The sequence below is a fragment of the Lolium perenne genome, chromosome 6, assembly GCF_019359855.2.
Source record: "Lolium perenne isolate Kyuss_39 chromosome 6, Kyuss_2.0, whole genome shotgun sequence".
NCBI lineage: Eukaryota > Viridiplantae > Streptophyta > Magnoliopsida > Poales > Poaceae > Lolium > Lolium perenne.
Window position 1 is genome coordinate 28,986,025 of NC_067249.2, and position 70,906 is coordinate 29,056,930.

A 70,906-nucleotide genomic window follows, 5' to 3' on the forward strand; every position below is an offset into this window, starting at 1 on the left:
GATTTCTACTTGTTATTGATGCTATTGAGTGAAACCATTGAACCAAGGTTTATGTTCAGATTGTTATTCATCATTATATCACCTCTGATCATGTTCCATATGATGTCTCGTGAGTAGTTCGTTTAGTTCTTGAGGACATGGGTGAAGTCTAAATGTTAGTAGTGAAGTATGGTTGAGTAATATTCAATGTTATGATATTTAAGTTGTGGTGTTATTCTTCTAGTGGTGTCGTGTGAACGTCGACTACACGACACTTCACCTTTATGGGCCTAGGGGAATGCATCTTGTACTCGTTTGCCAATTGCGGGGTTGCCGGAGTGACAGGAACCTAAACCCCCGTTGGTATATCGATGCAGGAGGGATAGCAGGATCTCAGAGTTTAAGGTTGTGGTTAGATTTATCTTAATTACTTTCTTGTAGTTGCGGATGCTTGCAAGGGGTATAATCACAAGTATGTATTAGTCCTAGGAAGGGCGGTACATTAGCACAGGTTCACCCACACAACACTTATCAAAACAATGAAGATTAATTAGCCGTATGTAGCGAAAGCACTAGACTAAAATCCCGTGTGTCCTCGAGAACGTTTGGTCATTATAAGTAAACAAACCGGCTTGTCCTTTGTGCTAAAAAGGATTGGGCCACTCGCTGCAATTGTTACTCTCGCACTTTACTTACTCGTACTTTATTCAACTGCTACATCAAAACCCCCTGAATACTTGTCTGTGAGCATTTACAGTGAATCCTTCATCGAAACTGCTTGTCAACACCTTCTGCTCCTCGTTGGGATCGACATTCTTACTTATCGAAGATACTACGATACACCCCCTATACTTGTGGGACATCACTCTTTCATGGTGGTCAAGATCCCTAGTGAGAGAAGCATGAGCAACTTCAAGCTCCTCCTTTGAGGCATTGAGCTCTTGGGTCAATAATTGAGCCCTATTAATAGTTTCTAGGTCCTTAACTTTATCAAGTTCATAAGTTTCAATTTGTTGCTTAAGGCCTTGAGATATGCACCTTTCGGTTTTTAGCTCTTGTCTTAGGAGATTGAATCTCCGTTCCTTCTCATTCAAATGATATTCTAATTCCTCAATGGACTCATCCTTTTCTTTGAGTGAGTCCATCAAGAAATCAAACTTGACAAGAGCTTCACCACGAAGGGTGCATCTAACATCATAGAGTTCCTTAAGCACAATTAATTCATCTTGATTTTCGTTCTCATCATCAAGAACACTAGATAGGGAAGGTGGAGGTTCCATTACCTTGGTTTCCATTGCCATAAGACAAGAGCCAATGGTTGTAGATGAGGTGAAGTCATCAGAGTCATCATCTTGAGTTATCCTTGCCATGAAGGAGGATCCAACATCATTCTCCGTGGAGTAGTCCTTGGAGTAGTCATATGTGAAGAGTGACCCGGGCTTAGAGAAAGCCAAACCGGCCACCCCGGCCTCCTTCTCCTCATCTTCCTCTTCATCATCGGACAAGTACTCGGCCCCAACAAAGGCTCTTCCCTTGTTCTTCTTGTATCGATCATTGATTGGGTTTGGCTTCAATCTTGGCTTGACCCCTTTGATGAAGCTTGGCTTGTCCACCCTTTTCTCATAAGGGCACTCATTTGCAAAGTGGCTATCTTCATCACAATTGTAGCAAGTTCTCTTCTTCTTCTTGTCATTGAGGAGCATAGGGAACTTAGCCTTGTACTTCTTGGTGAAGAAAGCAAAGTCGGTAGCCATGTCACTAGTTGAAGTCATCTCTTCCTCTTCTTCAATCTCATAGTCTTCCTTGCTTTCATGATCGGCCCTAGCTTTGAGAGCAAGGTTGTGTGGCGCTTCATGGTTGTGTGAGGCTTCATCAACACGGTTTATTGCCATGAGCCTCTTTCCCACTTTGGCCATGTTTTCATTGGCGGCCACATAGGAGACTAGATCATCGGAGTTGAGGTCGGCACTCTTGGTCATGATTTGCAAGTTGAGTGCAAGGTTGGTGTCTTCTTGTTTGATGGCAATCATAGCAATGACCTTGGACTTTATGAATGCTTCATTCATCTCGAAGCCGTCATTGTACTTCTCAACACCGAGTCCCTTGACCCTTACTCTAAGAGCACCGAGTCTTGCATAAGCATCGGCCACGGACTCTCCTTCTCGAATCATGAATTGATGAGCCTCTTGCTTTGCGGTCTCATAAAGAGCGGATTGGATCAAATCGGTTCCCTCTTGGAGTACTACGATTCGATCCCACAACTCTTTAGCGGACTCTATGTCATTGACTTGATCAAGGAGCTTGCGGTTGATGCCACTCCTAATCTTGTCACGGGCGGAGGCGTTGAGTTGACGGTTGTAGAATTCGGTGGAGGTCAACCGAATGGGATCCTGTGGCTCCCGGTATCCATGAACAATGATCTCCCACAACTCCACGCTGCAGCTGCGAATATGAGATTCCATAGAAGATTTCCAAAAAGGAAAGTGAGTTCCATCAAAATGGGGAACATTCCCACTATGGTTTATATGAGGCATGGGTGAAGTGTTTTTGGGATAGTCATGGTTGACTTCGCGATAGCTCCCTAGTGAGGCCGAAGCCGTACTAGGAGGCCCACTAGTCAAGTTCTTAAGCATGGTAGACATCTCTGCCATTTGGCTCTGTAGCTCATCCTCCTTTTTCTTCTTCTCGGCATCATATGCCAAGAATCTAGATTTCATCTCTTTAACCGAAAGGTTAGAGTTTTCATCTAGACCCTCGAATAGTTTTTCCATCTCACTCTTAAGGCGGTGAAGCTCTTAATAAGAGTCCAGGCTCTGATACCAATTGAAAGTATAGAGATGGTAAACCTAGAGGGGGGGTGAATAGGTTTCTACAGATTTTAATCCTTTCTTTGCAATATTAGGCTTTGCGGAATATAAAGGTGAGCCTAATGCAAACTAGGTGAAGCAACCTATATGAAGATACAACTATCTCGAGCACGAAGGCTCTCTCAGGCAGTTTAAATCACAAGTAAGGAGTTCGGTTAATTAGAGATAACCGATAGCACGCGGAGACGAGGATGTATTCCCGTGTTCCCTTGCTTTGCAACAAGGTACGTCACGTTTGGAGGGGTGGAGGTCCCACGAAGGATTCCCCACGCCACGAAGGCTCACCCTATTCTCTGGAGCCTATCCCACGAAGGAATAGCTCACTCACTTGTGGTAGACTTTGAGGTAGCCTCCAAACCTTCACAATCTTGCCCGGAGCAAATCCACAGCCCGGATGCTTCCGGACTCCTCTTGCCCACCTAGGGTTTCCAAGGAACCCTAGGAAGCAAACTTCTCGATGAATACAAGGGGGATTGAGATTTGGCTTGGTAGAACAGTAGATCGGGTCCTCCTCTAGTGATTCCCCGGAGGGATTTGAGTTTGGGTGGAGGAGGAGGGAGATCGGAGGCTTTTGGTGTTTCTAATAATGGAGTAAGAGAGAGAGAGCTCAAGAACAGCTTGTAGTATGTTGCCTAACCTTTCCAAGGTAGGAGAAGGGGTATTTATAGTGTTCTTCAAAATCTGGCCGTTGCAACTTGCCACCTCAGCATTTTCCTCGACAAACCCGGTTGACCGGACCACAGACCGGAGAGCCCGGTCGTGAGGCGGTCGAGGCCGGATCGATCGGCCGGATCCCCTTTGCGTCGTCCTGGCGCTCCTTCGGTTGGTGGCCGGTTGGTGCCGGTTGGCGCCCGGCCGACCGGACGGAGCGCCGGACCCACCGGTCAGTAGCCCGGTTGACCGGGCGGCAACCAGATCTGCTGGCTCTTCGTTTGAAGCCCGGTTGGCGCCCGGTTGACCGGCCAGCACGCCGGACTGGCCGGTTGGACCGGGCTGCAGACCGGATTTCTCCTGTAGACCCTTTTTGATTGTTGTCGAAGTGGGGGGTCTCCTTTAGCCTTCTTGTTCCTTTGATACACCATTTACGCCTCATTGCCTAATACCTGAGATTATCCTTATAAACATATTAGGCCAAATACTTTAGCACGGTGTCATCGTTACCAAAATAATGGATAAGGGTAAAATACCCTTACAATGGTGCTGCAGTAAGCTGGGCAAGCTCGAAGCAGTGCACGGTGGCGAAGTCTTCAATAGAATCAGAGTACATAGCGGCTTCAGAGGCTTCATCAGAAGCGGTATGGATGAAGAGGTTCATTGTAGAGCTCGGTGTGGTTCCTAGTGCATTGGACCCACTAGTCATCTACTGTGACAACATGGGTGCCATTGCCAATGCACAAGAACCAAGGTCACACAAGAGGCTGAAGCATATCAAGCTGCGTTACCACTCGATTCGCGAGTACATCGAAGATGGAGAAGTAAAGATTTGCAAAGTACACACTGATCTGAATGTAGCAGATCCGTTGACTAAAGCTCTCCCTAGGGCAAAGCATGACCAACACCAGAATGCCATGGGTGTTAGGTACATTACAATGTAATCTAGATTATTGACTCTAGTGCAAGTGGGAGACTGTTGGAGATATGCCCAAGAGGCAATAATAAAAGTGGTTATTATATATCTTTATGTTTATGATAAATGTTTATATATCATGCTATAATTGTATTAACCGAAACATTGATACATGTGTGATATGTAAACAACAAAGAGTCCCTAGTATGCCTCTTAACTAGCTTGTTGATTAATGGATGATTAGTTTCATAATCATGAACATTGGATGTTATTAATAACAAGGTTATATCATTGTATGAATGATGTAATGGACACACCCAATTAAGCGTAGCATAAGATCACGTCATTAAGTTTTTTGCTATAAGCTTTCGATACATAGTTACCTAGTCCTTATGACCATGAGATCATGTAAATCACTTATACCGGAAAGATACTTTGATTACATCAAACGCCACTGCGTAAATGGGTGGTTATAAAGGTGGGATTAGGTATCCAGAAAGTATGAGTTGAGGCATATGGATCAACAGTGGGATTTGTCCATCCCGATGACGGATAGATATACTCTGGGCCCTCTCGGTGGAATGTCGTCTAATGTCTTGCAAGCATATGAATAAGTTCATAAGAGACCAGTAAAGAGTACTTTTCAGGAGACGAGGTTGAACAAGGTATAGAGTGATACCGATAATCAAACCTCGGACAAGTAAAATATCGCGTGACAAAGGGAATTGGTATCGTATGTGAATGGTTCATTCGATCACTGAAGTCATCGTTGAATATGTGGGAGCCATTATGGATCTCCAGATCCCGCTATTGGTTATTGGTCGGAGTGAGTACTCAACCATGTCCACATAGTTCGCGAACCGTAGGGTGACACACTTAAGATTTGATGTTGAAATGGTAGAACTTGAATATGGAATGGAGTTCGAAGTATTGTTCGAAGTCTCGGATGGGATCCCGGACATCACGAGGAGTTCCGGAATGGTCCGGAGAATAAGATTCATATATAGGAAGTCATTTTATAAGTTATAAAATGATCCGGAAGATTTTATGGAAGGTTCTAGAAAAGTCCGGAAGAAATCAATTTGGAAGGCGGAGTCCCGAAGGCCGGCCAACCCTAGAGGGGGGAGTCCAAGGTGGACTCCACCAAGGGGGCCGGCCACCCCCCCCACATGGAAGGGGGGAATCCCACCTCAAGTGGGAGTCCCACCTCGGGTAGGTTTCCCTACTACATGGAAGGTTTTGGGTTGGGGTCTTATTCGAAGACTTGTACTCCAACACTTGGGGGTTCCACCTATATAATGAGGGTCCAAGGGGAGGGGGGCGGCCACCCCAAGACCACAAGGTGGCCGCACCCTATAGTGGCCGGCGCCCCCCTCTCCCAAACCCTAGCCGCCCCCTCTCTCCTCCACCTCTCCCGCACGCTTAGCGAAGCTCCGCCGGAGTTCTCCACCACCACCGCCACCACGCCGTCGTGCTGCCGGATTCAAGGAGGAGCTACTACTTCCGCTGCCCGCTGGAACGGGGAGAAGGACGTCGTCTTCATCAACAGCGAACGTGTGACCGAGTACGGAGGTGCTGCCCGATCGTGGCACCGTGATCAAGATCTTCTACGCGCTTTTGCAAGCGGCAAGTGATCGTCTACCGCAGCAATAAGAGCCTACTCTTATAGGCTTTGGAAATCTTCAAGGGTGAGTCTCGATCATCCCCTCGTTGCTCCCGTCTTCTAGATTGCATCTTGGCTTGGATTGCGTTCTCGCGGTAGGAAATTTTTTGTTTTCTATGCAACGAATCCCTACACCTACAGGGGCAATATCCAATGCAGTACAAAAATCTTTCAACTTCATAGTAATAGGATTACCATAAATCCTGAATGCAACTGATGGTTGATAGTGCTTGTTGTTGAACTGAAAGCTCTCAACAAAGATTTTAGTTAGCATGTAGTATTGATCCCTCTCATCTTCCATATAGGTGGTTAAGCCCACATTACCGATGAGGACCAAGAAATCATCCAGCTGCCCTACATTACTCAAAAAGTTATAACATGGAAAAGATGAAGCGTTAGGGACTCCATTATCCTCTTCGGCTTTGAAGCTCGGTGCGATGACATCCTCATTATAGGATCGTCTAATCCGAGTGGATGCCCTTGAGGGCCTCCCCGTGCTTGTCGTCTCTCTTTCAAACACTTCTCCAAAGTTATAGTTATCCATCTTCCTTTTCTGAAATTTTTCAACAAACATTATAAAATTTGATTTGGTGACATATAATTGAGGGAAACTACTATAGGAACTTGGTAGAGTACTAAGCATGCATCAAAACTGGTTTTTACAACTTAGAACAAGCATGCAAGCTCACTAAACATGTTACCTACAGCAGCAAAATATTCAAGATATACTTAATCAAACAAAATTCTACTTGGATAATCAGAGGAGTCACATATCGGAGAGCAAATGTGCCAAATTTCAGACATAAATCTGGGCTGAGCAAAGAGATCGAGAAATCCTGAGCTCTTGAGCAAAAACGCGAGTGAGAGAAAGCTGGTACAAGTTTTTTCGGGAGAGAGAGTGAGATGGGAGGAAGAGATGAGTAAGTGGGGCAAGGAGGGGCCCACACAACAGGGTGGCGCGCCCCCCTCCTTGGCAGCGCCGGCTGGTGGGGTGCAGCCCTGGGGTGCCCCACTGGTCATCCCCAGGTGCTCCCAGATGCCTCTTCGAAAAATAAGACCAACGGTATAATTTTTATGAATTTTTGAAAACTTTGAAAAATGCACATTTCTGGGTATTAAATTTATTATTACTGGGCAGAAAAAGATTTTAAAATCTCTAATTGACTAAAGAACTTTGCAAAACAAATAGTGCTACAGCAAATAGAACAAGTGGAGGAAGAAAGAAATGTTGTTTAGCTCCTCTATGCATATAAAATGTATTTGTTAACAAGGTTGATCAAGTCTTGCCACCAAATAAATTTTACATAGCATAAGAAGAAATAAACTTCAAATCAATCATGTTACCTTGAATTGTATTGATATCGATCCAATCATAATATTTTGATATCCTTCTTTAGGCTCATATATAGGACAATCAATAACTCCTACTTTGATAGTTCCCACATTAGAAATTGTATTAACTCCACATACTTTATCAATCCTCTTGGGAAAATAAACAGTATGTTCCTTGTCATCAACATTGAAAGTAACTTTTCCTTTATTGCAATCAATAACAGCCCCTGTGGTGTTAAGAAAAGGTCTCCCAAGAATAATAGACATATTATCATCTTCAGGCATTTCCAGCACAATAAAATCAGTTAATATCAAGCAGTTATTAGTAACTTGAACAGGAACATCCTCACATATACCAACAGGAATAGCAGTAGATTTATCAGCCATTTGCAAAGATATATCAGTCGGTATCAACTTATCTAAATAAAGTCTCTTGTAAAGAGAAAAAGGCACAGTTCTAACATAATTATTTTTAATAGAACAAGGAATAGTCGGTATACCTGGGTCGCCCAACTTCTTTGGAACTTCGCCATTGAAAGAGTAATTAGCAAGCATAGTAGAAATCTCCTCATTAGGAATTTTCCTTTTGTTAGAGACAATATCTTTCATATACTTTGAATAAGGAGGCAATTTAATAGCATCAGTCAAAGGGATTTGCAAGAATAAAGGTTTCATCCAATCGCAAAATTTATTATAGTGTTCTTCTTCCTTTGATTTTAGTTTCTTAGCAGGAAAAGGCATTTATTTTTGAACCCACGGTTCTCTTTCATTACCATGTTTCTTAGCAATAAAATCTTCTCTAGTATACTTTTTATTTTTAGCATGCTTTTCAGGTTCATCTTCAACCTCTTCTTTATCAGAAGCATCATTCTTATCATTATCTTTATCATGTTCATTACCACTTTCAGTTTCAGCATCAGAAATAGAAATACTATTAAGATCATTAACAAGCTCAGAGGATTCTACAACATTTTTATGTTTCTTTTTCTTTTTCTTAGAAGGAGCACTAGTTTCAATTCGTTGAGAATCTTGTTCAACTCTTTTGGGATGCCCCTCAGGATATAGAGGATTCTGAGTAGAAACACCGCCTCTAGTTGTTACTTCATATGCATGTTTTTCTTTAGAACTATTTTTTAACAAGTCATTTTGCACTTTAGTGAGTTGATCAATTTGAGTTTGAATCATATGAAAATGTTTAACAAGCATCTTAACATCATTGGAGGTTCTCTCCACAATATCATGCAAATTACTAATAGCTTGAGAATTTTCCATTAAATGATTCTCTACTCTCGTTTTTTTTTTGCTTAATAATATAATTATCAAACTCATCTAAGCATTGAGCAGGAGGTTTTGAATACGGAATATCTTCCCTAGTAAAGCGTTGAAGAAAATTTACCCCAATCATGGATGAAGGGGGAGTTATCTTACATAAATCATCTATGGGAGGTAAATTCTTCACATCTTCAGATTTAATACCTTTCTCTTTAAGAGATTTCTTGGCTTCCCTCATATATTCATCATTTAATTTAATCAAACCCCTCTTCTTCAATATCGGTGTCGGGGCTGGTTCAGGTGTAGTCCAATCATCATGATTCCGGCCTATTTTAGCCAATAATTTTTCAGCTTCGTCTGAAGTTCTTTTCCTGAAAACACAACCAGCACAACTATCCAAATATGCTATAGAATCAATGGTTAGTCCACTATAAAATATATCAAGTAAATCATGCTTTTCCAAATCATGTCCAGGACGAGCTCTGATAAGAGAACAAAATCTTGCCCAAGCTTCAGGCAATTTCTCTCCATCTTTCTGGTCAAAACTATAAATTTTCTGCAAAGCAATATGTTGAGCACTAGCAGGAAAGTATTTCCGAAAGAAAACATCAAGCAAACCACTTGGACTATCAATAGAAACAAGTGGCAAACTATTATACCATGTTTTAGCATCATCCTATAATGAGAAAGGAAAAAATTTATCAACAAAATAAGTACGCATCTTGATATCATCAGAAAACAAGCTACTCAAAGTAGAAAGCTCATTCATGTGTTCTACAACACTTTCTTTTTCAGTACCACAAAAGGGTGTTTTCTCAATAATAGCTATATGAGATAAATCAAGAGAAAAATCATAATCCTTATCCTTAATGTTTATAGGAGATGTGGCAAATTTAGGATCAGGAGACAACTTATATCTAACAGTATGTTGTGCAAGAAACTTTTTAATTTTACTTGCATCAGTAGTAGCATTGCATTTAACAATGAAATCATCATCAAGTTCCACATAATCTTCATCAGGATCATCACTAGAGTATTCAATAGACTCAGGTGAATTAACAGGTGTAGCAGTATTTTCATTAGGAGTTTCAGTATTTTCAATTTGTCTAGACCTAGCAATTGTAGCATCTAGAAAAGATCCCAATGAACCACTATCATCAAGCACAACAGAAGCATCATCAAAATTATAAGAGTTTTCAGATTCAGCAGAAGTACCAGCAAGTGAAGCTTGCGGTGGTGAAACAAGTTGACTTATCACAGATGGTGAATCAAGAGCAGCAGAGGTACTCAGAGTTGTACCTTTTCTTGTAGTGGATGGTAATATGGCGATTTTAGGATCGCGAGATTTACCCATGATGGAGAATTTGCAGCGAACAATATCAATCCAAGTGAACTTCCAAATAAAGCTATGCTCCCCGGCAACGGCGCCAGAAAATAGTCTTGATGACCCACAAGTATAGGGGATCGCAACAGTCTTCGCGGGAAGTAAAACCCAATTTATTGATTCGACACAAGGGGAGCCAAAAAATACTTGAAAGCCTTAACAACGGAGTTGTCAATTCAGCTGCACCTGGAAACAGACTTGCTCGCAAGAGTTTATCAGTAGTAACAGTTTTATAGCAGTAGCAGTAGTGAAATATCAGCAGCAGTGTAACAAAGACAGCAGTAGTGATTATAGTAAACAGCAGGATTAAAATACTGTAGGCACAGGGATGGATGAACGGGCGTTGCATGGATGAGAGAAACTCATGTAACAATCAAAGTAGGGCATTTGCAGATAGTGATAAAACAGTATCCAAGTACTAAACAATCAATAGGCATGTGTTCCATATTTAGTCGTACGTGCTCGCAATGAGAAACTTGCACAACATCTTTTGTCCTACCAGCCGGTGGCAGCCGGGCCTCTAGGGAATCTACTGGAAATTAAGGTACTCCTTTTAATAGAGCACCGAAGCAAAGCATTAACACTCCGTGAACACATGTGATCCTCACATCACCGCCTTCCCCTCCGGTTGTCCCAATTTCTGTCACTTTGGGGCCTCGGGTTCCGAACAGCGACATGTGTATACAACTTGCAGGTAAGATCATAAAGCAATGAATATCATCATGAATTGATAACATGTTCAGATCTGAGATCATGGCACTCGGGCCCTAGTGACAAGCATTAAGCATAACAAGTTGCAACAATATCATCAAAGTACCAATTACAGACACTAGGCACTATGCCCTAACAATCTTATGCTATTACATGACCAATCTCATCCAATCCCTACCATCCCCTTCAGCCTACAGCGGGGGAATTACTCACACATGGATGAGGGAAACATGGCTGGTCGATGGAGAGGCGTCGGTGGTGATGATGGCGATGATCTCCTCCAATTCCCCGTCTCGGCGGAGTGCCAGAACGGAGTTTCGCGATGGCGGTGTTCTGGATGGCTTCTGGCGATTTCGACTTCCCGTATCGCGTTTTTAGGTCGAAACCCTTAAATAGTCCAGAGGGGGGCGTCAGAGGCTAGCCGAGGCGGCCTCACCATAGGGCGGCGCACCCCCCTCCTAGGCCGCGCCAGCCTATGGTGTGGAGGCCGTGGGCCTCCCCTGGCCTGCCCTTCTGGCTCCGTGAATCTTCTGGGAAAATAGACCATTTGACATTAATTCCGGAGATTTTCCTGAAAGTTGAATTTCTGCACAAAAATGAGACACCAGAGCAATTCTGCTGAAAACAGCGTTAGTCCGTGTTAGTTGTATCCAAAATACATAAATTAGAGGCAAAACAATAGCAAAAGTGTTCGGGAAAGTAGATACGTTTTGGACGTATCACCCGCCTCCTCACTTTCCTCTAGAACGAAAATCGCACACAGCTGAAACGCACGCCCCGTGCCCCTCCTCTGGCCACCGCCTGCCGCCGCCCTCTGGCGGTCTGGCCGTTGGCTGCAGCCGCCCCTGGCCACCGCCGGCCGCCGATCTCGCACCCGCGCTCTCCTCCCGTGCTTTCTGCAGTTCCTGCCGAGCCCGAGCTCGCGCACGCGCTCTCATCCCGTGCCTCCTACAGTTCCTACCGAGCCCAAGCTCGCGACGGCGCCCCTCCTCTGGCCACCGGTTGCCGTTTCCCCTGGCCGCCGCTGTCGCACCACAGCCCGCCATCGCTGACGAGAAGACACACATGACGTTCTTCCTCCAGCTCCGGCCTTCCTCCCGCCCTTCTCCTCTCCCGCTAGCTGAGGCAAAGCAGTGGTCGCCGGGAAGATGCAAGAACTCACGTCGGCGCCCTCCGCCTCCTACCGCGTCGCCTAGCAAGCTCGGCCGCCGCCCCACGGCCCGCCACCGCCGGCCAGATAGCTCCCAAGACGGTGTGGTGCAGAGAGGACCCGATTGCTTTTTTATTGTTTTGGTTAGGGGCCTTTCTGCAAAAGTGTGGATCTGTGTGTTATTTCTAGTTTTTGGGCCAATCTCACACCATACGGGCTAACAAATAAAGTATCAGTCTAGCTTTTCTCACCACACCCGGGCTAACAAACACATCACAAAATCTAAGGCTAGCTTGTATGAGTTGAGATATCTCAAGTGGAAGAGTGAATTCAAAGTGACCAAGTCTACCAAACACACCCTTTCGGACCATGCATAACTATTCTTATATCTTTTGACCCAAGTTAAACCTTTTCAAATTTGACTAGATTTATTTATAGAAAAAAAGTAGCAACCTATATGATACTAACCCCGTTCTAAAATATAAATTAAAATTCTTATGTTTAGTGTCATTAATATCTTTTTTACTCCCTCTGTCACGGTTGATAAAGCTTACGCATATTCCTAGATCATCATTTTGACCAACATAATATAAATTATTCAACATAAAACTTATATCATTAGAAAGTAGAATATCTAAACTTTCTAATAATATATATTTTATACTATGTTGGTTAAATTTACGATGATACAGACATATCTTATAAACAGGGGCGGAGGAACTATAAAATTTGTCAAATTTTATAAGTTTGACATGTGCATCTTGTGCAACTCTGAAAGCACGCGTGGTGATTTGCGACGGACCAGATCTCCTTCCACCGGTCTTCCTTTCCGGTCTCCTCCCACGCACACGCACGCTGGCGCAGGTCGACCTTCCTCAATCAATTCTCAAATCTCAATCTCAAATGCTGCTCCCTCACGAGATCTGAGCCAACCTCCCTCCAACCAACCCCGCGCGAGCGATGATGGCCGCGCCGCCCGCCTCCCCGTCGGCGCGATCGCGCGGCAATGCCGGCGCCGGCGGAGGCGGCAACACTACGTCGACGATGCTCCCGGGCCCCGCGAGCCGCAGCAACGGCGGCTGCATCGACCTCAGCACCTCGGGCCTGCTCGCGCACGGCGCCGGCAGCAGCGTCGTCGTCTCCGACCCGCGCTCCATGCAGCTCCTCTGCGTCCTCCCCATGCCCTCCTCCGCCGCCTCCTCGCTCGCCTCCTTCGTCACCGCCGTCCGCTGGGCGCCCGCGGGCTCCCTCGCCGCCGGCCTCGCCGACGACGCCGACGACCACCGCCCGCTCCGCCTCGCCGCCGGCGACCGCCACGGCCGCATCGCCGTCTGGGACGCGCGCGCGCGCGCCGTGCTGCACCTGCTCAGCCTCGACGAGTCCCGCAGCGTGGCCCCGGGCACCAGCGGCGGCGTCCAGGACCTCTGCTGGATCCACCACGCCTCCGGCTGGCTCCTCGCCTCCATCCACGGGCCCTCCCTGCTCTGCATCTGGGAGACCGGCGCCAACCCGCGCGTGCTCTGGATGTTCGACGCCTCGCCCGAGTACCTCTCCTGCATCCGCCGCGACCCCTTCGACGACCGCCACCTCTGCGCGCTCGGCCTCCGGGGCTTCCTCCTCTCCGCCGTCCCGCGCTACGACTCCGACATCTCCTTGAAGGAGCACCGGATTGTGTGCGGCGCGGGGGACGTGGCGGAGCTGCAGAGGCTGGAGAAGGAGATGGCGGCGCCAGCGCCGGCACCGGCGCTCGCGGCGTTCCCGCTCTTTTCAGCTAGGCTCTGCTTCTCGCCGCAGTGGAGACACATCCTCTATGCCACCTACCCGCGGGAGCTCGTCGTCTTTGATCTCAACTACAGCACTGCGCTCTCTGTTGCGTCATTGCCCAGGGGGTTTGGCAAGTTCTCCGATGTTATGGCTGATCCAGATCTCGACCTGCTCTATTGCACCCACGCTGATGGCAAGCTCAGCATCTGGAAGCGCAAGGAGTGAGTTTCCACATCATATTTTACAATCATAATAATTGAAGAAAAATACCTAACTGAGCCAAAACTCTGAAACCTAAGTTCACTAGACAAAATGTGATAGCGGGCATTTTTTTAATACTACATGGTTGAGTACAGCTGTAGAAAACTGCAACCAGTAGCCTAGTTATCCAACAAAGAAAGAAAAACAGTTAGAAATGTGGCAATAAGATACTATGTAAAGTTACAAGTTACAACCCACACCTTTTTGTAAATGTCACTGTGCCAACATTTTGTTGTATGCCTCCTTGTTGCAACCTATTCTTAGTTTGTTGCCATACATGCCTATCAATTTCATACATCAATATAGTATGTAAGTTCAGTAATGAATGGCAAACAAGCAGTGCTGTATTGCAATATATTAAGTATGTTCTCGTTTCATTTTTGATTGTAGGGGTGAACAAGTGCATCTGTTGCAAGCAGTGGAAGAGCTCATGCCTTCAATTGGTACCGTTGTTCCTCCCCCAGCTGTTCTTGCTACTACAGTCTGGCAGTCAGAGTCTATCTTCCGCAACATTGACAAACTATCTCAGGATTTGGCACAAACGCAATCTTCACACTCTGTCATCTCTGATACAAATTCGGACAAGAACGTGTATCAAGGGGCCATGTCATATATAACCTCAATATCTGAAGATGGCAAGATCTGGTCATGGCATTTGACTTTTGATGACAAGTCAGCAGATTCCAAGAAAATTAATCTAGGTGCGAATCAGTATAGTCAATACAGTCGAAATCCTATAGCTGCCCCGACTGTTAAATCAACTGATGATTCTGTTTCTGTCACTAATGTCGGGAAGGAACCAGGTACATCGAACCATAGTGATGCTGGAATTTCCAAACCGCGCTCCAAGGGACTTGATTTTACAGTAAAGGTTGTGGTATAAACCTCCCTGTCTCATTGACCATTGTCAGTATAATGTGAATTCCTTGAGCTGCTATACATAACTTGAACTTTCTAAATCTCCAGGATTAGGTTGTACCTGTTCAGTCATCTAAATTTTGGTCCATATCCCTTAAATATGGTTCACTATTTATTCATTTTCGTGCTTTCTCATGTTTATTTTACTATGCAGATTAATTTGATGGGCCAGCTTCATCTTTTGTCATCTACCGTGACTACTCTAGCTGTGCCATCCCCTTCTTTACTTGCCACAGTAGCCCGTATGTCCCTGATGGTCATTATACTACTAGCTATTTTGTCTTAGATTATATTCAGGTTTTAAATTTTCACACTTCTATATAACATCAGAAAATATCTTTATCTGAAGGTGGTGGAAACAATCCGGCTCCAGCAGTACCACTTGTTGGTCTAGGAACTCAGAGTGGGACTATTGAAGTTGTTGACGTATTAGCTAATGCAGTTTCTGTCAGCTTTGCTGTTCATAGCAGCACAGTCAGAGGATTAAGATGGCTTGGAAACTCTCGTATTGTTTCGTTCTCATATAATCAGGTGCTCCATATTCTTCTGATCTATATATGTCTAGTGTATTGAGAATTTGTGAATGGTAATTAAGTGCTTATCTACTTTGCCAGTCAGGTTCTTACCAACAGTAATGATAGTTAATTTCCTCACTGGTTTGACTGGTACAGGTTAGTGATAAAACTGGGGGATACAATAATAAGCTTGTTATTACATGCCTGAGAAGTGGGCTGAATCGCCCATTCCGTGTTCTTCAAAAGCCTGAACGTGCACCTATAAGAGCATTGAGGGCTTCTTCATCTGGAAGGTTGATTTCGTCTTTTGACCTATGTCAACCTCTACTTATTCCCTTACAATTCAATACAGATAATCTTGACATGTTCATTGTCACAATATTTTCCATGACTCCTCGACCTCAATATATGATTTCTCAAACATGATATTTTTTCCCAGGTACCTTCTGATTCTTTTTCGTGATGCCCCCGTTGAAGTGTGGGCTATGACGAAGAACCCCATGATGGTACTTATCCTTCTGCCCTCATTTACTGATTTATGCAATCTGTAAATCAATTGTTTGTTCTCATCTAGTACTTAAAAGTTAACTTAGTTCACCATTAATCCTTGTGCGGTGTAATGTTGACTTTCATATTTCGAATATTGCACAAATGAATTTAGGCACATCTTTTTAAGTAACTCGGTGTCGCACTGTGCATGAAAATTACCTATATATTTTTTATGAACAAACTCTGCTAGACAGGATGATGTTTATCGGAGTGAAATAGCATCCATTCTAGGTTGTCCTACTGCTGAGCTATTATGCTTCTGGTAGGTATATTAACTACGCCCTCCGATCCATAATGTGTGTCGTGGTTTTAGTTCAATTTTAGTCAAATTTGAACTAAAACCACGACACTTATTATGGGTTGGGGGGAGTATTGTTTTTCGTACTCTTAGCACTCAATTACAAAAAGGGACACAGTTGGTGTGGGGGCATTGGGTAATTTTGACAAACCAAAATTCATGTCAGAAGTCAAGGCTGCAGGCATTTGTACTTTTCTTCAATTGAATCATTTGTCTTTGGTAGCTCTGAAGGGAGCCTGCTCTTGTATTGGGGATTGCTGTTTACTTTGTATAGTCATCTGAATAAAGATCCAATTACCAAAGCAGTGTCTTTGACAAAATTGTGGGAGGACTGTCGGAAAATAATTTGGAACAATGTATCAGGAAAATTATCGTAAAAATTGTATCCATGTTGCTAAACAAATTAAAATCTTGTACTAAATGCTAAGGAAAAAACTATTTTGAGTAACAGATCCTGAAACTAAGCATAGAATTACAATGTAGGCTTAGTAAGTAGAAACCAGTTTGTGCTAAATTTGCACTTCAAGATCAAAATTTCCGTAGGTTATGTTGGATAAATATTCCATTCAGTTACTGTCTAATTTAAAGAGCATTCCAATGATTGTTAATATTCCTGAATTGACCCCGCGCCTTATGCTCTATCATGTATGAGTCAGTTCTTTCATGTCATAGAAGTTCTGGAAGCATGATATTTGTAATTTTTTTTCGCTGTTTGTAGCTTAGATCATTGGCTCTTCCTTTTACGGTGTTAGAATGGACACTGCCAGCTGCGCCTCGACCGAGTCAGAATGCAGCATCGAAGCAATCGTCTACCTCCAAGGAACGGTCAGGAGGTGCACTTTTAACTCACTAGCAAAGTCATATTCTATGAAATCTCAATAGGTTGCATACTTGATTCAAACACTATCAATTTGAGTTTTATACTCTTCTCTGGCTACATTTTGCCAAATCAACTGTAAGATAATACGATGATAGGATTTATTCTTATCTGCAGAGGTTACTGCCACCGAGAGTTCCGATGAAACCGCTGAAAGTTTTGCTTTTGCATTAGTCAATGGTGCCCTTGGTGTGTTTGAAGTGCATGGACGGAGAATACGAGATTTCAGGTACTTGAATTACTGCCTTTATATCTTTCAGCATGAAAGAGTCTCACATCCACCTTTGATCAGATCATTAGAGTAGATATATTGTAAAAATCTATGTTCCTTATTTGTTTTCTCTAGTCCTGCACTCAATATCGCTAGAGCATCACAATATTTGATAAGCCAGTAAAACAAATATGTTATCCTTCAATTCTTTTTGTGACCTCTACTATTTAACCCGAGTTATTTTCTTGGCAATTGTCTGATCCATTGCACTTCCTACTTTTTCATGTATCGGGAGCAGAAGACAACACTCTTTTTTGTAGTGTATTGGTTACAAATGATAATATGTCGCACAGTTCCCACCTCTAGTTTGTATCTTGTAGTAATAAGCATGCCATGATATTCGATTAATCTGTCAATAATTGAAGCTAATGATTGTTGTATCAGGTTTATTTACCAGAATTGACATCTTATGAATTTTAACTGGCCTAGAATGAGTTCAAAGTAAACCTTTGCCTTTCCTCCCATTAATGGCACATATATTTGTTCATGTAGTTGGTTCTTGTATGGGAGCTGCTATTTATTTAATGTTTAACTATTATTATCACCATTTTGCAAGGCCATCATATGTAAGATCCTTACTAAGTGCGGGGTTTCATTTTTCAGGCCAAAATGGCCCTCGTCATCATTTGCGTCTTCAGATGGCCTGGTTACTGCTATGGCTTATCGCCTTCCCCATGTTGTATGTACATTGTGGCTTATCGCCTTCCTAATGCCTCACAGATAGTTTCTTATCTGTGAGGCAAATTATCCTGGGATATCATGACCTAAAGCTACCATTTTTTTAAAATGTTAGGTTATGGGGGATAGATCAGGCAACATTCGATGGTGGGATGTTACAACAGGCCTTTCTTCTTCTTTTAGCACTCACAGGGAAGGCATTAGGAGGATAAAGTTTTCTCCTGTTGTTCATGGTGATCGAAGTAGAGGACGCATTGCTGTGCTCTTCTACGATAATACATTCTCTATATTTGACCTGGTAAGTACAAACAAGCATTTGCTAACCGCCTAACATATCATTGTCTAGTTCAAGACTTGTTACCTGCAGCATATGATACTTGTTACTGGAGTGCAACGTGCAAATGCATGGTTTCATGATGCACCTTCACTTTGTGCAATTTTTCGATTTTAAGAATATTTGTAACAAGCTCTTATTTCACTGGAATAGGGAAAATGTCGTTTTATTGTGTAGACTTGCTTCTTTCATCCTCCTTGTAAATAATGCATGTATTACTGTCCGTCTGCAGTATACAACTAATCCTTTTATTAATTAGCATATTTGCAAATTGTCTCATGATGGAACAAGTTCAAAATAGTAGGGTACCACTGAGTTCTGGAACTGTGTTTTAGGATAGTGCAGATCCCTTGGCAAATGCGATTCTTCATCCTCAATCTCCTGGCACACTCGTCTTGGAGCTTGATTGGTTATCAACCCGAACAAGGAAGGATGAACCGCTTGTATTATGCATCGCTGGAGCTGATAGTAGCTTCCGGCTAATTGAGGTTAACATGTATGTCATTTTAATTATGCACACTGATTTTTTTACCTGTGTATTTTACAGTTTTTCTATTTTTTGAGATCTCTATAAATGAACCCATTATGACTATTTATGAGGTTTAGATGTATTATTGTGTTAAAATTTTACCACTCTTTATAAATGAATCAATTATGATTAGGACATAGAGTGCAACCGATGTTATGCCCGTCGATAGTTTTTATTGACCCTCTTCATGAATGGTCAAGATACCTTGTTAATTTATCTAACGCTTTCTGTAGCATGCTCATGAATTTCATCAGTAACTTATTAACATGGTATTCTAATGTAATAACTTGCTATTACATAATATTATATAATTATCTCATTGTGTATAATTCTCTCAATTAGCACGTAGCAGTTAAACACCAAGAAATTGCCAACATAAATGCGGATTAAAAGGAAGAATTTGTAAAAAACCTAAGAACAAGCGCATTGAGCTAAACTGAACCCAACCTAATTTGAAACTAGCCATTGAACATGAAAAGGCAAGAATAATGCTCCTGAGCCTACTACGCAGACAGATCAATGAATCATTTAATCTAAGAAGAATTTTATACAAGATAACCCTAATAAGACATTGCAACTAATCGACCATTCACGAAGCAGTTGAACAAGGATACAAAGTGAGTACGTTGGAGTAACTACACTTCTGATTCTCTCACTGGACAGATATATTCAAACAGAGTTTCCCAAGGCCAGTGAAAGATCAAAGATATAGTGAAATGGAAGGAGTAGCTAAATGGCAGTTTGTTCAGAATTTGGACTAGCCCTTAAGCACTACTTATTATGGGCAGATAATCCACGGAGGCATATGCTATTATGTTAGGAAGGATATGTGATTAGGTAGGAAATATATTAGTTCAAATAGGAAGATAATAACATGGGCTGGTAGGAAAGTGGTGACTCTATTCTTAGTGGTCAAGTCGAGTCTTCCCTATAAAAGAAACACAATTTACAAATTATTAATTAAACATCGAAGTAGTCAAAAGACACAAACTAAAGCCTCAGAGCCTTTCTAATCATGCCCGGTATTAGGCCCTGCCTGCGGCTAGATGAGGTAGAGTGCCCTATCCCCAGTCTTGGACCAAGTATAGCACATGACACTACTCGGTTGCACTTGCACCATTTGATTTCAGAGTAGCCTCTTCCTACCCATACTAAGTTTCCATTATTCAAGGCACTGTCAGCATGAAAGTGTAGCAATTTTGTTTCTCTTGTCTATGAGTTATATTTATCCACTGGTCTATCCTTTTCCCCCGCCTTCTATTTTTAATCAGTAAATATGTTTTTGGTGTCTGATGAAAGTGAACAGAAACGGATAGCTGGTTATGGCAATGCTTGTTCTCTAATTTAGTTTTTCTGTAACTCGAAAATACTGTCGAACTACCTCTGTGATGCTCAAGATCTTATTTAATTTTGTTACATGATGCTTGTTTGATGTGGTTGATGACTCAGTTACCTATTTTGGTAAAATAGATGTAAATTATTTTGTAACTTCTGTTCTTCATCCACCAGGGATACCAAGATCAACTCGGGTTCTAAGCCACTGATTACAAAAGAGAGGTTTAGGCCAATGCCATTATGCTTGCCAATACTTTTCCCGACGTCGCATGCTTTGGTAAGGTGGATATAATATTGTAGTCATCTTTCAATATGATCATGTATGAACTCAACTGTATGTTTATTTTACTATATAGTATATACTTCTTATGATTAACTTTCTAAGAATCTGCATTTGTCATTTTGTCTTCATGTGCTTAGGTAATATACAATGCGATGTGCTTATCTGTGAGTGCTTGAAAAGAGAGAATATTGCCACATCACTAACCACCTATTTAAATTTGATCTATTCCAGTGCGAGCTCATTTTTTAGGTGCTCAGATGATTTATTCTATATTTAATTAGTACCAGTTAATTGCATAAGCACCTCCTAAGCACTGGTGCCTAATCAAGAACTCATCTTTTAAATTAAGCACCAATGTTGTGTTTATTTTGCGAAGCACCTCTCGAGGCACTTGCACTGTACATTCTATTAAAACGCTGCTTGAAGATTTGCTTACAGTCCATTCAGAAAGAACCAAGTCCTATATAACTAGTGATAGTAAAACCAGTCTCCCTGAATGGATATTTTATGCATGGCACTCTACCTTCTAAAAGATTAAATTGCTATATTACCACAAACATTTATCATTTTTTTTTGTCTCAGGCTTTGCGTATGATATTGCAACTTGGTGTGAAGCCTTCTTGGTTTGAATGCAATAATACTGATAAAGTCGGCAGTAATAGCTTTAAGGCAGCACCGGCAACCTTCGGAGATCTTCGTACTTGCATGATTGAGACAGCACTTCCCCCTATTGGTGATTCTGTAGTGCCTGAATTGCTGCTTAAAGTGTTGGAGCCATACAGAAAAGAGGGTAGGTAAATAATCTCTCATTTTTAGCAGATGATTTAGCATAAATGATAAAGAGATATCCTTTTATTGTTGAGAAGGTTGCATCCTTGATGACGGAAGAGCCAGATTATATTCAGCTATAGTAAACAAGGGAACTTATGCAAGGTTTGCATTTGCTGCTGCGATTTTTGGTGATGCCCAAGAATCACTTTTCTGGTTACAGCTTCCTAAAGCCCTTCACCATTTCCTGGATAAGTCAAGAAGTAAATCCACTGAGAAAGGCTTAGAATCAAGTGTACATACTGGTTCTGAACAAACCTCCACATTAAATAGGATAGCTTCAAGAGAGAGATCTACAGCCGGAAATGTAGCAAAAGACACCGAGGTAATATTTGAATCTGGTGTGCAGTCATTTCCAGCTTCCCTGGATATATTTGACTTTGGTGAGATATCCGCTGTGCAGAATTACGGGCAATTATGTACAATGGCATTTAAGCAAGATCAACTGTGGTTCAATGCAAATGAGAGGATACCTTGGCACGACAAGCTTGATGGTGAAGATGCTTTGCAAAAGCGTATTCATGAGTAAGAATCAAATATCTAAACTTGTACTGGATGAAATTAAACACACATCTGGCTAATTGTTTGTGCCATGTGTGCTACCCAATCTGTCAACTCAGGCTTGTCTCTCTTGGAAATTTGGAGGCTGCGGTGTCCTTGCTACTTTCAACGCCTCCTGAAGGATCAAATTTTTACCCTAATGCATTACGAGCGGTTGTATTGTCATCTGCAGTGTCACAATCTTTACATGAACTTGCAGTGAAGGTGAACAGCCAGATAACTATGTTCTTTTTCTTCACTAGGAACGTAGCTTGTTTAGAATATGGCACACAGTGCAACAGTATACCAACTCTAACTTAAAGGGTACGAAAGATTGATGGGAAACGCAACTATTTGCGTGTTTTTAATTGAGCAAAAGTAGGAATATTGCTTTTATATGCAGGTGGATTCAAGTTTTCAATTTTGAGGATCGGTATATTTTGAATTTACATGTTCTCCTGGCCACAAGAAGTTAGTAGATTGAAATATGTAATCAAACATACCTTTGTAGTGTTTCCACAGTGAACTTCTATAAGTATATAAGAAAGCAAATTAACAGTCAAAGGTTTAAATTGAAGATCACATCGTACAAATAAGAAACAGCATTACTTTTGGACTGGAGGGAGTAGGCTATACTTGCAGCAAAGACATCAATTTAAATGAATGTGGAACAAGCATCTCAATGTTCAAAAGTATTCTATGACATTCTTAAATGTGGAACAAGTATCTAAATGTTCTATGGCATTGTCCAACATCACAGTAATCTAGAGATGCGAGATTTCATGTTTTGTGTCAGTTTGTCCTCTTCTTAAGTTGAAAATTTTCTTGATAAAAACCATATGGGCAATGGTTATTTGTTCAAAGAGGGGTCCGTAATAAAGTTATTATGATATTTTGCAGGTTGTTGCAGCCAATATGGTTAGAACAGACAAATCACTATCTGGCACACATCTTCTGTGTGCTGTGGGGAAATATCAAGAAGCATGCTCTCAGGTTTGAACATCTCAGCTGCTAATATTTGTCAATTATATATTTTGGTTGTGCAATCACAATGCTGTTTATCCAGACAGTGTTGGGATTACTGAAATATTACAATGTTTACAAAGTCTTTTATTAGCAGTACCCTCCTTGTATTCCAAGCTGTGATGGGCAATTAGTTCGAGTGTTCCTGTTATTAATGTGATGTTTTAATTTTCTAATTCTGATTTGTGCATAATGAAAATTCACCTAAATATGGCTCAGCTTCAAGATGCTGGGTGCTGGACTGATGCTGCAACTTTGGCTGCAACACATTTGCATGGATCTGATTATGCAAGGTACTTCAAAAGTTCAAATTACCTGGTTTCCTTTTCACTTTCCTAATGTTCAATTTTCTTAAATTGTTTTATCTCGATACACACAATCACATGACAGCTTGGCCCATTCGCCCATGGTAGGGGCTAAGAACGTAGGAGGGTGGTAGTAATTTAGTTGTTAGTCATCTGATCATGTCCAGTGTTCGAACAGCAGATAAATTGGCAGAAATGCATTTCTTAGGTACTCCTTCTGTTCCATATTAGTTGTTGCAGATTCGGATGTATCTATATACAAAATGATATCGAAATCAGCGACAACTAATATGGAATGGAGGGAGTACTAGCTAAAATGTCAGCTTGAAGCTGTTAGTTAGAAGCATTACAGTTTGCCTGTTTCATTTTCTTAACGTGCTAAAGGTAACTCCTTGCCTGACCACCCATGCAGGGTACTACAGAGGTGGGCTGGTTATGTTCTCCGTGGTGAACATAATATGTGGAGGTAACTGATCCTGCACTACACATTAGCTGATTGCTTAATATCCCTGTTTGGTATCAATATGTTTGTTTACTTGTTTCTTTACTAGGGCTCTAATACTATATGTTGCTGCTGGAGCACTGCCTGAGGCTTTAGAAACACTCCGCAAGAACCAGAGACCAGACACTGCTGCGCTGTTCTTGCTTGCTTGCCACGAGATCTATTCACAAATCACCGCAGAGTCCGAGCCCGCCGATGAGACGTCAGGTTCAGCACCAGAGAGGACACAGAAGCTCCGGTTTCCTTCCAAGAATGTGAACAAGGAGGACCTGATCGCGGTCAGTGAGGTGTTCGGGCAGTACCAGCAGAAACTGGTTCATCTCTGCATGGACATGGAACCAACTGTGAATTGAGCCTCCGCCGCCGCACATTTGCGATGACGCTGTTTTTTTTTTGCATCGATCTGGTCTACACTTGTAAAATTATCGCCATTTTGTGTGAAGTCTTTTTTTCATCAAGATGTGCAAGCTACTCTCAGCCCTCGATGCTGAATTAGGCATGCTACCGAGGCCGATACTAGGGTTGGTTGATGTGCAGTTGGTATTGAAGAAACTGGTCATATAGGGGAACGAAATATAGATGCAATGTTGTATTGTAGGTTAAACAACGGTTGGCACTGTTTTTTTTTGGTACCGACTCATGTAAATTTTACTCGTTGAGCTGAGCGTGTGACTGTGCGGTGATTGACCTATGCATCAATTTTAGCAGAGATTACTCCATTTGGTATGCAGAACGTTTCTGTGGAATCCGTGTTGATCCTTCATATATGCTTTCAGCCCTTGCCATCAATCAGTGAATAAGCACTATTCAGTTGTGGTGTTGGTAATTCTAGTGGAAACTTGCATCAGGTGTTGAGAATCCAGGCGTCGTCCATTAGGCTAATAATCGTGTTGTGCGCACGTACGTTTCATATAGATGGATCTATGGGTGTGTTGTGTACATCTTGGATTCCATAGGGAGTACGAGTCTCTTCTCCAGAAACAAGTACGCTCGGCGCACGCATCGACGGCGAGTAGCACGTGGGGAAGATCAACCGATAAATCACGCCAACGTAATGGACGACGGCGGCGGCGGCGACGTGGAGGCGCAGCCGGAGCGGGGCCCGATCTACAACGAGCACCTGGAGCGAGTGCCGTTGACATGGGTCGACGTCGCCATCCTGTGCTTCCTCGGCGCCTTCACGGTCGGCGTGGTCGCCGGCGGAGTCGTGACCATGGTGTTGCCGGCGCGGCTGGGCCCCGACGGCGTTCCTACGATGTCCCACACCACCTCCGTTGCGATCGGGTCCGTCATAGTCGTCATGGGATCCGTGGCGACGGCCTTGTGGGTCTACCTGGTGAAGATCGATTGCCAAAGCCATCGCGACGTCGAAGCCATGACTCGGCTGCACGTGGTGCCCGTGTGTCTCGCCGATGACCAAGATAAAGCTCGTGGTCGCCGCTCTAGCTAGCCACGTACGTACACTTTGAAGGATAAAAGTGAGCTACCTAGCAATGTTCAAGAATCGGATCATAGTTGCTCTCGTAAGTGTATAGAACGTGTTATCTATTTTCCATCATGTTTTACTCGAATCCTTTCATAGGAGTATATTTTATTTTAAGGTATGCATCCGAGATATTGTGGCCCCAGAAACAATATCGAGCGAGAGAGAATTTGATAGGAAAGATCACAACGCGCGGGTCTTTTCCTAAACACAAGAGTCGCTTTAAATAGGATTCATCATATGCCTATTTATATGTTCTTCTATGTTGTCCAATTTGGTTGAATTCATACGTGCTTTGAATTTTGAAGATTGTGTTGGATAATTAGGCACAATTTCCATGATTAATTCCAGAATATAAAACATGATGGCAGCAACTACTAACATGTGAAACTCAAACATACTAGATGCATTAATCAACATGAGTAGCAGCAGCGCAAACGGTAAAGCATCCATCGCTAAACAGATCGAGATATGTCGCACATACCGATCTGGTGGAGGTGGCGGTGGAGGTGTAGCAGATGATGTCGCAGCAGTAACGTTGTTAATGACAACGTTGTTGACGACGGGGACGACGGGTCGAAGTAGACGGCGTTGAAGACGACGGTAGGCAGCACCGCCCGACTTGGACGGAAGGCGACCCGTGATGAAGAGCTTGAGCAGTCGCGCAGAGCGCTTCCCAAAAACCTAATTCGCCCTCTCCCGTACAGGATCGCAAGGACGAGCGGTTCCGGAGACCTGCTCTCCCGTTCGCCGATGCACATCGGCTCACGGGATGGAGTAGGCTACGATGGCTGCGCAAGCAGAGAGAGGTGGAAACCCTAACTCGTGTATTGGATGTGTTTCTGCGGTAGCCGGGCAGGAGATTATATAGGCTCGGGAAACCCTAGGCAACGTGGGCCACACCCACGTCGCATGAACGTTTCGAGTCGGTTACAGATAGCCCACGATCCGGGAGCGACCCGAACCGACTAACTGCGACGCGTCCGTCTAGGACTCTGTTCGTTTTCCTGAGCTGCAAAAAGTAAGGAAAGTCTCGGCTCGAGGCTCAATCCACTCACCACGAGCGCGGCGCGCGTCGTGACGTGTCGAGTCGAGTCGAGTCGAGTCGAGACGAGACGAGACGAGACGAGCGAGCGAGGAGGAGGAGGAGCGCGCGTGTAGCACTCCTATTCTCACTCACTTACTAGTGGTGGAACAACCCACCTTATAAGGTGGTCTAACTTCCTCCCAACTTTCCATGTGGGACTAAACTTCCCACCTCTTGCCACTCCCTAGTGAGCTGCCACCAATTTGGGCTCAAACTCACAAGGCTGCCACTATGTGGGCTTTGAGATTTATAGGAAAAACTGAAATCTAATTTGGGCCACTAAAAGTGGGCCCAATATTTCAACAATCCCCCACCAGATCTCAAATCCCCATTTAGAGATTTACCAATACTCGCTGCTTGTTTATATACCAGTGTTTCAACGGAGACTGTTAAGTTGAACTTCCGCCTAGAACCTTAAGGTACATCCACTCACACTTGAACAATGGACTAAGCCTTGAATTGCAAGTTTTGCGTGAACAGGGTTTCACTCAAAGTCATGACCAGTACATGGCTGCCAGTAGCCTACCCCGCGGGTGAAGCATATGCGTCATACTTCATGGTCTCTTCATGAGTTTACTAGAGATCACCCAAATCTCATAGATTGCGACGTTTAACAATCGGACTCATATAGGTGTGTTATTTCAAGAATGCTCTGTAGGACAGCATCTTTGCTAAAATAGCCAACATAAACACATTAAGGCTTGTTGCCAACCTGCCTTACAAAGAATCGAGAGTTGTGCATCTTCACATAGAGAGGGTTACATAATACTCTCCTCAATTAAACCACTAGTTTGTTCTTCCCAGGTCCTAATTCACGGGATCTCCGATCACAAAGGTTGGGTTACCACTATGGCGTAACATCAACGGGTCTCAAACCCATCTCCCTCGATGCACTTTCTATCACATTACGTGATAGTCCCTTTGTAAAGGGATCTGCCAGGTTTTTGTCTGTTTGAATATATGTAACAGTTATTACTCCGGAGTTTCGCAATTTCCTGACAGACTTCAAACGTCTTTTGACGTGTCTTGATGACTTCGCGTTATCCTTAGAATTGTTCACTTTGACAATTACAGTTTGATTGTCACAATTCAAAAGGATTGCCGGAACAGGTTTTTCAACCACAGGCAAGTCCATCAAGAGCTCACGCAACCATTCTGATTCAACAGTGGTTGTGTCTAAAGCAGTAAGTTCTGCTTCCATAGTTGACCTCGTCAATATGGTTTGCTTACAAGATCTCCATGACACTGCGCCACCTCCAAAGGTAAATACATACCCACTTGTGGCGTACAGATCAGCTACATCTGAGATCCAATTTGAATCACTATATCCTTCAAGCACGGTGGGTGCCCTGAATAGTGAATCCCATAACTCATTGTACCACATAGGTAGCGCATGACCCTATCAAGTGCATGCCAATGATCAGTACCCGGGTTTGACATGAACCTAGTCAACTTGCTAACAGCAAAAGAGATGTCGGGTCTAATCGCGCTCGCTAAGTACATGAGTGAGCCAACGATCTGAGAATATCTCAATTGATCTATGGCAATCCTCCGGTTCTTGCGTAGTGTCACACTGGGATCATAAGGTGTTGAAGAAGGCTTGCTATCAATATAGCCGAACCGGCTCAAGATCTTCTCAACATAATGGGATTGCGTTAGAGTAATCCCACTCGTTCTTAATCAGCTTGATGTTCGTAATCACATCAGCTTCTCCCAGGATCTTTCATATCAAAGCTCTTTGACAAGAAAGACTTGACCTCGTGTATTACTTTCATGTTTGTACCAAAGATCAGAATATCATCCACATACAAACATAGTATAACACCTTCGCCCCCACCATGGCGATAGTAAACGCACTTGTCAGCCTCATTGACAACAAAGCCTACGAAGTTAAAGTTCGTCAAACTTCTCATGCCATTGCTTAGGTGCTTGTTTTAGGCCATATAAAGATTTCAGCAACTTGCACACCTTTCTTTCTTCACCTTTTACTACAAACCCATCAGGCTGATCCATATAGATTTCCTCTTCCAACTCTCCATTAAGGAAAGCTGTCTTTACGTCCATTTGATGAACGATAAGACCATAGGAGGCAGCCATGGATAGTAGTACTCGAATGGTGGTAAGTCTAGCGACAATTGAATAGGTGTCGAAGTAATCTTCGCCTTCTCTCTGTGTGTAGCCTTTCGCTACAAGCCGTGCCTTGTACTTTTCAATAGTACCATCAGGTCTTAGCTTCTTCTTGAACACCCATTTGGAGCCTACTGGCTTGCATCCATGGGATCGTTCTGACAACTCCCAAGTTCCATTAGAAAGAATCGAGTCCATCTCATTATGGACAGCTTCTTTCAAGTCATCTGCATCTGGAGATGCATATGCCTCTGCAATGGACGTGGGAGTATCATCCACAAGGTACACAATGAAATCATCACCAAAGGATTTTTCAATCCTTCGTCTCTTGCTCCGTTTAGGAGCTTCATTGTCATCCTTCTCAGTAACATTCTCATGTGATTGTTCAAAATACTCATTAGATGTACTTGGACTCAGAATTATCTCAGTAGAAATTCTAGCAATGCTATGCATATCTTTCATAGGAACGATAGTCTCAATAAATGTTGCTTCACGAGATTCCACAATAGTATCACCATGCATCTCAGGTACCTCGGGCTGCACTACTCAAACTCTATATCCTACACTCACGCGGAGCATAACCTAGAAAGATACAATCCTTGTCTTTGGTCCAAGTTTGCGCTTCTTAGTAATTGGAATATTGACTTTCGCCAAACATCCCCATGTGCGCAAATACGAAAGTGATGGTTTTCTCCCAGCCCACTCCTCGTAAGGGGTTTTATCTTTATTCTTGTTAGGAACTCTATTCAGGACATGACATGAAGTCAACAAAGCCTCCCCCACCATGCCTTTGATAAACCAGCAGTGGCTAACATGGAATTCACCAAGTCAGTCAGCGTGCGGTTTTTCCTCTCGGCAACCCCGTTTGATTGGGGTGAATAGGGAGGCGTCCTCTCATGAATAATGCCATGTTCCTCACAGAATTCATCAAAGATTTTAGGAAAATATTCGCCACCACGATCCGACCTAAGACGCTTGATCTTTCTCTCTAGTTGATTTTCAACTTCGGCTTTATAAATTTTAAAGTAGTCTAAAGCTTCATCTTTAGTTCGCAACAAATAAACATAGCAGAATCTAGTCGCATCATCAATCAATGTCATGAAATATCTCTTTCCACCTTTTGTCAACACACCATTCATCTCGCATAGATCAGAATATATGAGTTCTAGAGGTGCCAGGTTTCTCTCCTCGGCCGCCTTGTGAGGCTTCCGAGGTTGCTTCGATTGCACACAACTATGGCACTTAGAACCTTTGGCAATGGTGAAATTCGGAATTAAACTTAAACTGGATAGCCGAGACATTAAACCAAAATTAATGTGACATAAACAAGAATGCCAAACACTGGTATCATCACTAACATTGCCACAAATATGGTTCACAGACTTATTACTGAAATCAGAAAGCGAAAAGCGGAACAAGCCTCCGCACTCATAGCCTTTACCAATAAATTGTCCAAACTTGGAAACAACTACTTTATTCGACTCTAAAACAACCTTAAACCCATCTCTGCATAGAAGGGAGCCGCTAACGAGATTCTTGTTCATAGTAGGGACATGCTGCACGTTCCTCAGCTGCACGATCTTCCCCGAAGTGAACTTCAGATCTACCGTGCCAACACCACGAACAGAAGCATGTGACCCATTCCCCATCAAGACGGAAGAATCCCGGGCGACCTGGTAAGAAGTGAACATGGATATGTCAGCACACACATGAACATTAGCACCTGTATCAATCCACCAACATGGAGATTGAAATACCGAAAGAACAGTAAAGAGATTACCGTACCCATCAGCATTGCTAGCGGTCACCGTGTTGACTTGCCTCCCCTTTTTCTTGCGGTCTGCCCTCTCTGGACAGTCCTTAGAAAAGTGGCCAGCCTCTCCACAGGTAAAGCAGCTCAGATCTGCTTTGTTTATCATCTTCTTCTTCTTGAAGGTTGTAGTCTTCATAGGCTTATTGAAGGAGGGCTTGTTATTCCCTTTGTTCTTGTTGTAGGGTTTCTTCTGCACCATGTTGGCGCTAGACTGACCCTCTCCTTTCTCAGTATTATCCTTAGCCCGAGCTTTCTCCTCAACATCAAGAGACGCTATCAGATTTTCAACTGATATCTGATACGTCCAAAACGTATCTACTTTCCCGAACACTTTTGCTATTGTTTTGCCTCTAATTTGTGTATTTTGGATGCAACTAACACGGACTAACGCTGTTTTCAGCAGAACTGTTCTGGTGTCTCGTTTTTGTGCAGAAATCCAACTTTCAGGAAAACCCTCGGAATTTATGCAGAAGGCCCTATTTTCCCAGAAAACTGACGGAGCCAGAAGGACAAGACAGGTGGAGGCCCGAGGGCCCCACACCATAGGGCGGCGCGGCCCAGGGGGGGCCCGCGCGGCCATGTGGTGTGGCTCCCTCGGCCGGCCTCCGACGCCCTCCTTCGGACTATTTATCGGCCTCGACCTAAAAACGCACGGGGAGAAGTCGAAGTCGCCAGAAACCCTCCAGAACGCCGCCACATCGCGAAACTCCGTCGCGGGAGCCAGAAGTCTCCGTTCTGGCACTCCGCCGGGACGGGGAATTGGAGGAGATCATCGCCATCATCACCGCCAACGCCTCTACATCAACCAACCATGTTTCCCCCATCCATGTGTGAGTAATTCCCCCGCTGTAGGCCGAAGGGGATGGTAGGGATTGGATGAGATTGGTCATGTAATAGCATAAGATTGTTAGGGCATAGTGCCTAGTGTCCGTAATTGGTACTTTGATGATATTGTTGCAACTTGTTATGCTTAATGCTTGTCACTAGGGCCCGAGTGCCATGATCTCAGATCTGAACATGTTATTGTTTCATCATGATATTCATTGTTTATTGATCTTACCTGCAAGTTGTATACACATGTCGCTGTCCGGAACCGATGGCCCCGAAGTGACAGAAATCGGGACAACCGGAGGGAATGGTAGCGATGTGAGGATCACATGTGTTCACGGAGTGTTAATGCTTTGCTCCGGTACTCTATTAAAATGAGTACCTTAATATCCAGTAGTTTCCCTTGAGGCCCGGCTGCCACCGGCTGGTAGGACAAAAGATGTTGTGCAAGTTTCTCATTGCGAGCACGCACGACTATATATGGAACACATGCCTATTGATTGCTTTGTACTTGGACACCGTTTTATTATTATCTGCAAATGCCCTGCTATGATTGTTACATGAGTTTCTCTCATCCATGCAACGCCCGTTCATCCGTCCCCGTGCCTACAATATTTTAATCCTGCTGTTTACTATAATCACTACTGCTGTCTGTGTTACTCTGCTGCTGTTATTTCACTACTTTCGCTATAAAACTGTTACTCTTGATAAACTCTTGCGAGCAAGTCTGTTTCAGTGCGGCTGAATTGACAACTCCGCTGTTAAGGCTTCCAAGTGTTCTTTGTCTCCCCTTGTGTCGAATCAATAAATTGGGTTTTACTTCCCTCGAAGACTGTTGCGATCCCCTATACTTGTGGGTCATCAATATCTCCTGTCTCTTGTGTTTGAGGGTTGTGGCAAAGTTCCTCCATGAAGGGGGCAACTTAGCAATGATGCATCCAGCCACAAACTTGTCAGGTAAGGCACACTTAAGGAGTTCGAGCTCTTTCGCAATGCACTGTATCTCATGAGCTTGTTCGACTACAGAACGGTTGTTTACCATCCTGATGTCATGGAAGCTCTCCATGATGTACAGTTCACTGCCTGCATCGGTTGCACCGAATTTAGCATTCAGTGCATCCCAGAGCTCTTTACCATCTGTTATGTGCATGTACACATCACACAGACGATTGATACGTCTCCGACGTATCGATAATTTCTTATGTTCCATGCCATATTATTGATGTTATCTACATGTTTTATGCACACTTTATGTCACATTCGTGCATTTTCTGGAACTAACCTATTAACAAGATGCCGAAGTGCCAGTTCCTGTTTTCTGCTGTTTTTGGTTTCAGAAATCCTAGTAACGAAATATTCTCGAAATCGGACGAAATCAACGCCAAAGATCTTAGAATCCCCGGAAGCATCCAGAACACACCAGAGAGGTCAGAGGGGGGCCACAGGCCCACCAAACTACAGGCTGGCGCGGCCAGAGGGGGGGCCGCGCCGCCTTATAGTTTGGCCCCCCTGTCAGCCCTCCTGCGCCGCCTCTTCGCCTATATAAAGCCCCTGGATCAGAAACCCTGAGGCGTTCGACGAAAACCACAGAAACCTTCCAGCCGCCGCCATCGCGAGGCCAAGATCCTGGGGACAGGAGTCTCTGTTCGCAAGACGCCGCCGGAGCGGGGAAGTGCCCCCGGAAGGCTTCTCCATCGACACCGCTGCCATCTCCACCGCCATCTTCATCACCGCTGCTGCTCCCATGAGGAGGGAGTAGTTCTCCATCGAGGCTCGGGGCTGTACCGGTAGCTATGTGGTTCATCTCTCTCCCATGTACCTCAATACAATGATCTCATGAGCTGCTTTACATGATTGAGATTCATATGAGTTTTGTATCACTACTATCTATGTGCTACTCTAGCAAAGTTATTAAAGTAGTTCTATTCCTCCTGCACGTGTGTAAAGGTGACAGTGTGTGCACCGTGTTAGTACTTGGTTTATGCTATGATCATGATCTCTTGTAGATTGCGAAGTTAACTATTGCTATGATAATATTGATGTGATCTATTCCTCCTACATATGCATGAAGGTAACAGTGTGCATGCTATGTTAGTACTTGGTTTAGTCTATTGATCTATCTTACACTATAAGGTTACTTAAACATGAGCATTATTGTGGAGCTTGTTAACTCCGGCATTGAGGGTTCGTGTAATCCTACGCAATGTGTTCATCATCCAACAAAAGTGTAGAGTATGCATTTATCTATTCTGTTATGTGATCAATATTGAGAGTGTCCACTAGTGAAAGTGCAATCCCTAGGCCTTGTTCCTAAATACTGCTGCGTTACTACTGCTTGTTTACTGATTCACTGTGTTACTACTGCTGCAATACTACCACCATCAACTACACGCCAGCAAGCTATTTTCTGGCACCGTTGCTACTGCTCATACTTATTCATACCACCTGTATTTCACTATCTCTTCGCCGAACTAGTGCACCTATTAGGTGTGTTGGGGACACAAGAGACTTCTTGCTTTGTGGTTGCAGGGTTGCATGAGAGGGATATCTTTGACCTCTTCCTCCCTGAGTTCGATAAACCTTGGGTGATCCACTTAAGGGAAAACTTGCTGCTGTTCTACAAACCTCTGCTCTTGGAGGCCCAACACTGTCTACAGGAAAGGAGGGGGAACGTAGACATCAAGCACTTTTCTGGCGCCGTTGCCGGGGAGGAAAGGTAAAAGGCACTCATACTTCGGTTCCAGGTAAAGTACATTTCTGGCGCCACTGTGTTTGTGCTCGAAGCTATTTCCTTTAGATCATGCAAATGCAACTTTTTGTTTCTTGTTTACACTAGTTAGGCATAATGGAAAACATCTGTGAGCTCTTTGTACTATTTCCTGAGTCAAGACATGAATGGTTTAATGCAAAAATTAAAAAACCTATGGAACCTTATTTGCATGCTAGTAGCAATGATATTAGTATGAACACTTTGAACACCATTGTTGCTAATGATATGGAAAATTCTAAGCTTGGGGAAGCTGGCTTTGATGAGCATGATATTTTTAGTCCCCCAAGCATTGAGGAGAAAATTTACTTTGATGATACTTTGCCTCCTATTTATGATGATTATAATGATATTGGTCTTTTAGTGCCGCCTACTATGGAGAGTAATTTTTATGATGATAATACTATGCCTCCTACACTTGATGAGAATAATAATGATAGCTACTTTGTTGAATTTGCTCCCGCTATTACTAATAAAATTGATTATGCCTATGTGGAGAGTAATAATTTTATGCATGAGACTCATGATAAGAATGCTTTATGTGATAGTTATATTGTTGAGTTTGCTCATGTCACTACTGAAAGTTATTATGAGAGAGGAAAATATGGTTGTGGAAATTTTCATGTTACTAAAACACCTCTCTATGTGCTGAATTTTTTTAAGCTACACTTGTTTTATCTTCCTATGCTTGTTACTTTGCTCTTCATGAACTTGTTTATTTACAAGATTCCTATGCATAGGAAGCATGTTAGACTTAAATGTGTTTTGAATTTGCCTCATGATGCTCTCTTTTGCTTCAAATACTATTTCTTGCGAGTGCATCATTAAAACTGCTGAGCCCATCTTAATGGCTATAAAGAAAGAACTTCTTGGGAGATAACCCATGTGTTATTTTGCTACAGTACTTTGTTTTATATTTGTGTCTTGGAAGTTGTTTACTACTGTAGCAACCTCTCCTTATCTTAGTTTTGTGTTTTGTTGTGCCAAGTAAAGCCGTTGATAGAAAAGTAAGTACTAGATTTGGATTACTGCGCAGTTCCAGATTTCTTTGCTGTCACGAATCTGGGTCCACCTCCCTGTAGGTAGCTCATAAAATTAAGCCAATTTACGTGCATGATCCTCAGATATGTACGCAACTTTCATTCAATTTGAGCATTTTCATTTGAGCAAGTCTGGTGCCATTTTAAAATTCGTCAATATGAACTGTTCTGTTTTGACAGATTCTGCCTTTTATTTCGCATTGCCTCTTTTGCTATGTTGGATGAATTTCTTTGATCCACTAATGTCCAGTAGCATTATGCAATGTCCAGAAGTGTTAAGAATGATTGTGTCACCTCTGAATATGTAAATTTATATTGTGCACTAACCCTCTAATGAGTTGTTTCGAGTTTGGTGTGGAGGAAGTTTTCAAGGATCAAGAGAGGAGGATGATATACTATGATCAAGAAGAGTGAAAGCTCTAAGCTTGGGGATGCCCCGGTGGTTCACCCCTGCATATATCAAGAAGACTCAAGCGTCTAAGCTTGGGGATGCCCAAGGCATCCCCTTCTTCATCGACAAATTATCAGGTTCCTCCCCTGAAACTATATTTTTATTCCATCACATCTTATGTACTTTACTTGGAGCGTCTGTTTGTTTTTGTTTTTGTTTGTGTTTGAATAAATTGGATTACATCATGCTTGTGTGGGAGAGAGACACGCTCCGCTGTAGCATATGGACAAGTATGTCCTTGGTTTCTACTCATAGTATTCATGGCGAAGTTTCTCCTTCGTTAAATTGTTATATGGTTGGAATTGGAAAATGATACATGTAGTAATTGCTATAAATGTTTTGGGTAATGTGATACTTGGCAATTGTTGTGCTCATGATTAAGCTCTTGCATCATATGCTTTGCACCCATTAATGAAGAAATACATAGAGCATGCTAAAATTTGGTTTGCATATTTGGTTTCTCTAAGGTCTAGATAATTTCTAGTATTGAGTTTGAACAACAAGGAAGACGGTGTAGAGTCTTATAATGTTTTCAATATGTCTTTTATGTGAGTTTTGCTGCACCGGTTCATCCTTGTGTTTGTTTCAAACAACCTTGCTAGCCTAAACCTTGTATCGAGAGGGAATACTTCTCATGCATCCAAATCCTTGAGCCAAACAACACTATGCCATTTGTGTCCACCATACCTACCTACTACATGGTATTTTCCGCCATTCCAAAGTAAATTGCTTGAGTGCTACCTTTAAAATTCCATCATTCACCTTTGAAATATATAGCTCATGGGACAAATAGCTTAAAAACTATTGTGGTATTGAATATGTAATTATGCACTTTATCTCTTATTAAGTTGCTTGTTGTGCGATAACCATGTTCACTGGGGACGCCATCAACTATTCATTGTTGAATTTCATGTGAGTTGCTATGCATGTCCGTCTTGTCTGAAGTAAGAGAGATCTACCACCCTATGGTTAAGCATGCATATTGTTAGAGAAGAACATTGGGCCGCTAACTAAAGCCATGATCCATGGTGGAAGTTTCAGTTTTGGACATATATCCTCAATCTCATATGAGAAAATTATTAATTGTTGTTACATGCTTATGCATAAAAGAGGAGTCCATTATCTGTTGTCTATGTTGTCCCGGTATGGATGTCTAAGTTGAGAATAATCAATAGCGAGAAATCCAATGCGAGCTTTCTCCTTAGACCTTTGTACAGGCTGCATAGAGGTACCCCTTTGTGACACTTGGTTAAAACATGTGCATTGTGATGATCCGGTAGTCCAAGCTAATTAGGACAAGGTGCGGGCACTATTAGTACACTATGCATGAGGCTTGCAACTTATAAGATATAATTTACATGATGCATATGCTTTATTACTACCGTTGACAAAATTGTTTCATGTTTTCAAAATCAAAGCTCTAGCACAAATATAGCAATCGATGCTTTTCCTCTATGGAGGACCATTCTTCTACTTTTCAATATTGAGTCAGTTCACCTATTTCTCTCCACCTCAAGAAGCAAACACTTGTGTGAACTGTGCATTGATTCCTACATACTTGCTTATTGCACTTATTATGTTACTCTATGTTGATAATATCCATGAGATATACATATTACAAGTTGAAAGCAACCGCTGAAACTTAATCTTCTTTTGTGTTGCTTCAATGCCTTTACTTTGAATTATTGCTTTATGAGTTAACTCTTATGCAAGATTTATTGATGCTTGTCTTGAAGTGCTATTCATGAAAAGTCTTTGCTTTATGATTCAGTTGTTTACTCATGTCATTACCATTGTTTTGATCGCTGCATTCACTACATATGCTTTACAAATAGTATGATCAAGTTTATGATGGCATGTCACTCCAGAAATTATCTGTGTTATCGTTTTACCTGCTCGGGACGAGCAGAACTAAGCTTGGGGATGCTGATACGTCTCCGACGTATCGATAATTTCTTATGTTCCATGCCACATTATTGATGTTATCTACATGTTTTATGCACACTTTATGTCACATTCGTGCATTTTCTGGAACTAACCTATTAACAAGATGCCGAAGTGCCAGTTCCTGTTTTCTGCTGTTTTTGGTTTCAGAAATCCTAGTAACGAAATATTCTCGGAATCGGACGAAATCAACGCCAAAGATCTTAGAATCCCCGGAAGCATCCGTAACACGAGAGAGGTCGAGGGGGCCACGGGCCCACCAAACTACAGCTGGCGCGGCCGAGAGGGGGCCGCGCCGCCTTATAGTTTGGCCCCCTGTCAGCCCTCTGCGCCGCCTCTTCGCCTATATAAAGCCCCTGGATCGAAACCCCGAGGCGTTCGACGAAAACCACGAAACCTTCCGGAGCCGCCGCCATCGCGAGGCCAAGATCCGGGGACAGAGTCTCTGTTCGCACGCCGCCGGAGCGGGGAAGTGCCCGGAAGGCTTCTCCATCGACACCGCTGCCATCTCCACCGCCATCTTCATCACCGCTGCTGCTCCCATGAGGAGGGAGTAGTTCTCCATCGAGGCTCGGGGCTGTACCGGTAGCTATGTGGTTCATCTCTCTCCCATGTACCTCAATGCAATGATCTCATGAGCTGCTTTACATGATTGAGATTCATATGAGTTTTGTATCACTACTATCTATGTGCTACTCTAGCAAAGTTATTAAAGTAGTTCTATTCCTCCTGCACGTGTGTAAAGGTGACAGTGTGTGCACCGTGTTAGTACTTGGTTTATGCTATGATCATGATCTCTTGTAGATTGCGAAGTTAACTATTGCTATGATAATATTGATGTGATCTATTCCTCCTACATATGCATGAAGGTGACAGTGTGCATGCTATGTTAGTACTTGGTTTAGTCTATTGATCTATCTTACACTATAAGGTTACTTAAACATGAGCATTATTGTGGAGCTTGTTAACTCCGGCATTGAGGGTTCGTGTAATCCTACGCAATGTGTTCATCATCCAACAAAAGTGTAGAGTATGCATTTATCTATTCTGTTATGTGATCAATATTGAGAGTGTCCACTAGTGAAAGTGCAATCCCTAGGCCTTGTTCCTAAATACTGCTGCGTTACTACTGCTTGTTTACTGATTCACTGTGTTACTACTGCTGCAATACTACCACCATCAACTACACGCGAGCAAGCTATTTTCTGGCACCGTTGCTACTGCTCATACTTATTCATACCACCTGTATTTCACTATCTCTTCGCCGAACTAGTGCACCTATTAGGTGTGTTGGGGACACAAGAGACTTCTTGCTTTGTGGTTGCAGGGTTGCATGAGAGGGATATCTTTGACCTCTTCCTCCCTGAGTTCGATAAACCTTGGGTGATCCACTTAAGGGAAAACTTGCTGCTGTTCTACAAACCTCTGCTCTTGGAGGCCCAACACTGTCTACAGGAAAGGAGGGGGAACGTAGACATCAACGATCAACAAGAATACTCAGAACGCATCCGACGAAGAGAGTATTGTTTTCCTTGAACTTGTTCTGATCTTGGTCAGATATAGTTCCTTCAGGTAAACCATCACTAACTTCGAACACTTTCAGATGAGTAAGCCAGAGCGTGGCCTTAACCTGCCACCTCTTAAAGTGCACACCGGTAAACTTATCCGGCCTCAGTGCATCAGCAAAACCAGCCATTGTTAACTCAGGAAATTGCCTACAATTAGGTTTTTGGATTGTTGGATAATTAGGCACAATTTCCATGATTAATTCCAGAATATAAAACATGATGGCAGCAACTACTAACATGTGAAACTCAAACATACTAGATGCATTAATCAACATGAGTAGCAGCAGCGCAAACGGTAAAGCATCCATCGCTAAACAGATCAAGATATGTCGCACATACCGATCTGGTGGAGGTGGCGGTGGAGGTGTAGCAGATGATGTCGCAGCAGTAACGTTGTTGATGACAACGTTGTTGACGACGGGGACGACGGGTCGAAGTAGACGGCGTTGAAGACGACGGTAGGCAGCACCGCCCGACTTGGACGGAAGGCGACCCGTGATGAAGAGCTTGAGCAGTCGCGCAGAGCGCTTCCCAAAAACCTAATTCGCCCTCTCCCGTACAGGATCGCAAGGACGAGCGGTTTCGGAGACCTGCTCTCCCGTTCGCCGATGCACGTCGGCTCACGGGATGGAGTAGGCTACGATGGCGGCGCAAGCAGAGAGAGGTGGAAACCCTAACTCGTGTATTGGATGTGTTTCTGCGGTAGCCGGGCAGGAGATTATATAGGCTCGGGAAACCCTAGGCAACGTGGGCCACGCCCACGTCGCACGAACGTTTCAAGTCGGTTACAGATAGCCCACGATCCGGGAGCGACCTGAACCGACTAACTGCGACGCGTCCGTCTAGAACTCTGTTCGTTTTCCTGAGCTGCAAAAAGTAAGGAAAGTCTCGGCTCGAGGTTCAATCCACTCACCACGAGCGCGGCGCGCGTCGTGACGTGTCGAGTCGAGTCGAGACGAGACGAGCGAGGAGGAGGAGGAGCGCGCGTGTAGCACTCCTATTCTCACTCACTTACTAGTGGTGGAACAACCCACCTTATAAGGTGGTCTAACTTCCTCCCAACTTTCCATGTGGGACTAAACTTCCCACCTCTTGCCACTCCCTAGTGAGCTGCCACCAACTTGGGCTCAAACTCACAAGGCTGCCACTATGTGGGCTTTGAGATTTATAGGAAAAACTGAAATCTAATTTGGGCCACTAAAAGTGGGCCCAATATTTCAACAGATTGTTCTTCAAATGTATGCCTTAGAAATACCAGTTTCAGATGCTAGGAAAATGTAGGTTATGTATATAGAGGATATGTGAGAAACAACAACTCAATTGTTTTCGGAAGTTCGTTTGGACCGGGGAAGGAGTAGGTGCACACCTCTCCAATCCTTCCAATTATTGGGAGTTAAGTTTAGGGAGGTGACTCAGGTGAGATAGTGAGTTAAGTTGCCGAAAAGGGTTTAGAGAACATTACATATGTATATGAAGAACACCTTGGAGATGTGTCGGTCTACCGACCACACGTGAGCTGACATGGCGCCATCTCCGTGACCTAGCAACGTAACGGCCATCATAACGGCACTCAATTGATCAATTGAATTTAGATGTACTCAACCCCCCTTCCAACTTAGTGGAACTTTTACTAGCTCCAACCCTAAATACTTGTTTTAAGCTTATTGAAATTTAGTGTAAAACGTGGCCGGATTCGTTAGATCCGTGAAAAAATATTTAGGTCTAGAGGGAGTAGCTTTTTTGAACAATTATTCGAAGTTCTAGCTTTGTCTTTGTAAGTGAAATATCTTTTAATTTACGAAACCGGATCCTTAACAAAGTTCATTTCGCATGACAACATAACACTAACCTTTTCTATTAAATCAATTTGATCAATCCAATCCAATCCAACCTAATCCAAATCAATCTTCTTATCTACCAATCAAATCAATCATAAATTAAACATAATGCATTATTCCATGGAGTGGACAGTGGTCCCTCCCCTAACCATCCGAGCTGACCAGACCGGAGCCAAGTGGCCACTACCCGCCCACCATCTTTTTAATAAACAAAACCGGATAACGCAGCATCGATAATCCCAACGGATTAACTAGCCGCAACAAACAAAGCAAAGCAAAGCCAAGCCAGGACAAAGTCCCCTCTTTTGTTCTCTGCTGCCTGCGCTGCGCCGCGCCGTCCGACTCTAGCTTCTGCCGTCGCCCTCACCACCGCGATCCGATCATACACGAGCCTCCTCCCCCTCGGCTCTCCCGCGTGCTGTCTCCTGCTGCAATCGAACCGAGGTGAGGGAGCGTGAGGCGGCGGTGCTCGATTTCTTCCCCCCCCCCGCCCGGTCGGACGGACGGACGGGATCGAATTATTCGTTCTTGCAGCCTTTCTGTGCTTATTTGCTTCTTGCTGGGATCAGTTTTGTCCTGGCGGATGGTTAATTTGTTGGTTAATCGTTGCTTGGTTTGCCGTCGCAGGAAAGGGGAGCGCTACGGCTGGAAATGTCCGGGGGAGAGGAAGACGACGTGCGCAAGGTGTCTCGCCAGGACATACAACTCGTGAGCACGCCCCCCCTCCCCGCCGCGCCCCATGATCCTGACCTTTGCTTTCCTCCTCACATGATTCCATGATTCTATTTACTCGTCGAATCAGAAGAAGCTCTGTTTTTTCTTCAATTTGTTTCTACCTTTAGATGTTCTTTAGGTTGTGCGGCACTTGCACGGCAGGCTGAGTAGAACTGCTCTTCCTTGGAGTAGTAGTTTTGTTTCCCCATTTTCTTGTGTGTGTATGAGTGTGATTTTGATTCGTTTTGGCCCTCGGGAATGGAATTGAATGGCTATGTGGCGGCATGGAAGGAAGGATGGAGGGGGAAAAATGGGTACAAAGAGGAGATGACTGAAAAATTTGTGCTTGCCGCTAGGGCTTGCAACCCGGGACCGTGTTTCCCGCCATGCTTAACTGAAATGCAAACTAGGAACTTTCTTAGTAACGTGATATCCGAGTGGCCGTCACCTACAGTCTGTCAATTTTGTGCATGTTTAGATTCTTTTTTCTCAAGTCCTAATCATATTCGTCAGTGGGACACTTGCAGTTTTCCTCAGAATTTGTAGAGTATGTGTTCGCACGATCACTATTTACATAGTCCTGTTTCCCTGAAAGGATATTATCAAGTTTGAAGCAAGATAGTAGTATAACTTTTCAAGACCCTAGTACTTTGCATTGACTACACAATCTCCTCAGTTATCCCTTTTCCTTTTTTACTTTCCATTGTACACATAATGGCAACATGTGTTCGCTGTCATCTGGCCTACTTGTGGTTATGCTCGCATTTAGTTACTGCCATTTACACACCTCGTAGCTGCCTCGTTATATTTCTTGTATGTGTTGTCTTTGTTTGATACAAAGTTGTGACCGGAATTTCTATGCATCAACTTTAGATTCTTTATTATTTCTTTTGTGCATGCTTGAAAGAACCTGCATATTTCCTTGGAGCAACAAGTTCTCATGCAAACACTGATTTACAGGTCCAGAATCTCATCGAACGTTGTCTTCAGCTTTATATGAACCAGAAAGAAGTGGTTCAAACTCTATCCTTCCAGGCAAAAATAGAACCTAGCTTTACTGAGCTTGGTAATACTCTTGTACACATATAAGTTTTGTTCTTTTCTTATTTTGCACTTTTGCTTGTTTTAGTTTGATGAGGTTTCATTCACTGTTCAAAAACTAGGCCGATTCAGCGATTACTAGGCCGATTAATCGCTACTAGGGCCCTGACCGTGTCGATTACCATTAATCTCTTGTGTTAATCCTTTAACCTGATTAATCGTACCGAAAGTCCGATTACTAGGTATGTTCCCGATTAACTACTTCACTTGGTCAAAAAAGTTATAAACTTTTCAATGCATATAGCAAGTACATGCGCTACCCCTCCGCAATAAAGTAGGTTTTGCAAAACTCCCGCTTGATTGCAGCCTCCAACGGCTCGAATTGCGCTGTCGCCAACTAGTTCCTTGCCCTCCCAGACCAGTTACTCTCAGTTGCTTAGATACATGAGCTCGACTACCTTGAGTAGCTCATGCAGGAGCTCAAGGGCGCCTTCGATAGGTTAGGTCGTTGAGGTGTAAGAGGGGTCGTACCCTAGCTAGGTAGGTGGTGGGTGAAGATAAACTTCAGAGGTGAGAGGATAAGAAGTGGAAGGAAGGAACGCGGCTTCGACTAGTGGATCTTGATTCGCTCGTGACCTTGAATATTAGGTCACGGAGGAGAAGCATAGATGTTTTTCTGGGATTTTAGGCTCTAAAGAAGTAGGGCCAGACATATAGAGGCTCATATACTATTATTTTTCTTATATAAACTATTTTTACGTGCTAATTTCTGTAGGTGACACCGATTAATAGCCGACCGATTAAATCAGTTAATCGTCCGAATTCCGATTAATCGCTACTCCCAAGCCAACCGAGCAGTTAACGATTACCGATTTCCTTACCATTGGTTTCATTATAGGCAATGCATCATAATTAAATCTTAGATGCTCCTTTACCCATTCACATTGCATATATGGATATGGCTCTTAAGATTTAAAGAATAAATTTTTATTTTATTTGAGTGTTGTATGTATGATTGTATTTATTATGCAGTCCTTGCCTTGTTGCCATGATGGTCTCTACTGGTTATTTTTTCCCTGTTTTTACTATGTTCATATCTTGTAATAAAATGAAAATCACTAGCTCTTTGTTCTTGTTGATGTTATTGCAGAATGCAACGTCTTCATGATTTATAAAATTTCCTTCAACTATGATGCCTTCAACCAGGGCGGACCCAGAAAAAATCCTGACTAGGGGCATATCTCTACTACAATAATAGTGTAGCAGTTCTGAATTTGGATTTGCCATCTCTGTCTTATGTTTCCCGCCAAAACAACCCTATAGTGATTCTCAGCCGTTGATATGCCATACTGGGCCTGCATGTACCATTCATCAATCATAAAGGATGATAATCCAACGGTTGACACACATGGGATTCGCCCCCTGTGCAGCAAAGTCTCATCGCTGCGCTGGACTATACTTATGTGAAAGGTGAACCAGATTAGAGTAGAAGCTAGACGATTTTTTCTAGAAGCATGTACGTACGCCTAGGGGTAGTGGGAATGGTGTGGTACCGTGGTGATTGATATAGAGCATCTTGTCCATTGCCGTAGAAGAAAAAGTAAACTATGTTGCTGCTGCCTGCTCTGGTAGGTCTGAATGCGCATAATTAAAATTCTTCAGAAGTTACTTGAACTTCGCAATCATCAGAACATTCACCGCTGCAGAACTTTTTTGTTTGCTCGCATTTTAGTAATGATTGAAAACTTAGCATTTCTGATTTAAAACTCATGAAAGATTATTCACCGGTTAAAATTTCATACATAATCTTCTATATATAAACCTACTCTTTACATTTTTATGAAATGTGATCATAAAAACTCATAATGATACTGAACTATCCATGCATAATTTATGTTGTGTATAATCTGATACAGTATGACCTAAAAAGACGTTTTTTTTTTTTTTTGCAGAAATTCCATACATCCTAGAATGTCACGTCTTACATGTTAACTTTATGGAAAAACAGTGATAATATGTTTCATCTTAAAATTTAGAAATAGGTCATAAATTCAATTAAATATATAACATGACAACTCAAGTATATTATTTGGTAATGTAAAAAGGTATATTATTTTGTAGAGTCCTTTGTCTTCAAAGTCTTGTGCAACTAGAGTTTTAGTTCATAATATGTAAAAAAAAAAAGGACGTACCCAGTGCTGAGAGCTCCCGCACTGTGCGGGGTCTGGGGAAGGTGTTAGTGGCAAGCCTTACCCTCACGAAGTGCAATGTGAGGAGACCGCGACTCGAACCTGGGACCTCTCGGTCACAGGCGGTGAGGCTCTATCGCTGCACCAGGCCCGCCCTTCATAATATGTAACATTCAAAAAAAGTTGGCACTCCCCAATTTTATCTGGTAACATGCAAAGCACGTGCTACGTACTAGTTATTTGAGTGGGGCACTTCTTCTATGAATTTGCAGAATTTAAGTAATTTCTCTTCAAAATATGTACAAATACTAAAGGATTTCAAAGTTTTTGAGTGGGGGCCTATGCCCCCAATAAGCTGTACCTAGGTCCGCCCCTGCATTTAAGAATCAATAAATGATAGTAACTTGAACAAATATGCATTTTCTATACAGTACGATCATTCTTTGAGGCTCTTTCTCAGTGATCTAAAATTAATGACAGAGCATATATGAGAATAGCACATGCCAACATAAATTTCACACTGCACATTGAACCTAAACAGGCCGCTTGTTGAATTTAAATGCTATTTCGTTCACAATTTAACAGGATGAATGAATCCCATCAATTATCATATGAGAGGAATATTTGTCTTTCTAACAGAATTCTGGAGAACATTAAGGATTCCATCCCAGAATTGAATCTTGATTTGGTGTTTTTACTGGTGAATACATGGATGATCACTCTCTTTCTCATTGTTATTTTCTCCAGTCTGGCAGAAACTTGAAGAAGAGAACCATGAGTTTTTTAAGGCATATTATGTGAGGTTGATGCTTAAGAATCAAATAATGGTGTTCAACAAGCTCCTTGAGGATCAGCATCGTCTTATGAGTAAAGAACAGTCTTCTGGAGTGGCTTTAATGACCCCTACTGCTCCTAATGGCTCTGACTCAAGCACAAGTAAGTTTTTTTTTTTTCTGGCACAGCTTTGCTAGTATCTGGCAGTCTAAGAAAGGTATCTCCTAAAATTTTCAGTGCCAGTTCAGTTAGATTATTATGTTACGTGTTGCGAATACTAAGGCAATGCAGTTTCATTTGCATGAACAAAGTTATCTCATCTCCAATGATAGTTTGGTAAAGATTTTTTTTATTTCTCCAATGATAGTTTGGTAAAAGATTCTTTTTATTTCTCCAAATGATAGTGGTAAACGATTCTTTTTATTTCTCCAATGAAAGTTTGGTAAAAGATTCTTTTTATTCATTCATTACAGATCAAGATCTACTATTTTTAGTTTTTCAAGTCCTGATTCTTTGTTTTGAATTTATTAGCCAGCCTGTAAGTTCAACTAAGTCATAATCCTATTTTTATTATGTTCTAATATACAGTTTATTTTTTTTACTGTCTCAGTGAACACAAACACGTGTTTTCTAGCAGACAGTACTAGCACTGCAATGTCGGATAGCTTCCTACTGAATGGAAATTCTGGTGGTATGATAAATGACGCTCCAGCTACTGACCAATTTATCTATGCTGGTAAAGTTGTCCATGGTTTTCCTAGTGGTATGGATGCTTCAGCTAGTCTACTATCAGCACATAGTTCGACTGTTGGGCAGTTCAACGGAAGCAATGGTACAACAATAAAGGCAGAGTCTAGCTTCTCGAGCAATCCAGAATTTGCATTCTGCAATGATAGCGCTTTCCTGGAGCCTTGCCAATCAATGGGGGATGCCTCGGGTGGATCCTTTAGCAGCTCTGAACTGAATGGGCAACCGATTCCGGACATGGACACATCATCATATGGTTTTTTGGGCCAGATTCCTCGCAATTTTAGTTTTTCAGATTTAACAGAGGATTTCAGTCATAGTACAGGTACTTTTGTTTGATTTAGTAGACGTTTTTTTTCAGCATTTCTTTTCTTAAGTATTGCTGTTTTAATACCGTTATTGTATAACTTTTAATATTTTTATTTGGATTCTCTGCAGAAATATTAGAGAATTATGGCAGATCCCCTTTCATTCCTTCTGAGAGTAACTTCTCAGAGTCTACTCCCGGAGAACACACAGGTTAAACATCTTCCTTCCCTCCATATTTCTCCTTTTCATGATCACCCATCCTAAGCAAGTCAAGCATGACAAGATAATGTTGACTTAAACTTACAACACCATGCCTTGATGCATTGTTTGATCTAGCTAATGGTTCTCTTGCTACTGCCAGAAATAGGAAATAGACGGCTAAATTCCATATCTGAGGGTGTTAGTTATGAAGATTTTGGAAGTGATTAATCAGATTTTGATCGTACTGCCTGAGGTAATTTTGTAAGCAGACATAGATTTAATAATTTTTAGGTAAATTCACAAATAGATATTTTTTCGAATTCTCCATGTAATTTCCCGGTCTTTGCTTGGATTTGATTGACTGGGGTTGTGGTAAAAATGGCAACTTCCAACTGAAATATTACCTCACCTCCCTCATCTAACTTCAAATCTGTACCAGAGCCTGGCCCACTGAACAGAAATATTTCTTCAGTACATGCAGTGTCAAAGTTATTGCATCAATAGATAGTCAATGTAGGAAATTATCTGTAGAGGCACAAGAGTGAGTAGTTACACTTCACTTGTACCATGGTACCTTTTAGTCACCGCACTCTGCCTGTGTTTCATGTAAAGCTCAGGAAGAAGATTGTAGTTGTATGGGGGCCCAGTACACCATTAGTCGTTAGGTGGGCTTGGTAGTACTTCCAAACAGAAGAAGAACTAGTACATGCATTGACCTTTAGATTAACACTGTGAAAGCTACAGGAATGATAGGACTAGGATCAAGAGTAAACGGCATGCTCTTAAACATGCGTACCTTTGAATTACCATGGTGCAGTAACTTAAGATGGTACAGGGAAACTATATTTTAACTGTGGACCTAAGGATTCATCATATTTTGAGGGCAGGGTAGTGGGTCAATATTTGTGTAGACTGGAATACAAACTACTTCGCGTTGAGATTTTGCACGACCGTAGGGTACATCATTGTCAACATGTAGGGATTTTTTTTTGGATTTTTTTTGAAACTTTTCAGAATGTCAATTTTTCTTTTTAAAAAAGAAGGGCTCCAAAGCGACTTCTTGGCTGTAGCCTATGCTGTTTTAACTTGACCAAGATCTTTACTGTTTTAACTTATTTTTCCCTTCATTTTGTATGTGCAGTTTAAGCAGTGATGCGCCAGTTGTACAGAGTCCTTTGGGCAGGCAAATCCCTATAATCATTTGCATTGAATACAGCTAATTTGCGGAAACTGTTCATTGTTGGACTTGGGCCCTGTGTTGTTGTAGACTTCCAGCTTGGTTGACACTGAAGGATGCAAGAAATGCATGTTCCTGTATCCTTGCTAATGGTACTGTAGAAGTGTTCTGTAACTTTTCCAGTTACTTAAGGTAGCATTAGCTTTGGCTGGAGGCCTGGAGCTCTGTATGATGGTTAATTAATGATCTGTATGATCTTGTATAAAGGTTATTCCGAACTGCTGCATTTGTAATGGTTAGTACTTGTCCATGCCATGTTCCATTTCTATTCAAACTGAAGATTTGCGTTGGTAAGATATTTCTGTGATCCGCTATCAGCTTGATAGCATCTGTTGAAATTTAATTTATGATCATTTTGGATGTGTCGTAGGGTGGTATTACGCTACTGGTGTTTTAGATAATCAAACAAGCATGCCAACGGATTCTGCTAGTTTTGAGTCCATAGAAAGCGAAGAACAAGTGGTTGATAGCGTGGAGGACAATGCAATTATATTCGAGAATTCGCTCTAGCAAACTGCAATTGCGTATATACAAACCTTGCAGTGATCTGGCGGTGTGGCGTAGTCCTTGCAACGTGCTCTAATGCCACTAATATTTTTTATTAGGAATACTCCTTGACTACTTGCCACCGAAGAAAATGTTGCCCACATTCAACTAGAAAATATACCGATTATATGTATCACTTTCCTTTGTAGCACGAGTTGAAGAAAATTACAACTTGTCAATAACTTTATCCAGAATATTGGACACGACATGTGGGTGATTTTGCTTAAGCTGTCTAAACCCCTCGGTTCTCATAATGGCTTGTAACCTATCACCATCTCTTACCATATACTCGAGACAACAAGCCTTGAGCTGTTGGCAACTATGCTCCTCAGCAAAAGCTAGAGTGGCTCCCATTGTGTTGACATCTATCACCTTGCTGAGTTTGCTCTGACACATGAGGTTTAGCCTTTCAATTGCATATCGGTTGGCCACGATCAGTAGATGTTGCGCCATGTTTATAGCATATTCCGTAGTCTCCTTCGTAAAATCGGGTAGAGAATCGTTGTATAGGTAGTGCAACAGGATCTCGAAAACTTTCGCATCGATATCCTCGATGCGGATGTTTTTTTGTTTGGTCTCTACCAGGGTGCCGAAGACCGGGGAATGTGCAGCGAGCACACACCCATGCACCTGGAATCTCTTGAACCAACCGATCTTCACGGTCATATCTGCCTTGAGATTGCTACCAAGAAGGTCTTGGAGATGTTCGCTTACATCGGACGGTGGCACAACAACGCAGTTGTCATCATCATCGTGCTCACGACCTTGGATGAGTTTGGTGGTAACAATCTCCACGGTGCCCTTGATTACAAGACAGTCATCGCTGAGGCACCCTGACGCAGCCAAATCGGATTTGCTGATAAACATGGATCCACCAAAACCAGAATTGCTGGACGAGAACTTCATGGATGTATTACTCTCGCGTTTGTACTTCTCCCCAGTCGTGGGTGACGCAGGGTCCTGGAGGCTGAAGCTGTAGGACGCCGTGACCCCATCCTTGCAGGCGCTAAGCAGCTTGAGGAAAATAGATATGAACTGCCCGTCGGCTATTCTTGTGTCGCCGTTGGGGAAGTAGACGAGAGCCCATTCATAACCGCCGATGCTGAAGGGCTCGGACGTGAGGCTGTCATCGCTGTCTTTGAACAGGGAGTGCCCGACAACCTTGAACAGGTGTTCGCCGGCATGGACGACATCGTAGGATGAGGTCTTGGTTGCCGGGGCCATCGGCGGCGATGGTGTAGGCAAGAAGTTCCGTGAATAGAAATCGAAGAGGGTAGACAGGTAGGCGAACATGCCGACTTTCCGAGGTAATAGATAGATGGACAAGGTACTCGGATCTTTGCTATATGCTACAACTATGAACAAAAGACGTACATATATATGTATTCGAGATTAAACCGGTTGCTATTTTATTGGAAACATACGTGATGTCTCCAAGCTAATTACGTGAGGTCGAAGCATCACCTCGTGCCACAATCAGACTCTAGCTAGCTATTACAGATACACTCTCTCCGGCCGCCTCCGCTCTGTCTCCCCACTGTCGCTGCTCCTCCCGGCCTCCGGGCACACCGTCGACGACTACAACTGCCTGTTTGCGGCCATGACACGGGACAGGGATGACGACACCGGTGGTCGTTCTGGAGCGATCTGGAAACGACAGAGAAGGTGAGCACCACAGCGACGGGACATACAACCGACTGCAGGTTGATTTTCTGATTTAGAAGGGCTAAAGTGAACGACGGCGGCCTCCGGTGCACACAGAGGTCTGCGTGGAGTGGCCGAGTGGGTAAGGCTGGGAACGAGCTGGAGTGGTTGGTCGATCGAGGAGAAATATGTTGTCGCTCTGGCGATCTTATTGTGGCGAGCGATCCTACTCAAGCCTTCTTTGATGCCACCCATTTGTCAAGGTTAGCCGCTTAGAGCATCTCCACTCGTCTCCCCGACGAGGCTCCCGAACGACGTTTTTTTCATCCGGACGGCGTAATTCGGTTCAGTCGCGCCTCCGGTTCCTCGTTTTCGTCCGGATTTGGGCCTAAATTCATCCGGCGATCCCACGCCATCCCCGGCCCCCCGGGGAGCTCTCTGGGACTCCGGACGAAACAAAAGCGCGCGAAACGGCGAGGAAACTTCCCGCGCGTCTGGTGGCCCCAACTTGTCGGCGAGAGACACCGATCGTCGTCATCATCGCATCGTCTTCCGCGCGCTGTAAAAGCCTGCCGAGGACAGTAGCGACGACGACATGTACCGTCCGTCGCTGCCACGTGCCGGCGACGCTGGCCAGGGCACGGGCCGCTGGTACGAGGCTCCGCCGCCCCAGGACAACGCCGGCTCCAGCGACGACGACGACGGCGGCGACTACACGTCGTTCTACCGCCATTTCGGCATGTAGTAGGCCGTTCTGTAGTTTAAATTTTAGTTTGCCATCGCCGAATTCAAAAATATATGTTCGAATTCGGCCTACTTATGTACGAACTCGCCTCTATATGTTAAATATCATTAAATTTCGCTTATGTTTGAACGAACTCGGCAATTTTGTCTGAATTCGTTACATCCATCATGGCTCGCGGCTGGGAAAATGGGCCTCCCCAGGCCAAAGTTTCATCCAATCCGGACGAAAATATCGCCGAATTTGGGCGTGGGGAGCCCAAACGGCTGGAGATGCTCTTACTGCTTCGTGCGGCCGGGGCTGAATCTTGTGAAGGTCCCGGCATCGCTCATGGTCCATGAGTGTGTGCCGGTTTCATTTCGGCATCCGACTAGGCCAATAGGATAAGTCGGTGGCTAGGAGGAGTGTCTTGGTATTGGAAAAGTATAGAAATGAGACTTGCTTATGTACGGCTTTGAGCTCGCATCTTGGAGTGTCGGCTAAGTGGAGGTCATATTTAGACGTTGGATATTTGCAGCCGCTCGAGTTGGTCGATCTAGTTTAGCCTTGTCCCAAGGATAAAGAAACGTTTGGATAGAGACACACTATAAGTTTAGTCGTGTCGAGTATGAAGAAATAATTTATAACTTGTCAACTTAAAGTTGTTGTGATAGCTTTGCGGCTAGTCGTTGGAAACATGAGTTGTTGATGTGTTGTTGTCGTGAACAAGAATACTCATTTCGATCTTTCGTATCCTCTCTACTAATCAATAAATAAACTATTGCCACTAAAAATCATGAACGAATAAACAGTTCAGCAAAGATAGAAAAGATTAAACACACACAAGACGAAACATTGCCGAGTAATCTGTGCATAGTAAATATAATTTTTCTCTTACTGTTTTATAGGAGCTTGCACTTTGCATATTATAAAGGCGGACCGCTACAGCTTGTCAATTACCTTGTCCAGAATATCAGATGCAATACTCGGGTGGTTTTGCCTGTGTCGCTTGAAGTTATTAGTTTTTATAGTGGCTCGTATCCTCTCAGTGTCTCTTGCTATATGATCGAGACAATAATTCTTGAGCTGTTGACAGTTGAATTGCTCAGCGAGATTCAAAGTGATGCCCAGTGTCTTAGCCTCTATTGCCTTGCTCAATTTATCCTGACATATCAACTTCAAACTCTCCATGGCGTACCGATCAGCTGCGACTAGCAAATGTTGGGTCATGTTCATAGCCTCTACCGTGGTCTCCTCCATGAACTCTGGGAGGCAATCATTGTACATGTAATAGAGTAAGACCTCGAAAACTCTGGCATCTACGTCGTTAACGCGGATTGTGGTTTGTCTGCTCTCCACCATAGATCCACACAGCAGCGCACGGAAGACTGGCGACCGTGCAGCGAGCACACACCCGTGCACCTTAAAACTTTTGAACCACCCAATCCTCACTACGGGAAAATCAGGCGCTGCCGTGCAGCAAATCATTGCCGTGAGCCACCGCACGGCAAAGATTTCTTTGCCGTGCGCCGCAAGAGGCATGCACGGCAAAGAACATGTGCACGGCAAAGTTACAGGGTGGCGCACGGCAATGATTTGCTGCACGGCAACCTCACGCGTGCCGCACGGCAACGTCCCCTCGCACGGCAAAGTCCCTCAAACGCGCACGGCAAAGAAATCATGACGGCAAAGGCAAAATAAGGCCGCACGGCAAAGAAACTATGCTCGGCAAAGGACTGGGACGTTGCCGTGGGCTTCTCTTTGCCGTGAGGCCAGATAAAATGCACGGCAAAGGAGCCTTTGCCGTGCGACTCCTTCTATGCCGTGTGTTGTACTTCATTTTATTTGTTTTTCTTTCTATTTTATTTCATCTCATACTTATATTTATTTTTTTATTAGTTTCACTTTTTGATGAATATTTATTAGTGTTACTTAAGACAATGTGCAATACAAAATTACTCTCCATGTTCATCCCCCACATATATCAGGGTTTCGGAGCAATTAATACGCGCTTCGGAAAATCTGCTAAGTGTTATCGCCCAAATGTGAGGAAGGTCACACCGGGGAGCTACTTTTGCACCATTAGACCTTGCACCACACTTTGACACATATCATAGGTCGACATGCAAGATTTGGTGGGGTTCCGGTGCTCCGGCGGTCGTTCTCCCCCTCCTCCCCCCAAAACAGCGGAACGTGTGCCCCGGCGGGTCTACCCCCCTAGATTTCTCCGCGCGAGGGTGCACCAATGTACTTTTTCATTCTTTTAGGTTTGTTTAGGACATATACACATGGAGAACCAAGATTGGGACCCTTTGGCACATACACCCGCAGCTCGAGCCATTATCACACGATCGACGGTGAGCCGGATCTACTGGTTAGGGTTAGGTGTAGGGTTAGGGCTAGGGTTTAGGGGGTAGGGCTAGGGTTTAGTTTAAAGGTAAGTATTTATGGTTAGGTATAGGTTTAGGGTTTAGGGTTAGGGTTAGGGTTTATGATGCATGGTTCTGCAGCTCCGGCGTCGTGGTTTAGGGATTTAGAGGGGTTTAGGGCTCGAAGCCTCTCCAGTTTAGGGTTTAGGGTTTAGGGGAGCTACTTTTGCACCATTAGACCTTGCACCACACTTTGACACATAGAATAGGTCCACATGCAAGGTTTGGTGGGGTTCCGGTGCTCCGGCGGTCGTTCTCCCCCTCCTCCCCCAAAACAGCGGAACGTGTGCCCCGGCGGGTCTAGCCCCCTAGATTTCTCCGCGCGAGGGTGCACCAATGTAACTTTTCATTCTTTTAGGCTTGTTTAGTACATATACACATGGAGAACCAAGATTGGGACCCTTTGGCACATATACCCGCAGCTAGAGCCATTATCACACGATCGACGGTGTGCCTGATCTACTGGTGAGGGTTAGGTGTAGGGTTAGGGCTAGGGTTTAGGGGCTAGGGCTAGGGTTTAGGTTAAAGGGTAAGTATTTATGGTTAGGTATAGGTTTAGGGTTTAGGGTTAGGGTTAGGTTTTATGATGCATGGTTCTGCAGCTCCGGCGTCGTGGTTTAGGGATTTAGAGGGGTTTAGGGCTCGAAGCCTCCCCAGTTTAGGGTTTAGGGTTTAGGGGAGCTACTTTTGCACCATTACACCTTGCATCACACTTTGACACATATCATAGGTCCACATGCAAGGTTTGGTGGGGTTCCGGTGCTCCGGCGGTCGTTCTCCCCCCCCCAAAACAGCGGAACGTGTGCCCCGGCGGGTCTACCCCCCTAGATTTCTCCGCGCGAGGGTGCACCAATGTAACTTTTCATTCTTTTAGGTTTGTTTAGTACATATACACATGGAGAACCAAGATTGGGACCCTTTGGCACATATATACCCGCAGCTAGAGCCATTATCACACGATCGACGGTGTGCCTGATCTACTGGTGAGGGTTAGGTGTAGGGTTAGGGCTAGGGTTTAGGGGCTAGGGCTAGGGTTTAGGTTAAAGGGTAAGTATTTATGGTTAGGTATAGGTTTAGGGTTTAGGGTCAGGGTTAGGTTTTATGATGCATGGTTCTGCAGCTCCGGCGTCGTGGTTTAGGGATTTAGAGGGGTTTAGGGCTCGAAGCCTCCCCAGTTTAGGGTTTAGGGTTTAGGGGTGCTACTTTTGCACCATTACACCTTGCATCACACTTTGACACATATCATAGATCCACATGCAAGGTTTGGTGGGGTTCCGGTGCTCCGGCGGTCGTTATCCCCCTCCTCCCCCCCAAAACAGCGGAACGTGTGCCCCGGCGGGTCTACCCCCCGAGATTTCTCCGCGCGCGGGGGCACCAATGTAACTTTTCATTCTTTTAGGTTTGTTTAGTACATATACACATGGAGAACCAAGATTGGGACCCTTTGGCACATATATACCCGCAGCTAGAGCCATTATCACACGATCGACGGTGTGCCGGATCTACTGGTTAGGGTTAGGTGTAGGGTTAGGGCTAGGGTTTAGGGGGTAGGGCTAGGGTTTAGTTTAAAGGTAAGTATTTATGGTTAGGTATAGGTTTAGGGTTTAGGGTTAGGGTTAGGGTTTATGATGCATGGTTCTGCAGCTCCGGCGTCGTGGTTTAGGGATTTAGAGGGGTTTAGGGCTCGAAGCCTCCCCAGTTTAGGGTTTAGGGTTTAGGGGAGCTACTTTTGCACCATTAGACCTTGCACCACACTTTGACACATAGAATAGGTCCACATGCAAGGTTTGGTGGGGTTCCGGTGCTCCGGCGGTCGTTCTCCCCCTCCTCCCCCAAAACAGCGGAACGTGTGCCCCGGCGGGTCTACCCCCCTAGATTTCTCCGCGCGAGGGTGCACCAATGTAACTTTTCATTCTTTTAGGTTTGTTTAGTACATATACACATGGAGAACCAAGATTGGGACCCTTTGGCACATATACCCGCAGCTAGAGCCATTATCACACGATCGACGGTGTGCCTGATCTACTGGTGAGGGTTAGGTGTAGGGTTAGGGCTAGGGTTTATGGGCTAGGGCTAGGGTTTAGGTTAAAGGGTAAGTATTTATGGTTAGGTATAGGTTTAGGGTTTAGGGTTAGGGTTAGGTTTTATGATGCATGGTTCTGCGACTCAGGCGTCGTGGTTTAGGGATTTAGAGGGGTTTAGGGCTCGAAGCCTCCCCAGTTTAGGGTTTAGGGTTTAGGGGAGCTACTTTTGCACCATTACACCTTGCATCACACTTTGACACATATCATAGGTCCACATGCAAGGTTTGGTGGGGTTCCGGTGCTCCGGCGGTCGTTCTCCCCTCCCCCCCCAAAACAATGAACGTGTGCCCGGCGGGTCTACCCCCCTAGATTTCTCCGCGCGAGGGTGCACCAATGTAACTTTTCATTCTTTTAGGTTTGTTTAGTACATATACACATGGAGAACCAATATTGGGACCCTTTGGCACATATATACCCGCAGCTAGAGCCATTATCACACGATCGACGGTGTGCCTGATCTACTGGTGAGGGTTAGGTGTAGGGTTAGGGCTAGGGTTTAGGGGCTAGGGCTAGGGTTTAGGTTAAAGGGTAAGTATTTATGGTTAGGTATAGGTTTAGGGTTTAGGGTTAGGGTTAGGTTTTATGATGGATGGTTCTGCAGCTCCGGCGTCGTGGTTTAGGGATTTAGAGGGGTTTAGGGCTCGAAGCCTCCCCAGTTTAGGGTTTAGGGTTTAGGGGAGCTACTTTTGCACCATTACACCTTGCATCACACTTTGACACATATCATAGGTCCACATGCAAGGTTTGGTGGGGTTCCGGTGCTCCGGCGGTCGTTATCCCCCTCCTCCCCCCCAAAACAGCGGAACGTGTGCCCCGGCGGGTCTACCCCCCTAGATTTCTCCGCGCGAGGGTGCAACAATGTAACTTTTCATTCTTTTAGGTTTGTTTAGTACATATAAACATGGAGAACCAAGATTGGGACCCTTTGGCACATATATACCCGCAGCTAGAGCCATTATCACACGATCGACGGTGTGCCTGATCTACTGGTTAGGGTTAGGTGTAGGGTTAGGGCTAGGGTTTAGGGGGTAGGGCTAGGGTTTAGTTTAAAGGTAAGTATTTATGGTAAGGTATAGGTTTAGGGTTTAGGGTTTAGGGTTAGGGTTTATGATGCATGGTTCTGCAGCTCCGGCGTCGTGGTTTAGGGATTTAGAGGGGTTTAGGGCTCAAGCCTCCCCAGTTTAGGGTTTAGGGTTTAGGGGAGCTACTTTTGCAACATTAGACCTTGCACCACACTTTGACACATATCATAGGTCCACATGCAAGGTTTGGTGGGGTTCCGGTGCTCCGGCGGTCGTTATCCCCCTCCTCCCCCCCAAAACAGCGGAACGTGTGCCCCGGCGGGTCTACCCCCCTAGATTTCTCCGCGCGAGGGTGCACCAATGTAACTTTTCATTCTTTTAGGTTTGTTTAGTACATATACACATGGAGAACCAAGATTGGGACCCTTTGGCACATATATACCCGCAGCTAGAGCCATTATCACACGATCGACGGCGTGCCTGATCTACTGGTTAGGGTTAGGTGTAGGGTTAGGGCTAGGGTTTAGGGGCTAGGGCTAGGGTTTAGGTTAAAGGGTAAGTATTTATGGTTAGGTATAGGTTTAGGGTTTAGGGTTAGGGTTAGGTTTTATGATGCATGGTTCTGCAGCTCCGGCGTCGTGGTTTAGGGATTTAGAGGGGTTTAGGGCTCGAAGCCTCCCCAGTTTAGGGTTTAGGGTTTAGGGGAGCTACTTTTGCACCATTACACCTTGCATCACACTTTGACACATATCATAGGTCCACATGCAAGGTTTGGTGGGGTTCCGGTGCTCCGGCGGTCGTTCTCCCCCTCCTCCCCCCCAAAACAGCGGAACGTGTGCCCCGGCGGGTCTACCCCCCTAGATTTCTCCGCGCGAGGGTGCACCACTGTAACTTTTCATTCTTTTAGGTTTGTTTAGTACATATACACATGGAGAACCAAGATTGGGACCCTTTGGCACATATATACCCGCAGCTAGAGCCATTATCACACGATCGACGGTGTGCCTGATCTACTGGTGAGGGTTAGGTGTAGGGTTAGGGCTAGGGTTTAGGGGCTAGGGCTAGGGTTTAGGTTAAAGGGTAAGTATTTATGGTTAGGTATAGGTTTAGGGTTTAGGGTTAGGGTTAGGTTTTATGATGCATGGTTCTGCAGCTCCGGCGTCGTGGTTTAGGGATTTAGAGGGGTTTAGGGCTCGAAGCCTCCCCAGTTTAGGGTTTAGGGTTTAGGGGAGCTACTTTTGCACCATTAGACCTTGCACCACACTTTGACACATATCATAGGTCCACATGCAAGGTTTGGTGGGGTTCCGGTGCTCCGGCGGTCGTTATCCCCCTCCTCCCCCCAAAACAGCGGAACGTGTGCCCCGGCGGGTCTACCCCCCTAGATTTCTCCGCGCGAGGGTGCACCAATGTAACTTTTCATTCTTTTAGGTTTGTTTAGGACATATACACATGGAGAACCAAGATTGGGACCCTTTGGCACATATACCCGCAGCTAGAGCCATTATCACACGATCGACGGTGTGCCTGATCTACTGGTTAGGGTTAGGTGTAGGGTTAGGGCTAGGGTTTAGGTTTTCGGTGCTCCGGTGTCAGCACGTGTAGTTTAGGGTTTAAGTTTAGGGTTAGGGTTTCGGTGCTCCGGCGGTTGTTCTCCCCCTCCTCCCCAAAAGAGCGGTATGTGTACGCCGGGGCACACATGTAGTTCCCCGGCCGGTGGATCTACCCTATAGATTACGCCGTGCGAGGTATGCGATCCCCTATAGCTTTAAGAAAACATGATAAGAACATTATAAAACATTATTAATGTTGGATAAACAGGTTTAATTTAATTTGAAATAAAATTAAATGTTCAATCGAAATGGTAAAATTAAAAGAAAAATTTGCCGTGCAGTAGCGCACGGCAAAGGGGTCTTTGCCGTGCGGCATATCCTGGGCCGCACGGCAAAGAGGTGGCGCCGCACGGCAAAGCGCTTGCGCACGGCAAAGAATGTTTGCCGCACGGCAACGTTTTCTTGCACGGCAAAGGCAACTCCACTTATCCACTTCGGGCGCGTCCCGACCGCACAACTCGCCCCCATCCACGCATCAGCTCGACCCGCGCCCGCGCCTCCCTTCCACGCCGCCGCCGCCGCCGGAGAACCTCCCCTGCTGCTGCCGCTCTCCCCGCCGTGCGCCCGTGCTGCTGCCGCTCTCCCCCTCCGCCTCCCTCCTCCCTCCTCCCTCCGCCGCCGCCGTGCTGCCCCGCGCCATTGCCGCCGCGCCCGAGCTGCTTCTGCTCTCCCCCTCCGCCGCCGCGCTGTCTGCTTCTGCTCGCCCCTCCGCCCGCCGCCGCCGCCGTCTTGCCTCCCGCGCCGGCCACCACGCGCCTCCCGCGCCGGCCACCACGCCTGTCCGTGCTGCTGCTCGCCCCTCCGCCGGCCGCCCGTGCTGCTGCTACTCTTCCCCTCCCCCGGCCCCGGTATGCCTCTCTTCCTCCTCCACTCTCTCCGATTTCATTTGCTGCTGAAACTACATGGATTGATGAGTGTTAGTGTAGGTTTTAGATGATTTTAGTGTACATTTAGATGATTTTAGTTTATAGATTGAGATGATTTAAGTGTAGTTTAGGATTTTAGATGATTTATATGTATTTAGTGTATAAATTTAGATGCATTTAATGTATAAATTTAGAGGATTTTAGTGTATAGATTTTAGTGTAGATGATTTTATTGTATAGATGATTTTAGTGTAGTATATGACTTAGGGAATTTAGTGTTCACTTGCATGACTATTTTATTTTCTCGCTATGTAGGTGATGCTTCGAGGTGGACACGGTGGACGGCGTCGCGGGGGTGTTTGACGGTGGACGGCGTCGCGGCGGTGTTTGACGGGGGCAGCGTCGTGGGGGTGTTTGACGGGGGGAAGGCGGAGGGGGGTGGGGAGGACCAGGAGGAGGAGGTGGGTGGGGAGGACCGGGAGGAGGAGGGGGGTGGGGAGGACCAGGAGGAGGAGGGGGACGAGGAGGACCTCTCGGAGGATGAGGGGTTGGGGAACTTAGTGTTCGATCCTGATCCAAGCCTAGAGTGGTGTGAGCCGGAGGATTACCAGTACGTTCCAGCTGTGGAGAGGCTGAGGCCACGTGATAGGAAGCCATATCGGCGTGGGATAACACAGCTCCCCTCGCTGAAGAGCTGGCGCTACAGGCACGTTGTTCTACAGCCCTATGGAAGGAGGTACATGTTAATTTTTGGCACTTCGTTATCGCAATTTTGTCATTATCAAAATTATTATCACATACATATTGATGTTGTCGTTTCATGGTGCAGCTCGTTCCAGTTTGAAGACCCGACGCAGAGACCGCCACGTGGGTACTCGAACATCCTTGGGGGCCTACTTAGATGGTATTTCCCTGGGATAGTCAATCTCCCTACTGGTGGCTGCGACGTAGCTTGGAGGTGGGCGCACTACAGCCTCGCGGAAGATCCTCTTGGCCGCGGCACCGCGGCGGATTTGGTTGTTGCCAAATTCTGGGTACGTGACTTTTGACTTCTTACCATTCATACACTCTCCTTGGTTCACAATAATTGCACTAATGCCCCTTGTTTTACCTATGTGCATGGTTGCAGAAATACTTCAAGAGGGCCGAGGGCAAGGAGAATGCGTGCGATGATGTCCTACACCAGCTTGCAAGGAAGAGGGTGAGCGGCATGCACTACGAGGCACGTGTTCAATGCGTCCCGCGATCGGCACGCCGACCGCTTCGTCCACATGAGTAAGGAGGACGCTCGCGACACGCTCATGCGGCCGTGGCGATACTTGCAGGTATTTGCATTTATGTGTTATTGATTTCTTTATCGCCATGTAGTTTATTTTACCATAATGGGTTTATCTTGTGCATGTAGAACCCTCCTCAGTACGTCGGCAACGACGATAGGTGCTTTCGTGCGATGGTCATGTGGTGGACATGCCCCCAGTACCTCAAGAAGCACGAGGAGGGCAAGAAGAAGCGGGCAGAGATGCGAGGTGGATCGCATATCCAAGGCAGCATCCCCATCTCTCTTCACCTGCAGAAGGAGGTGAGCAAATTAATGGTTCCTTCATTCTTTGAAATCATGTTATATATGTGCTAACTCTGCAAGGGTGTGCCACTTCACTTTATTACATGTTCTCTTTTGCAGGAAGTCAGGACAGGAGCGAAGCCTAACGTCTTTGCCGTGCTAAAGAAGATGAAGCAAAGGAAGACGCCTGATCCTGAGACGGGGTCCGTGTGGGTTAACCCGCAATCCGAGACCCAGTGCACGTCGTATGTCTCCAAGTTCAAGCAGAAGTACGGCGAGGACGCCAACCCAGAGGCCGAGGACTTTGACCCTGAGGTCGCGGTGCTTGCGGGAGAAGGCTTGAAGCATGGCCGCCTATGGTTTGGTGACGGGTGCGTCGACCCAGCGAGGGTTCCCTCTCTCCGCCAGATCCGTCGTGGTCGTAAGAGCGGCCAGCCTGAGGTAGAGCCCCGGCCACGGGATTCGGATCTAGCTGTCGAGCGGTTATGGGTATGTTCTTCCTCGGGTCTCTACATTTCCTTTACATGCTTTCCATTGAAATGTTAATGACATCGCGGCAACACAACGTAGGAGGAGATGGCAGCGAAGGAGCAGGCGGCCCAGGAGCAAAGGGCGCAGATGGAGCAGCCGATGCTGCAGTACCAGCAGCGACGGACACGGATGATGCAGCGGATGCAACAGCAGCAGATGATGCAGCAGCGGCGAGCACGGATGAGCTGGCTCATGAGCCGACGGCTCTGTCTTCTCCACCGGGGAGTCTTCCTCCTCCACCTTACTCCCTGCCGTGGATGCCGCCACCGCCCACTCATACCCCGGGGACACCTATCACCGTCAACAACATGAACATCATCCGGAGCATGAACCTCGGTGAGTCCTCCTACGCTTGTGCCCAACCCGCTACTTGTGCTTGTTCAAGTGTTCAATATGCAAATGCAAATGTTCATTCCATCAACCTGCTTATAGATTTTATGTCACAAGGCAATGACAATGAGGCCGGCGGAAGCGGAGGAGGACAAGGTTGATGGCATGGTCTTCGTGCACTTTGTCGGATTGTATGCTTGTAATGGATTGTAATATTGGACATTGCACTATGGACTCTATGTAACTTGTGTGGATGGACTATGGACTCTATGTAATGCATGAATATGTGTGTTTGATGTATTTGTGGTGTTCCCGTAGTGTTTGGTGATGTTATGTTGAAGATTATATGAGTATATGCTTTATTGTCAATTGCTATATTTGAAATGCAGGGAATAAGCAAAAAACAGCAAAAAAATGAAAAAAACAGGGCCCTTTGCCGTGCGTGTGCACACGGCAAAGGACTTTTGGTCACTTTGCCGTGTGCACACGCACGGCAAAGGAGCCACGTGGCGGCAGCCTGTAGACCTGGAAGGTCCTGGGGGGTGTGCTGCAAAGCACTTTGCCGTGCGAGGTGGCGCACGGCAAAGCGTGCGCACGGCACAGAGCAGTCGCACGGCAACGTATGCGCGCACGGCAAAGGGTTGGCCGCACGGCAACGTATGCGCGCACGGCAAAGCCCCCAGCGCACGGCAACGCAATGCCGCACGGCACAGACTTTGGCGCACGGCACAGACGAGAGCGCACGGCAGAGGCCTTTGCCGTGCAAAACGACCAGCGCCGCGACGCGTTGGCTTTGCCGGCGCTATCTTTGCCGGGCAGACTTTACCGTGCGCGCGCGCACGGCAAAGCCTTTGCCGTGCGTATAGGGGTCTTTGCCGTGCAAAGTGGCGCACGGCAAAGCCCTGTTCTCCCCTTACCGTCAAGTCCGCCTCAAGGCCGTTCTCCAGAAGATTGCCAAGATCCTTGCCGAGGACCGAGGGCGGAATGATGATGCTATTTTCGTTGTCCTCAATGTCTTTAGTGAGCTTGGAGGCAATAACAGTGATCGTGCACTTGATCAGTAGACAGTCATCCTGGAGATACCCCGACGCAATCAAGTCAGATTTACTCATAAATTTGTTTGTACCCCAATTGCCACCGTCCACCAGCGCAAACTTTGTGGTGTAGCCGAATTTGTGCTTCTCTCCTGTGGCCGACGGTGCCGGGTCCTGTATGCAGAAGGAGTAGTACGCAGTGACCTCAGAATCACCGGCGGTGTTTATCAAGTTGAGAAAAATCGAAGAGAACTGATCGTCGACGGTCCTAGAGTTGCCGTTTGGGTAGTAGCGGATAGCCCAGTCATGGCCGCCGACGCGGAAGGGCGCGGACGTGAGACGGGTATTGCTGCCTTTGACGAGGGAGTGGTTGACGACCTTGAATAGGTGCTCGCCGGCGTGGAGAACCACAGTCGAGGCGGTCTTTGTTACCATGGCCGCCTGCAATATTGCGTGTTAAGATATGGTTGAAGAAAAGAAATCGATCCATGGGGTAGATGGATAGCCTTTACGTACTTATATTATTGGGCCATTTGGGGATTAGGCCGGTGTTAATATCTGACACGGGAGGGCAAAGTCATCAGTTCGTGTTACGATCGATCAAACTTCAACGGGAATCCATTATTGCACGCCTCTACTCTACTTCTTCTTTGTATATACTCCATATGTATGATGTAGTGGAGTAAGCATGAAACCATCATGACTCAACTTACGTCCAGCAGCATACCTTGCATGTATTTTGCTAGACGGCGATTATTTGCCGGCCGGCTGTTTGCGCGAATCTGTGGTTCGTCGGGTGGCTGACGCAGGGTAACTGCAACCTATCTTTTCGAATGTCTATGCATCTCCTATTGTTTTGGATTACCCAGCTCACGCGACCGTTGTGCTACTATTAGTAATCTGGTATGCTTAATTTCGATTGTTTTTTCATAAGGGCATCTCCAGCGGCGCGACGCAAATGGACGCTGAGCGACCGTTTGTGTCCGCCGTGACCGAAAATGCGTCGTGCACCACCTCCAGCGGCGCGACGCAAAGTGACTGGACCGCCCGCAGAGACGCAAACCTGGCCCAAATATGCGCCAGGTTTGCGTCTCTGCGGACGCTGCGCGGACGCGCAAAGTGTCCGCTCGGTCCTCGCACGGGCCCGCCTGGCAGCGGCACAATTGCTTCGTCTTCCGCGGCATTACTTTCGGGCAGCGCGCTGCAGCCTTTGCAGGGCCGTGTTAATGGCGTGCCTCGGCTTCCGCGAGCGTGCGCAGCTAGTAGACGTTGCACTGGCAGGCCATTGAAGGCGATATGGCGTCGGAGCCTTTTAAATGGACGCTGCCGGCGGCCATTTCCACGACCAAACCATTGCCAAATCCCACAGTATCCACCCCACCGACGCCATGGGAAAGAAATGCTGGCCGTTCCGCAAGACGAAGAACGACCAGGAGGCTAGCGGCTCGCGTTCCGGCAAAAAGGCACGAGTCGGCCGGTACGTCCGTGTTGACCTCGCGCGGCAGCTATGGGAGGAAAACCGGCCTGTGCCATGGCCGGACGCGAACTTGCCGGGAGGGGACGAGGTGCGCCGCCGCCGAGCGATCTTGCTGCCGGATCTGCGGGAGGATCAGGCGTACGCGCTGAACTCCTACAACTGGATTTCATTCGGGACGTGGGAGTTCGACGCGCGCCGCCGCGCTGGCTACCTCGGCGACGTGGACTTCTTCGACCGAGAGATCGCCGTAGAAGAAGAAGAGAACGACCAGGAGGACGCGGACGAGGACGAGGACGCGGACGAGGACGTCGACATGGTCGACTACGACCACGACGACGACGGGCCGGCGTGGGATCCGGAGACCCATCCGCCGGACCTTTCCGAGGATGAGGCCATTTCCATGGCACTGGCCAACAGCGCGCAGGACGAGCTCAACGAGCTCGCTTTGTGGGAGGGGCTCGCAATCCAGCTGCGGGAGTCAGCGCTCGCGCAGGGGAGGCCGGCGACTCCTCCGGCAACGCCGACGCGTTCGAACGACCGCGCTCCGCTTGCTGCTGCGGCGTGGGATCCCTGGCCACAGCCTCCTGCCCATGCGGCGGTACCTCCTCCACCGCCGGCGTACGAGCTTCCATGGCCGACGCCGGAGTTCATTAACCTCGTCAGCGACGACGACCAGTAGGCAGCAGCAACTTTTAGCACGCCTTTATGGCTTTTTTATGTTTTTTTATTAATGTAAATTATAGTTGCATGAATGAAAAAAAAATTATGCGTCGCGCCGCTGGAGCCACCCCGACGCAAACGGACGCCCGGACGATTTCGACCATTTCGCCCGACGCAAACGGACACGACGCGTCCGTTTCGACGTCCGAAATGCGTCGCGCCGCTGGAGATGCCCTAAGATGTCGTACTCACGTATTAGTTAACGTTGGTCCAAATGTGCATAATGATTTATCTGCATCATTTTTGTAGTTCAATCACTTCAACCATCGGGTTTCTATTTGGCCATTTTATCAGGATTTGTTTCATCATTCCCCAGTTTGAAATAGACTTTTTCTTTGTTTTCCATTTCTTGTTGTAGGACAAGATCATAATGGATGAAGAAAAACATGGGAAAGGTGGCTAAAAATATCAACTTTTTTAAAATGTTAATAAGTTTTTTTTTGAATTCTTTAAATGTTAATAAGTTTCTATCGATGATTACCAAAACCACCATTTACACTATTGCACGTCCTTGCTGCAGTGCATGTGATATCTTGTTGTGCTTCTATAAAGGCAGGAAGGAATATGAATCAGTCTCTCGCTCCCTCCCCCCTTCTCTCGTAGCAAGGCAAAAGGGAGGAGAGCAAACCATCCCCACCAACAGCCAACGAGGTTGCGGGCTCCCATCTACTTCTGTTGCTCCGGTGGTGGGAGGGGAGAGCCCTGGTTCTCTCCTGGCATGTAAGTAGGTGTAGGGCTAGGTCTCCTAGGGGCGCTGTTCTGGTGGCGGATGCGGCGCCACGTCATGGTCTTTGTGCTACCGTTTGTTCCCTACTCCGGTGTTCCCCTTTACGGTGGGGCTGGTGGCAGCATCTTCTTGGTGACCAGGTTTGGCCGGCGAGATCTATGTGGTGGGGTTGGTTTGGTGCGACGGCAGCGGTGACCCACACGATGCCTTTTGTTCCGGGTCTGCCTTCTTCTCGGCAGTGTTTCCTCGAACACAACTCATGGTCGTAGGAGGTTATATAGGGGTGAACCGGCTGGCGCTGGCTGCCACTCTTGGTGGCGATGACGGAGACCTGTGGGATGCCTTGCTCTTGGATCAAGTTATGTGGTGGGCAGTCTGGCCTCCACCTCCTACTTCGACGGGAGGAAACGACATATCTGTAGTATGTCGAGCACGGGGATGCTCCCCGTCCGACATGCATGCCCCAATGCCCCCCTTCACCTTGGGAATGAGAGTAATGATCCCATAGTTTAGGCGGGCAATGTCCATCCGTCCCAGGGCGAGGTCATTGAGGATCTGCAGAATAGGACCTCATAGGATTCCTCAGAATCTTTTAAAGAAGAGGACCGACAGGCCATCCGGGCCAGGAGCCGAGTCTGGCTTCATGCTCAAGAGCACCTCGTCTAACTCCTCAACAGTGAAAGTGGGCTCCAAAGCAAGGTTTTCGTCGTCGGAGATGAGCTTACTATCTTCTCACAAATGCTAACCAAGAGCAAACACCCTAGTTTCACCCTCCCACCCCATCAGACCTCGGTAGAACTGATAAATATGCTCCGTCAGATCCCATTTTTCATGGACCTCCCTCTGGTCGATTACAAGTCTAGGGATCGAACACTTCCTCTTGCACCCATTCACAATGGCATAGAAGTAAGAAGTGCATGAGTCTCCCTTGAGTGTACATTGCATGCAGCTGCATTGTCTCCAGTATTCCCCATCTGCCTTATCCAACACAAGGAGCTGATCCTTCAAATGATACCGGAGGGCCCATCCCTCCTCGTCCAGGCAAGATGAGCCCACCACCCTATCGGTGTGCCACCGGCTGCATTAGGTTAGCCCTGGAGCCCCTTTTCTCCCGTCCCAAGTTAGCTCCCCATCCTTTGAGGAACTGTCGGGAGTTCCGAGCCAGACACCTCCATAGATCAACACAACACCTATGTGGCCCCAAGTCAGCAGTAAAGCTTAAAGTTTTCCCTTCACCAGTTCGATGTGAAGCGTTCCCTCCATTTTTTAGCAATGCGAGTGCCCCCATGACCTAGATCGTGCCAACTCCGTGTTGTCTGAGGGCAAGCACGTGCTCCAGCCTGGCCAGTCAGCTCCTGTATCCTTTACTTCCCCGGTGTTCTTCCCTGGCGACCAGATTCACTCCAAGCCGGTGTCGTCCATGATCAGTAGCAGGAGCGAAGCCTTAGCTTTTGCCTCGGCGACCCCTCCTCCACCCCTTCCCTACAAACTCCCCCAACACCACCTTGTCGACCCGACCACCCATCCCTGCTTCACCATGGACCATGCATACTGCCGAGCTGCCTGAGTTGGTGAACTCGACCTACCTCTCATCTGCATTCAGATTTTTGAGCGGGAACCACTACTATAAGTTGGATCCTCGTTGACGCCTCGGTTCCTAACATTTTGCATGAGAGGTGCTCCTCCTCCTCGTTGAGTTGGGCCGAGGAGGGGCGGCGTTGATCCAAGGGTTGGTCTATTGGCGGCTCGATGGTGGCCCTTGGAAATGACTTGTGACCGTGAAGGTATACCCTTATCAGACTCCACGAGCTATCGACGCCCGTGGAGGTGTGTGATACGTCTCCAACGTATCTATAATTTCTGATGTTCCATGCTAGTTTTATGACAATACCTACATGTTTTGCTCACACTTTATGATGTTTTTATGCGTTTTCCAGAACTAACCTATTAACAAGATGCCGAAGTGCCAGTTCCTGTTTTCTGCTGTTTTTGGTTTCAGAAATCTTACACAGGAAATATTCTCGGAATTGGACGAAACAAAAGCCAAACTTCCTATTTTCCACGGAGGGTTCCAGAACATCGAAGAGGAGTCGGAGACGGGCAGCAGGGGACCCACACCATAAGGCGGCGCGGGTGGCCCCCTGGCCACGCCCAGATGTGGGGAGGGAGCCCCTGGCCCCTCCGAGGCTGCCCTTCCGCCTATATATTACCTCCGTCGCGAAAACCCTAAGAAGATAAGCCACGATACGAGAAAAGTTACGCAGCCGCCGCCATCGCGAAGCCAAGTTCGGGGGACAGAAGTCTCTGCCGGCACGCCGCCGGGACGGGGAATTGCCCCCGGAGTCATCTCCATCGACACCACCGCCATCTTCATCGCCGTTGCTGTCTCCCATGATGAGGAGGGAGTAGTTCTCCCCCGAGGCCGAGGGCTCTACCGGTAGCTATGTGGTTCATCTCTCTCTCCCATGGTGTGATCTTTATGTGATCATGAGCTTTGTATCGCTATTAATCTATGTGCTACTCTAGTGATGTTATTAAAGTAGTCTATTCCTCCTCCACGATGTAAAGTTGACAGTGTGTGCATCATGTAGTACTTGGCGTAGGTTATGATTGTAATCTCTTGTAGATTATGAAGTTAACTATTACTATGATAGTATTGATGCGATCTATTCCCACTTTCATAGCTATTGTTGACAGTGTGTATGCTATGTTAGTACTCGGTCTAAATTGCAACGGTCTATTATGCACTCTAGAGGTTACTCTAATATGAACTCCGGATGTTGTGGAGCTTGTTTACTCTGGCTTGAGGTGTGCTTTTGTAGCCCTACACAATGAATGGTGTTTGTTATCCAACAAGAGAGTGTAGAAAGTAGAATTTATTTATTCAGTTATGTGATCAATGTTGAGAGTGTCCACTAGTGAAAGTATGATCCCTAGGCCTTGTTTCTAAGCATTGAAACACCGTTTCCAACAAGTTCTGCTACATGTTTGCTTGCTGCCATTTTTATTTCAGATTGCAATTGTTACTTATAATCATCCATATTACTTGTATTTCACTATCTCTTCGCCGAACTAGTGCACCTATACATCTGACAAGTGTATTAGGTGTGTTGGGGACACAAGAGACTTCTTGTATCTTAATTGCAGGATTGCTTGAGAGGAATATCTATGGCCTCTACCTCCCTGAGTTCGATAAACCTTGGGTGATTCACTTAAGGGAAACTTGCTGCTGTTCTACAAACCTCTGCTCTTGGAGGCCCAACACTGTCTACAGGAATAGAAGCGTGCGTAGACATCAAGCTATTTTCTGGCGCCGTTGCCGGGGAAGTAAGGTAAAAGGTATTCACATCCTCCGACTACTAAGCTATTTCCTAGCACTGTTGCCGGTGTGTGAGTGCTCGAAGGTATCTCCTTTAGATTATGCAATTATATCTTTTTGTCTCTTGTTTTTATTTTCACTAGTTAGGCTTAATGGAAAACAACAAAAATATTAGAGATCTTTATAGTATTTATCTTGAGTTAGGAGATGAGGTGTTTGAAGAGAAAATTAAAAAACCTATGGAACTTTATATGCATGCTAATGGCAATGTTATTAGTATGAATGCTTTGAACACCACTGTTGCTAATGCTATGGAAAATTCTAAGCTTGGGGAAGCTGGTTTTGAGGAGCATGATATTTTTAGTCCCCCAAGCATGGAGGAGAAAATTTACTTTGATGATACTTTGCCTCCCATTTATGATGATTATAATGATAGTGGTATTTTGGTGCCACCTACTATGGAGGATAAAGGTTATTATTATTATACCATGCCTGCAATTTATGATGATTACAATGATGAATATGATATTTTCAGTCCACCTACTATTGAGGAGAAAATTAATTATGATTACAATATGCCTCCTATATATGATGATTATGGTGATGAGAATAATAATGAAGGCTATCTTATTGAATTTGCTCCCACTACAATTAATAGTAGGGATTTCTATTTTCGTGCTCTCGGGTCCTTAGTTGTGCTCAGTTTCCCCCAGCTCGTTAGTTTTTCCTCAGTTTCCCCTCCCTCTAGTTTGAAACCCCTCGCAGACGCTCGGACGGGAGGGTTGCCGTCAGGTCAGAGGCCTTACCGTTGCCATTAATCTGACGGGTGGGGCTACACAGAGGGCAGTTCCTCTCTGACCCGTCTCGTGCTGACAAATGGGGCCGCTCTATAGGGCTGCCGCAGCCAATGACCAGTGGGGTCATCTATTTTTCAGGAAAAGTCATATATTGCCGCTCTGAGGGGCTGCCGCAGCCAATGACCAGTGGGGTCGTCTATTTTTCAGGAAAAGACATATATTTGCCGCTCTGTGGGGCTGCCGCAGCCAATGACCAGTGGGGTCGTCTATTTATTTATAGAAAATCATATATTGCCGCTACGTGGGGCCTCCATGACCAATGACCGCTGGGGTTGTCTATTTATTTAGAGAATATAATATAGAGCCGCTCTGTGGGGCCGCCTCAGCCCATGGCAGGTGACTATTTTCGTAGCTTAATCTAAAGTGACTCTTATGCTAAACATTGTGCATAATATATAGAAAATAGCTAGATCTCTAAATATATAGAAAATAGCTAGATCTCTAAAGGGGATGGATGCATGGCTTCACGTCGTCGTCACTTTCATCGTCAGTATCTTCGTAAATGCGAGTAGTAGTACTTCCTGCACATTGTTCCGTCGAACACCTTCACTGTGAGCACATCATCGCCTTCATATTTGAAGTGTACGTAGCAGCCGAAATCCACACCGTGCGCGATGGCGAAATTCTCCCAGCCCTTGTCCGTCAAATAGGACCTCCACGGTCCAGAGACGAGGACCGCAGTCAGCTGCTCGCAGATACACCTTAGCTGGCTCCTGGCCGTCAAGATAGTCCGCAAACTTTTTTGGGAGTGCCTGCAAAGAGATCGAGCGCCGATCGTTTGAAATTAAAGGTTTTTTAGAACATGCCCATAATTAATCACATGCATCATATATGTGGGAACGCGTACGTACCTTCTTGACCAAAGGGTCTTCATAGATGACGATGAAGAACTCCTCTATGATCAATGGCAGTGTTGACGATGGTGGTGGTGGCAATGATGATGATCCACCACCCTGGCCGCCCCTTCCCCTTCCCCTTCCGGTCCGCGTCCGAGACGTGGAAGCCATGGCAATGGATGATCAAGTGTATGTGAACGAAGAAGAGAGAGGCAGAACCTATTGACACAAGGGATGGCCGTTGTGGGTGTTTATAAGGGAGAGATGACCGTTGTAGGGGTTTACACAATAAATTAAGGAGGAGGTGACCATTGTGGGGGTTTACACAATAATTTAAGGAGGAGATGACCGTTGTGGGGGTATATATCTCAACAAAAAAGTAATGCGGACTATCTTGACGGAAATGGAACTTCGTGATTTAGTTTATCATTTTACCGTGAAAAGTAATGCCTAAAAGAAATGGTAATTCATGATAGTTTATCATTTTACCATAATGGCTACAAGAAATCGGTGATTGTTCATCATTTTTTGCGTGAAAAGTAATGGCTACAACAAATCGGTGATGGTTTATCATTTTTTGCGTGGAAAGTAATGGCTACAAGAAATGGGTGATGGTGTATCATTTTTTGCGTGAAAAATAATGGCTACAAGAAATGGGTGATGGTGTATCATTTTTTGCGTGAAAAATAATTTCTA

The 70,906-nt window shown here is 45.2% G+C and overlaps 5 protein-coding genes across 7 annotated transcripts; 2 read left to right on the forward strand and 3 right to left on the reverse strand.

Annotated features, from left to right (window-relative positions):
* Positions 1-12,749: 12,749 nt before the first annotated feature.
* On the forward strand, positions 12,750-24,481 carry LOC127308460 (uncharacterized). 2 transcript variants are annotated; one of them, XM_051339286.2, is made up of 21 exons: positions 12,750-13,910; positions 14,341-14,651; positions 14,754-14,827; positions 15,023-15,110; positions 15,218-15,399; positions 15,540-15,676; positions 15,823-15,889; positions 16,949-17,063; positions 17,225-17,336; positions 17,982-18,057; positions 18,172-18,354; positions 18,726-18,886; positions 20,429-20,531; positions 21,120-21,327; positions 21,404-21,690; positions 21,769-21,890; positions 21,986-22,130; positions 22,806-22,898; positions 23,148-23,221; positions 23,646-23,699; positions 23,785-24,481. In XM_051339286.2, the coding sequence occupies exons 1-21, from the start codon at positions 12,886-12,888 to the stop codon at positions 24,086-24,088; spliced, it is 3,921 nt and encodes a 1,306-aa protein (XP_051195246.1). In that variant the 5' UTR covers positions 12,750-12,885; the 3' UTR covers positions 24,089-24,481. The 2 variants fall into 2 exon arrangements, with proteins under 2 accessions (XP_051195246.1, XP_051195247.1); XM_051339287.2 differs by having other exon boundaries at positions 14,754-14,821.
* Positions 24,482-40,922: 16,441 nt separating this feature from the next.
* Positions 40,923-48,191, forward strand: LOC127308459 (uncharacterized). Of its 2 annotated transcripts, XM_051339284.2 has the most exons (8): positions 40,924-41,125; positions 41,309-41,389; positions 42,356-42,461; positions 45,373-45,561; positions 46,010-46,471; positions 46,585-46,665; positions 46,817-46,909; positions 47,798-48,191. In XM_051339284.2, the coding sequence occupies exons 2-7, from the start codon at positions 41,333-41,335 to the stop codon at positions 46,882-46,884; spliced, it is 963 nt and encodes a 320-aa protein (XP_051195244.1). In that variant the 5' UTR covers positions 40,924-41,125; positions 41,309-41,332; the 3' UTR covers positions 46,885-46,909; positions 47,798-48,191. The 2 variants fall into 2 exon arrangements, with proteins under 2 accessions (XP_051195245.1, XP_051195244.1); XM_051339285.2 differs by lacking the exon at positions 46,817-46,909 and having other exon boundaries at positions 40,923-41,125.
* Positions 48,192-48,604: 413 nt separating this feature from the next.
* LOC127310652 (BTB/POZ and MATH domain-containing protein 3-like) lies at positions 48,605-49,732 on the reverse strand. Its single transcript, XM_051341305.2, has one exon. The coding sequence runs from the start codon at positions 49,730-49,732 to the stop codon at positions 48,605-48,607; it is 1,128 nt and encodes a 375-aa protein (XP_051197265.1).
* A 2,014-nt stretch (positions 49,733-51,746) lies between these two features.
* On the reverse strand, positions 51,747-52,346 carry LOC139832329 (BTB/POZ and MATH domain-containing protein 1-like). The gene has a single exon (XM_071822063.1). It carries the CDS (start codon positions 52,344-52,346, stop codon positions 51,747-51,749), a length of 600 nt encoding a protein of 199 aa, XP_071678164.1.
* A 9,236-nt stretch (positions 52,347-61,582) lies between these two features.
* Positions 61,583-62,709, reverse strand: LOC127310650 (BTB/POZ and MATH domain-containing protein 1-like). The gene is made up of 2 exons (XM_071822064.1): positions 62,158-62,709; positions 61,583-61,612 (listed from the first exon to the last, which is right to left on the reverse strand). Exons 1-2 carry the CDS (start codon positions 62,707-62,709, stop codon positions 61,583-61,585), a joined length of 582 nt encoding a protein of 193 aa, XP_071678165.1.
* Between the last annotated feature and the right edge of the window lie 8,197 nt (positions 62,710-70,906).

Bases quoted from the DNA above. Each gene is read 5' to 3' on its own strand.
- LOC139832329 (XM_071822063.1), bottom strand. From the start codon at position 52,346: ATGCCTCTTGCGGCGCACGGCAAAGAAATCTTTGCCGTGCGGTGGCTC.
- LOC127310650 (XM_071822064.1), bottom strand. From the start codon at position 62,709: ATGGTAACAAAGACCGCCTCGACTGTGGTTCTCCACGCCGGCGAGCAC. The intron at 61,613-62,157 runs GTAAGGGGAGAA...TTTCAAATATAG, and splicing joins GCCTTGAGGCGGACTTGACG to CAATTGACAATAAAGCATAT.
- LOC127308459 (XM_051339284.2), top strand. From the start codon at position 41,333: ATGTCCGGGGGAGAGGAAGACGACGTGCGCAAGGTGTCTCGCCAGGAC. The intron at 41,390-42,355 runs GTGAGCACGCCC...ACTGATTTACAG, and splicing joins CTCGCCAGGACATACAACTC to GTCCAGAATCTCATCGAACG. The intron at 46,472-46,584 runs GTACTTTTGTTT...GATTCTCTGCAG, and splicing joins GGATTTCAGTCATAGTACAG to AAATATTAGAGAATTATGGC.
- LOC127310652 (XM_051341305.2), bottom strand. From the start codon at position 49,732: ATGTTCGCCTACCTGTCTACCCTCTTCGATTTCTATTCACGGAACTTC.
- LOC127308460 (XM_051339286.2), top strand. From the start codon at position 12,886: ATGATGGCCGCGCCGCCCGCCTCCCCGTCGGCGCGATCGCGCGGCAAT. The intron at 18,887-20,428 runs GTATGTCATTTT...TTCATCCACCAG, and splicing joins CGGCTAATTGAGGTTAACAT to GGATACCAAGATCAACTCGG. The intron at 20,532-21,119 runs GTAAGGTGGATA...TTTTTGTCTCAG, and splicing joins TCCCGACGTCGCATGCTTTG to GCTTTGCGTATGATATTGCA.